Here is a 72,089-nt window from a genome sequence, read left to right on the forward strand (position 1 = left end):
ATGTTTGAACTACATTCGACCTGATTCCTTAAAAAATAAGGATACGTAGGCAGCCTCACGGTTCGGTCCAACCAAATAAGAATTTAGAAGAAAAAGAAAAAATAGAAAAAATGAAAAATTCAAAAATTCTCAGCATCTGAAACTGGGGCAAAGATTTTATTTCATTTTTGAAAGAGTCGATTCCAAGAGTTGTAAGTCTACAACCTCTCATTTTGAGTTTATTTTGAGCCTTCATGCCGACCTTTCTTTCCAACCCTATCCAAAAACCTCCCAAATAAAGACATCCCAATATGCCTTCAAGAATGCCAAGAGAAGCATGCAATGAGCAACGGGTGTCGCACGACATATTACACTGTCAAGTTACTCACAAAAAGTAAGAAAAAGAAAAAGAAAAATGAGAGAGTCTTACTGGTGAAAACCCTCACGGGCACAGTAAGGCGACGGTAAGTAGAGATGAATAAATGAGAGAGGCTTGTTGGTGAAAAATCCTCGGGGCACCACTAGTTGAAAGTGAGTCATAAAGCTGGTGTAAAGAATTGGCATAAACAAGCCCGACTTCAAAGGTTATAAGAATAGTAAAAGGGAAGAATGAATTAGTTTGATAGATCAACCACTGAATCCAAAATGCATGTCATGACCATTAAGGCTAGTTATTGAGAAAAAAAAGAAAAAAAAAAGGAAAGAGAAAACTCTTCCTTCTGTCCTTCCGACATGGGCATTTTTTTTGTTAATACTGGTTTCTTTGCATCATTTGTGTCCTTCACTCTGAGTCAGTCCTTGTCAAAACAAGCAAGAAAAGATTTTAAAATCTGCTACCAGCTTTTCAGTTGCATAAAGTAAATTTGGTCTGCACTCAGTTGTTATTGTCAATATACTTTGAGGATTCATGCAAAGGCTCCCCAAAAAGGCTCTTGTCAGCCTACTTGGCGCAAGGAAGATAACTGGTGATTCTCTCTGACAGACAAATCGCTCAAAAGCAGGGAGTCATCCAAGATATCAGAAAAGGTCATCTAAGAAAAGGTCTCCAGTGGGATAATGCTGATTGAGCCAGAAATACAATGGTACTGGGTGTGAAACAATTAGGGTTAATGCAGAGCAAAAGTCTCTTGAAGCCGACTCAAGCTGATTGAGCAGAAGCCAAGCTGCCCAAGACTCAAAACCACAAATCGACCACCATTTTCAAAACTGACCAATTTTTCTTTGTGTGAAAGAGGAACAAAGCAGTGCAAGGAAAGTGGTTCAAAAAAAGAGAAGAAAAAGGAAAGACGAGAGGAGCCGACAAAGGGAAGTTTCTCAAATCTTTGCCTTTATTTATCTTGCTATTGTGCATAAAATCTTGCCATTGATCTTTACATTTTTTCTCCTAGGATAAAAAGTCCTATTCTGATGGATCTTCTCCCAATAAAATCTTAGTCTGATGAATTTTTCTCCTAAGATAGAAGACCTAGTCTGACGAACTTTCTCCTAGGATTGAAATCTTAGTCTGATGAATTTTTCTCCTAAGATAGAAAACCTAGTCTGATGAACTTTCTCTTAGGATAGATGTCTTAGTCTGATGAAATTTTCTCCTAAGATAGAAAACCTAGTCTGATGAATTTTCTCATAGGATCAAAATCTTAGTCTGATGAGTCTTTCTTCTAAGATAGAAGACCTAGTCTGATGAACTTTCTCCTAGGATCAAAATCTTAGTCTGATGAATTTTTCTCCTAAGATAAGAAAAGAGACCTAGTCTGACGAACTTTTCTCCTAGGATCGAAATCTTAGTCTGATAAATCTTTCTCCTAAGATAGAAAACCTAGTCTGATGAATCTTTCTCCTAGGATAAACATCTTAGTCTAATGAATCTTTCTCCTAAGATACCAAAAAAGAAAAGAGACCTAGTCTGATGAACTTTCTCCTAGGATCAAAAGCTTAGTCTGATGAATATTTCTCCTAAGATAGAAATCTTAGTTTGATGAACTTTTCTCCTAAGATACCAAAAAGAAGTAGAAAAAAGGCCCAGTCTGATGAATTTCCTCCTAGGATTATTGTCTTAGTCTGATGAATCTTTTTCCTAAGATAGAAAACCTAGTCTAACGAATTTTCTCCTAGGATATTTTGAAAAAAAAAGGAAATCTAGATTTGAAAAAAATGGGCCAATTTTTAGTTTTCTTAAGTTATCAATGTTTAGTTTTCTTGAAATCAAGGGCCTCGCTTGGAGAATATGGTGAGTTTTTACTTTAGTCAAGCTTAGTTTATAGTTTTCCTAGTCTATTCTTTAGTTTACTCTCATCATTGCATCAATAATACAAGTGGTTTATAATTTTGCTAACAACTCACAAATCTTCCTAGTGCAAACTGGGGCAAAAAAAAATTCTTTTGTTTTGTCTGTTTTGTTGTAATCAGGTGCCCACATTGAGAACAAGGGAAGACAACTCAAGTTTCAAGGGAAAGCAGTTTCGAAGGAAGACAACTCAAGTTTCAAGGGAAAGCAGTTTCGAAGAAAGACAACTCAAGTTTCAAGGGAAAACAGTTTTGAAGGAAGACAGTTCAAGTTTCAAGGGAAAATGGTTCAAGGTGCAAGGGAAAACAGTGTCAAGTAACAAGAGAAGACGGTTCAAGTTCAGCAATCAGGCGCCTGCCCGGAAAATAAGAGAATTCAATTCAGAATGCAATTCAGGTCAGCAACAAAAGAAGCTCGCATCAAGAATGCAAGTCAGCAGTCCGAGATGATCAACAAAAGTTAGTCACAATCCAAAATAAAAAGAAAAAAAATAAAAAGAAAGACAAGAAGTGAATCCAAATGCAGAAGTTAATGAAAGATGTGAGCTGCTCAAGACATGGTCGAGGTCACAAGCACTGCATGCCCGATTTTGATCCGAAAAGCTGAAGAAGAATGAGCTAACACCTGCAACTAGCAAGCGTCAAGGTTCAAATCCAAAGTCTGCATGAAGAACCATTCAAGACTCAAGATCAAGCTTCAGAAGACTTATAGATCGGAATCTTGTAACTCGTAGTTGATAGGCTTAGCTAGTCTTTTTCATGTTTTGATTTTTGATGTAACATCAGGACCGCAGACCAGAACCTCGACGGAACGGCACCTCGACCGGCTCTCCACCTCGGCATGCTCCATCATCCCACTCACTTCTGAACTACACGTGGCCTGATTCCTTTATAGCCAAGGATATGTAGGCAGCTCAGATACCAGGGCTCGGTCACATCTTCCTTTCTTTTAGCTTTCGGTTTCCCTAAATAAGGGTCGGGTCAAAAAATCTGTCTAGTCATTCTTTGTCTGAAAACTCTTCATTCCAGTCAAAGAGGGACAGCTGTAGACATGTGATTTTTGACCCTTCCCAAAAAAATTTATACTTTAGCATGTAAATATTTAATTTAGGTCTAATATCGTTATTTCAACTAATTTTGACTCTTTTACTTTATTTTATTACAAGAAAATGAAAATTACAAAATATTTTATTTTACGTACCTTTCATAAAGTAAAAAAAATACAAATAGTACCTTATTTTTATCTTTATATAATCTTGAAAAATACAAAAAATATAATAGTTTCATATTTTAATATAGTTTAGTTTAATTAATTAGAATATGTTTTTGCATCATGTAGTATAGTTATCTTATATTAAAGGAATTTAGCTATGGTTTTGAATAATAATTTTTGGAGTCTTCTTAGCCCAAAATTGAGACACAAAAAGACATGGTCCAACTCAATTACCCTTAGCCCATTCTTCCCAACCCATTAGCCCATTTAAGTGCAAGATTTAATCCTAGCCATCTATTTTCCTTCTAATCCAATGGCCATCATCTCTTTCCACTTCCATATAAAATACCCAATTATAGAAACCCTACACTTTAAGTTTTCAATTCCTAAACCTAGACCCCAAAAAGATCAGCCGCAGCCCCAAGAAAAAAACTGCTTCTTCTTAAAAAAAGAGGCAGCCACATCCCTTTGTCTCGGATCTTTTTCTTCACCATCGATCATCATCATAAAACCAATAACTCTACCTTAATATCATTAGCCATGTAAACCAGCTATTAGAAACTCCCACTTTTACCACCTAAATATCAGCAAATCCACCTGAAATTCCACGAAAATCAGTGGCAAAGTAGCATGTAATAGTCCCAAAAACGGCCCCCATAAAATCATTGAGTTGAAAATTGCCAACGAGGTTCTGTCATCGACAAGGTTTCCGTTCTAGGTTCAGTTGATGACGTTTCATTTTCGCTAGTAGATCGATACACCAGTCGGACTATTGGAGACTTCCAAGTGGTCAATTTTTCTTTTTTTGTTTTACCGAAAATACCTTTGATCCGTCTACCTAACACCCTCCATCTGTTGCATCGTGCTCTTGTGTTGACATGAATTCCAAAGCACGTTAATTGCCATCCACTTAGTGCACATGTTGTTCCTTCCTGACTTAAATCACTGGCCTTGGCCTTGAAGTCTATTGTTCCCTCACTTGTCACGATAACTTTGATTTCTGTTTAGAATACCTTGCTTGTCACTGGTTAAACACTTTCTTTGTTGATCTCATCATAGAGAATACCTTTGACCCGTTCACCCAACATCCTCTATCTGTTGCACTGTTCATAAATTGAAATATATCAAACCTTTGTATTTCTCATGGACTCCAAAGCATGTTGATTGCTACCAACTCAGTGCGCTTGTTGTTCTTTCCTAACTTATGCCACTTTGATGTGCTGGCCAGATCCTGTTTTGTGCAATTGGAAAGCTGGTGACAAATTTTGAAGTCATTTCTCACTTATTCAGACCAAACAGACTCAGGAAGAAGAAGTAAACAAGACAAAAGGAACAGAGTAAAGGACAAAGGAAAGAGATTATTCCTAACAAGAAAATTACAAAGTAGAAACCTATCAGATGTGGATACCAACTATAATGGCCATGACATGCACATGTTGATTAAGTGGCCTAATCTGTCAAACAAGTCTGATGGTCAACTCTTGTTATACCCCTGAACCATGAACTGGACTTCAATGCTCCGATTATCCAATCTGATTCACAATCCTTGTTCGACTTGTAGTGCCCGAAGGGTTTTCACCATCAAGCCTCTCTCATTCTGTTCTTTGTCTCAACTTACCGTCGCCTTACGGTGCCCGCGAGGGTTTTCACCAATAAGACTCTCTCATTTTTGGATTTCTCTCAGCTCCCGTCGCCCTATGGTGCCCGTGAGGGTTTTCACCATTAAGACTCTCTCATTTTTATTATTTTTCTGCTTGGACCAGAGTATTGCCCCTGATATGAATTACCTCTCCTTGCTTGACTTGCCATCTCTCGAAGACTGATCGGAAGGTCTTTCCTTGGACCGTAACGTGGGCTTTTGGATATGGTTAAAAAGAAAGGATATCAAAGGCTCAAAACAATTCACATGGGTTCAAAATTACAACTTTCGGAATCAGATTTCTTACAACAACCACAACTTCTGCCCCAGTTTCTTGCTTGGGGACTTTTGGATTTTTATTTTGATGGGACCGAACCGTGAGGCTGCCTACGTATCCTTAAAAGGAATCAGGTCGAACATAGTTCATGTCATAGGAATTACTTTGTTTGTTGTGATTTTCTCTTTCTTTTCTTTCTCTTTTTGCTTTCTTTTTCTCTTTTTGTTGTTTTTCTTCTTCTTTTTTTCTTTTCATTCTTTTCTTTCTCTTTTTTTCTTTTCTTTTTTTTGATTTTCATTTTTCTTCTCTCCCTTTTCGTTCTTTTATTTTCTCCTTTTCCTTTAATTATCTTTCACGCTTATGTTTCTGATCTCTGCTACTGATTCTGAAAGAGGGGTATGAAAGAAAATAAACAAGGCTCAAAGGGGTAATAAAGGATAAGGTGTTTAGATAGCAGAACAAAATGTCTTCGTCATTCCAATCTTCAAAACATGCCAAGTACAAACAACACAATTAAACAAACCAAGGAAAACATTCGTAACATCTTTTGATTGCGCCAGACTTGATGACCATATCCACACATTCGCCTTCTACATCTGTTACATACAAAGCACCATTGGACAACACTCTCACTCTCACTACCACAAACGGACCCCTACAAATTTGGGACAAACTTGCCGTTATCTTCACCCGATGCAGCATGATGCATTTCAATAGTGTATTTTTATGTTTTATCTGCCCCAGTTTCACACAATTCGGGCTTGAAGTGATCTTAAAATGTCTTCACTTATTTTCCTCAAATGTCCCTACATCTTCAACATTGTTTCGTTGCTTCGTGACTAAACTAATTTTAAAACCAGGTTGAGAATTACGCGTGCATATCATGTCACTAGAGTCAATCAGGAAAAGAACTATAAAAAGAAAAGGGAACTAAATGAAAATGACTAGAAATTACAAAAAACAAAAAATTGCATTAGACAGATGGTGAAAGGGTTTGAACAACAAAACAAACTAACTAAACTGGGGTCACAAACCTAGAACAAACCTAGACAACACTAGACGGGCTACTATGACTAAACAAACTAGGCAAAATAAAAGGATAGAAGGGTTTGAGTCATAAGATAATATCCAGATTACAACCCTGAAATAACCCGGACAACAGAAATGACAACAAAATAAACCACCAAAACTCCTCTCTGACTAACCAAGAAATGAGCGTCTTTCCAATTGTCAAGCTCGACATCTTAGCCACTAAATTCCGCATCAACATTACTAGGACCCTCACAAACCTCCATCACATTGTTCTTAATAAATTGCTTTTGGGTTCCCTTTGCTGGCTCGTTCTTAAGATCAACCTCTGATAGCACTGAAAACTTTGCAGCGCGTGGACCTTCGAGGATCTCAGAAGAATTCTCATATTCCTTTTCAAAACAAATCATACTAACCATATGCATCTCATTACGAACAGGTGATGGACTTTGGCTAGTGTCTGCTGCATCTGGATTTTGCACGACAATGTCACCTGCATCAATAAGCTTCTGAATTGCTTTCTTCAGATTTCAACACTTCTCTATGTCATGCCCCTGGGCATCTCAGCAATATGTGCACCTTTGAGAAAAATCAAACTTCTTTGACAGAGGGTTTGACATTTTTATATGAATCGGCTTCAACATGTCCAATTGCTTCTGTGAGCACGTGATTTTTGTCTTACGCGACAATCGCTCCAAAAGAAATAAAAAATAATAACAAATGGTCCTGCTGTACAATTTTTGGATTTTACATGGCACTTTGTTAATTATTTATGATATTTTTGCCCATTTTATCTTATCAAAACAAAATACAAAAAATGTATGTGTCATGCGTAATTGGAACCGTAATCCGGTTGTTAAATAAGAAAACCATAAATAGGCATCTTTGTCCGTGATTTTTGTTTTGATTTTTACCTGCTTCAAATATTTTAATATGTGTGTGCAAATAATTGTATTAAGTGTCTATTTAATTTTATTTCTGATTTACTTAGGTTTTGTTTTAAAATAAAATATAATAATAAAAAAATAAATAATAATAAAAGAGAGTGCAAAATTGGGTTGAAAATCAGTTGGGCTTATTTTCACTTTTAATTCAAGGCCCAAAATTCAAATCCAAAACCCCTGTGTGACCCGGTCCAGACCAGCCTACTCCAAAAGCGTTCAAACGACACCGTTTTAACCTGATCTAATCTGGGCCATTGATCTCAGATTGATCAATGGCCTAGATCACATTCCCATACCCATGAACTAACCCGACCCGTCTTACCCAAACCAACCCCCAAACCCTGAATGAGAAACGACACCGTTTCCTCATCAGATGAAAGATCTGAGCCTTCCATTTCGCCTCATCCAACGGCTGAGATCAACCCCACCCATCTCATATATAAGTTTCCAACCATACCCTGCCCCCCTATCCAATACCCCAGCCTTCGTCCTCATCCCCTTTCCCACGAAACCCTAGCCGCCCCTTTATTCCTCGCCATTAATCCCGGCGGCATGAACGCCGGTGACCTTCACCTTAATACCCTAGGACCACCTTGACACCCTAAACATGAATCTGTTGACCGTTTAGGTCAAATCATCCTCTAGGTTCTCGAATCTTCGAATGAAGATTCGAGCAAAAAACTCGATCCACACCGATGCACCCCAGTTTCGTACCAGATAGTCCCCAGACCCCCCTCGTGACCAAACCATGCTTGGTTTGGTCCGAATCTAACCATGGAAGCCCAAATCCCAAATCTACCATCCAAGAACCCTAAAAACCCCAAGCCTGGTCCGTGCCTGCTCAAGCCAAGAGATTAGGGTCTAATGGACCTTAATCGAAGTGTTTCTCATCTAAGAAACACTTCGATTAGAGTCCGTTCAACCTTAAAAAGGGTCTGTTCAAACACAATGCTGATTTTCTGTTTCTTCTTTCAAAGCTTCTAAGGTAAGTTTGTTTTATCCTTGTTATTCAGTACGTGTGTGGTTTCAAGGTCTGTTCATATTTTGTGTAATTTGTTTCGAGTTTTATCAACTGTGTCCTGTCCACTTTGCCTGAACATCGGTGTTTTGAGTCCTTCTTCTATTTGTTCTGATAATGTGTATGTATGTATTTGTTGTGCAATTAGCTGAATTTCAAATTTGAAGTGATTAACTGATTCCTTGAGTAACAATTCTGCTTAGTCAGTACCATTAAAATCATGTGCTTGATACTGTTAACTGTCTGATTTTGGCTACAATTGTACATGTTATGTTTGATATAGTCGAGTCGACATGTGTCGTCAATTAGTTTCAGCTGTCTGAACAATAACAAATTGACTTGTTTTTGCTAAGCATTGCCTAAATCGATTAGGAACTGAGTTTAGTTACTTATAATTGCTAATTTGATTTCAGAGGTGTAGGCTGTAATTGTAATCTGAATTGATGGCATGTGCACTTGTGCACAACATGTGCATAAAGGCCCTGTTTGAATTAAAATAGTTTGACAGCATATGCTGTCAGACTATATTCTGCTGCCCATACTCTACTTTAGTTTCAGAAATAATAAACATTACTCAAAAGTGAGTCTGCCAGGGAATATCATGGGAGTTTGTTTTTATTTTAATTGTTAAGTGGAAACTGAAAAGAAAGGCAGCACATGGGAGGGTACTGTGATTGTCTAACAGGCTGTTAAAGGGCAGATTTTAGGCTTATAAAGGAAAGAAGAGGGGCTGGGCAGAGAGGGGGATAGACAGACATACAAACCTGGGAGGACAGATATAGACAGATAGACACACACAGACAGAGAGAGATTGGGAGGGAACTGGATTGATTTTGAAAACAAATTTTGAAAGAAGAAAAGGCAGGCAGATTTTTAGGCTTAAAACTCAGGTTTCTGGATATTAGATTGGATAATATACACACACACAGACAGAAATAGATAGAGAGAGGCATAACACAGAAAAGAGGAACTGCATTTTTATCTTTGTCTTGATTCTCACGGGTCTGGATTTGCCTGTCCCATATTGATTTTCTTCTGAGTCCTGTTTGATATTACTAGTTGTGTGTAGCATCAGTTCATTTCGGGATCTATTCTGCCTAAATTCTGTTTCCATACCACTGGGAATTTGCTTCATTCTGCCATTTCTCCATTGGCTTTAAACTACATCTTGCACTGGGATTTTGTTCTATTGGTTACCTGTTGTTACTGCTGCTGCATTTGTTGCCATCGTTACTCTGCTAACTCCTCTTCTTTTTTCAATTGTAACACACTTCCAGGTACACAATTTCTGAAATCATATGTTGTTGAAAGTTTGAAGTTGGAAGCAGAAATAAAGGAACAAATGGCTGTTTACTGCATAGTACTTGTGTTCAAATAGGTCGAATGTTAGTTTAGCCTGTATTTGTTTAAATTCAAACTGCAAATACTCTGTATGAAATAACATACATTCTGATTTGAGATGAACTATTAGATAGTATTTGTTTGTTATATCAGATGTGTTTTAATGCACCTAACCATCAGGTCTTGTTTTAGTTACGACATCATAACATAGAATCGTAGCAAGCGTTTGTGCGTGTTTTGTTTAGATCTCTAAACTGTTAAACCTGTCATATTTGTTTCCATTTAATTTCAAGATAATTGTACCCTAAACTAGTTCTCGTGCAGCGTTACGCTAACAGGGTGATGATGCACGCCAATCCTCTTGTTAGATTACTCGTTCCTATATAGGTTCGACATGGGCTTCAATATAGATTCATAGTTTCGAAATAATGCGTTGACTTTTGAGGAAAACTAATAGGCATTTTGAATTCAATTAGTAGTGGTTTTCTTAGTAAATAGCCAATTTCATTTATCTAGCCTAAATGAGTTAATTTTAAAAGTCAAATTCGAGGGTTGTTTAATGTAAATTCGGTACGTGTTATTAGTTTGCTTGCAATCTTGCTTGGCAAATTAACGAAGCTCATTCAGTCCTCAAAAACAAGGCACAAGGTAATTCTTATCTCATAAACAACCAATTAGGTAATCGAACAAAATTCGGATTCGTTAAACATAGTAGATATTTAGTAGGTAGTTGTTTCAACAAGTAAGTTGGGTCTTTTCTTTTATTTAGAGACCTATATAACAGAAATGTAGTCACTTTAGGATATCCTTTTTTTAAATAATGAGACGAGCCTCGCCAAATAAAAGATGCAAATTGCGGGGCCCTCAACAACTAATCATAATATTTAGAATTCAGGCTAGGCCGTTTAGTGAATCTCATGGCCTTCTCAAAAAATAATAACGCGTTAGACTCTTTAGGCGCGGCTTAATTAAATCATATTCTTGAATTCGGGTGCACATTGATGTGACCCAAATCCAAATCTCAACGGAGTCGAAATGTGTCGACGACCACGGGTGCATTGATTGTGACGTGGTTCGAGATGCATCCCCACGACGTTGCAATTCTATAAAAATACAATGATAATAATAAAAGCGGTTTAAACTTAATAAAAGCACGTAAGTCACAACATGTATTTAAATCAGATATTTAGCCATTATAACAATTTAAACGACCGGGCTAGAACCACGGGATTCGAGGGTGCCTAACACCTTCCCTCGGGTCAATAGAATTCCTTACTTAGAATTTCTGGTTCGCAGACTTCATTTAGAAAAGTCGAAAATTTCCTCGATTTGGGATTCAAGATAAACTGGTGACTTGGGACACCAAAAACCAAACCTTTCCCAAGTGGCGACTCTGAATTAAATAAATAATCCCATTTCGAATATTGTCACTTAAATTGGAAAAACTCCCTCGCGCATTTAACCCTTCGGGGCGGGCGCGCAAAAAGGAGGTGTGACAGCTTCAACTTTTGGAACAAACTGGCGTATGATTCTCCAATAGGGGTGAAAGCCTTTTCTTTTTTCAGCAACCTCCCATTCTTAAATGCTTGATTGGGCTGGAAACCTGATCCAGGAAGTTTTCGGTAGGCTCGTGGGGGTGGATAGGCATTTTGTGGAGCTGGGTACTGGAAAAGTGATGTACAATTTTGGAAGTTCTGTGGAGAGAAGTGGCATTGGGGAGGATCATCTGGTGTATAAGGATATCCACGGGGACGATGTCGAGGCTGGAAGTATTGATCGGGAAAGCTCATTAGATCATCTTCTTTGTTTCTCTTTCTTCCACCCAAGCTTACTGGGATGTTCTGAATGTTTTTCGAACAACTCATGATTTTGCCTGACTTGATTCCCTCTTCTATTAGCTCCCCCATTCTTAATACATCATTGAAAGGCTTCCCCAGGGCCGGGATCTAATGACTGAAGTAGGTGGTCCCCTGGGCTTGTAGGAAAAGCTCAACCATTTCTTCTTCACCAATCAGGGTATTGACTCGAGCAGCCTGCTCCCTCCATCTGAGCCCAAACTCCCTAAAGCTTTCCTCCGGCTTCTTTCCCATCCTAGATATGGAGGAGCGGTCCGGGGTAATGCCTGATTTGTATTGAAAGTATTGAACAAAATCTTGAGCCATGTCACCCAATGTAGGCCACATACCAACATCTTGACGAGCATGCCAGTCCAAAGCTGCCCCAGTCAGGCTCTCACTGAAATACGCCATCATCAAGTCATCTTTCTCTCCAACACCTCTCATTTCACTGCAATAAACCTTCAGGTGGGCTACCGGATCCCCACACTCATCATACAGGTTAAATTTTGGCACTTTAAACCCCGTAGGCAGGCGAACGTCATGGGACACAGACAGTTCTTTGTAACCCATGCTTCCCTGGTCTCCCATTCCTTGCTTGTTCTTTAAGGACTGTTTTATGCCTTTCAGCCTCCTGGGTGCCCCATCTTTCCCTTTTTCCTGTGAACCTTTCATTTTCAACATGAGGATTATCCCCGGGGCCCTGTTTGTATGAGTAGGGAACCTTGTGGGCAACCTCTGAGGGGTAATATTGGGTATCATGAGCTTGGAGATAAGCGGGTGGATCTGGAAAGTATGGAGGATCATCTAGCATTGTGTCAAGAGTTTGGGTAAGGGCAGCATCCAGGAAGCTAGGTGGTGGCGGGGGTGGCGTCTTCCTAGTCATCCAAGCCTGATACATGTCAGCCATGTGTTGTTTTAACATCTTTACCTCTTCAACCAACCCATTCTCCTGTTCAACCAACTGCTTTCGAGCGCCGGTATCAACCAACTCAGTTCTGTTGTTGTCTGCCATTGCCTTTGATTTTATGTTGTATAGAAGAGTTACTACTTCGAGAACCACAAACGGACCACCTTTCTGCTATGAAGATATCAAAAGACAATCTCAAAGGAAATTTTTTCATTTATAAAATTAGTATTCTAAAGAAAACTTATAACGAAAATATAAAAGCGCAAAATTTCTTTTGTTTTTTTTTTTTGACTTGTAACACATTTACAAATACCAAATAAGGAATACAATAACAAAAGACTAGGCAAACTTAACTAGACTATTACAAACTCTAACATCACCTAAAAGACCGAATACATACATGACTAGAAAGTAAAACATGAAAAATTGACTCCTCGGGCAACTTCTGAATGCAGTGATCCTGGGGTATCTGTCATGCCCAAACTCTAGTAAGTAAATTCACACCTGTATAAGAAAATATAAACCAACACTATGTGAGACAATAACATTCCCTACTAGACACATGCAAGACATAGTTGCGATTATTTTTGCAAAATGGCTTATTTGGCCAAAAGGTGGCTAGAAGTGCAAAATTTGATTAAGACTCCGCAAAGCCAAGAACCTAAGATTTACTAGGAATACCGGACCCTATGTAGGTTGCCTACGTATCACGTCCCGAAAGACGAGAATCAGGTATGCGTAGTTCGGACAGATAGGATACGGGCGAGAAATAAAAATAAAAACTAATTTAGAGAAAATATGTTTTTTCTCTCTCTTTTTTTTTGAAAAATGATGAAACATGTAAACTCTTTTTTTTTATTTTCTTTTTCCCCTTTTTTGATTTTCGATTTTTAAAAAATGATGAAAAAGTACAAAAATCTTTTGAATTTTTCAAGCTTTTTTTTGAATTTTCTTAACATGAATGTGACAGAAAACATAATTGGGTCCCACTCGTTTTATCTTCACACTTCACCCTCTCTTTTTCTCTTTTTTTTCTTCTTTCTTTTTTCATTGTTTTTTTTTTCATTTCTTCATTTACCCTCAGCTATCATTGGTCCGCCAAATGACCCTCTTACCCTTGAATAAATGCAACATGTAGCACATAAGATGCATCAGGATGGTCTTTTATTTTTTGGGGTATACCTGTCCTAGACGGACCCAACCCCAGTGTTGAGTCCCCTAAGTCAAGTGCACATGATGCAAACAAGCGTTCCTACTAGGGATCCGGCATGAAGCTGAGTTATTCTAGGTTCAAAACCTGGGTATTTGTTCTAGACTTGTGTACTCGAGCGGACAACTCGAGCCGAGGAGGGGGCTACGTACCGGGAACCAAAAAGCCATCCGGCTTAGTAACTTGTCCGAGCCCCTTTCTTATTTCAAGGTATGACACTAACAGAATAAGGAGTCTCGACCAGCGAGCACGTCCCCGAAGATGAGAAGAGAAGGGTTTCGTAGCAGTTTATATATAGTTCAGATAATATCAAAGCGGTAAAAGCAACATTTAGCACATTAGGCCCAAACATGTAATAAAATCAGATAACAGATAAAACCAAATATAACAATCCATCTAAGCTCGAATTCTTCAACCCTGAACCAGAGATTCTGGGTTCGATCCCCAGCAGAGTCGCCAGAGCTGTCACACCTCCTTTTTCACCTACCCGTGGAAGGGTATAAAGGGAGTTTTTCCAATTAAAGTGACAATCGAAACGAGATTATTTATTAAAAGTTTAGAGTCGCCACTTGGGATAATTTATGGTGTCTTAAGTCATCGGTTCAAATCCCGAATCGAGGAAAAGATTGACTCTATTTTACAGTCCGCGAACACAGAAATCCGGGTAAGGAATTTTGTTAACCCGGGAGAAGGTGTTAGGCATTCTCGAGTTCCGTGGTTCTAGCACGGTCGCTCAACTGTTATTATTGGTCTACTATCTGATTTTAATACATGTTTTAGCCTATGGTTCAATTTTAATTTCAACCGCTTTGTTTAATTATTTCTGAGAAAAATTGCAACGTCATTTAAAATACGTCTTGAACCCCGTCATATAAATGCACCCATGGCTCTCGACATATTTCATCTAACATTGTTGAGATTTGGATTTGGGTCACATAAATGCGCACCCGAGTTTAAGGAAATTAATTTAAATTACGCGCCTAAAGCAAACTACCAATGTTCTTGAATCATTACTTTACTAGGATTTTTTTTTAAAAAAAAAGTTTGAACTACCCCGATTATCGTAGCTTATTCACGTAGTTTGAATAGTTCGAATCACGTAACTTGCTGTTCCAATTCTTATCAGTGAATAGACCAAGCATTTCACGTGTTATAAAAACCATTTTGTTTAATCATTTTCTCTTAGGATGTAGTTTATAAATCCAAGAATATGAGTTGTAAGAAGAAAAAAAAGGAAAAAAAAAACTACCACTATAAGCAATTGATCAGAACAAGATAATATTTACACATAGTGAATTCACATGAGCTACTTTTCGGGACAAGAAAAACAAGCTACTTCAACAAAAAAAGAAAAACTGACCACTTGGAAGTCTCAAATAGTCATCAACTGAACCCAGAACGGAAACCTCGTCGATGACAGAACCTCGTTGGCAACCTCCAAGCTCAATGATTTTATGGGGGCCGTTTTTGGGACTGTTTCGTGCTACTTTGCCACTGATTTTCGTGGAATTTCAGGTGGATTTGCTGATGTTTAGGTGGTGAAAGTGGGAGTTTCTAATAGCTGGTTTACATGGCTAATGATATTAAGGTAGAGTTATTGGTTTTATGATGATGACCGATGGTGAAGAAAAAGATCCGAGACAAAGGGATGTGGCTGCCTCTTTTTTTAAGAAGAAGCAGTTTTTTTCTTGGGGCTGCGGCTGATCCTTTCTGGGGTCTAGGTTTAGGAATTGAAAACTTAAAGGGTAGGGTTTCTATAATTGGGTATTTTATATGGAAGTGGAAAGGGATGATGACCATTGGATTAGAAGGAAAATAGATGGTTAGGATTAAATCTTGCACTTAAATGGGCTAATGAGTTGGGAAGAATGAGCTAAGGGTAATTGGGTTGGACCATGTCTTTTTGTGTCTCAATTTTGGGCTAAGAAAACTCCAAAAATTATTATTCAAACCATAGCTAAATTCCTTTAATATAAGATAACTATACTACATAATGCAAAAACATATTCTAATTAATTAAACCAAACTATATTAAAACGTGAAACTATTATATTTTTTTGTATTTTTCAAGATTATATAAAGATAAAAATAAGGTACTATTTTTGTATTTTTTTTACTTTATGAAAGGTACGTAAAATAAAATATTTTTGTAATTTTCATTTTCTTGTAATAAAATAAAGTAAAAGAGTCAAAATTAGTTGAAATAGCGATATTAGACCTAAATTAAATATTTATATGCTAAAGTATAAAAATTTTTGGGAAGGGTCAAAAATCACATGTCTACAAACAAGGATCTATCTTATGTTGAGGAGGCAGTGACAATATTGGACAGGCAGGTTAGAAATCTGAGGTCAAAGAACATTGCATCAGTGAAGGTTTAGTGGCGGGGTGAGCCGGTCAAGGAGGCAACCTGGGAGACCGAGCAGGATATGCGCAGCCGTTACCCTCATCTTTTCACTACTTCAGGTATGTCTCTATGCTCATTTGAAGACGAACGAATGTTTAAGTCTGGGAGGATGTAACGACCCGGCCGGTCATTTTAAGAATTTATGCCCCGATTCCCTATTAATTGCTTTCCCCGTGTTCATTTCTGCTATTTTGAGTTGTCGGGATGTTCGGTTGTGAGTTTCGGGGAGTTTTGGGACACTTAGTCCCTAAATGAGAGCTTAAGTTTTGGAAATTTGATCGTAGTCGGAACAGTGTGAAGATGACCTCGAAATGGAATTCTGATGGTTCTGTTGGGTGATTTCGAGCTTAGGGGCATGCTCAGATTGTGTTTTGGAGGTCCGTAGCTAATTTAGGCTTGAAATGCCGAAAGTCGAATTTTGAAGTTTCCGGTTCGATAGTGAGATTTTGATCCGAGGGTCGGAATGGAATTCCGGAAGTTGGAGTAGCTCTGTAGTGTTGAATGTGACGTGTGTGCAAAATTTCAGGTCATTCGGACGAGGGTTGATAGAATTTTTGATCGAAAGTGTATTTTTTAGAGTTTTAGAGTTCTTAGGCTTGAATCTGTGGGTGATTCGCCGTTTCGATGTTGTTTTAGGTGTTTTAAGGATTGGTATAAGTTTGGACAGTGGTATTAGACTTGTTTGTGTTTTTGGTAGAGGTCCCGGGGACCTCGGGATGATTTCGGAAGGTTGTCGGAAGGATTGGGAGTTGTTGAGCAGCTGAAGCTGCTGATCTTCTATCATAACCGCACCTGCGATTGGGTCCCGCAGGTGCGTAGTCGCAGAAGCGGTATTGTCATCGCAGAAGCGGAAGTGGGCAGGAGTAGCAGGATCCGCAGATACGAGAGATTTATCGCAGAAATGGTATCGTATCTGCGAATGGGGAATTGCAGGTGCGGAGAAGGCTAAGTTAGTGATTATCGCAGATGCGGCAGGTTGTCCACAAAAGCGGTACCGCAGGTGCGGTCCCATGACCGCAGAAGCGGATTAGCTGTGCATAAACATATAAATTTTTGTCTTCGCGAATTTTAGCCATTTTCACCTCTTTTCAAACGGGAAAAAGCCTTGGGGAGCATTTTCAAGATGGATTTTCAGAGGATTTCATTGGGGTAAGGTGTTTGGTCCGTAAACTCGTTATTGGAATGATTTTTATTATTTTAAGCATGAAAAATAAAGAAAATCAGTGGTAAATTGGGGGTTAGTGCTTGACTAATTAGAGACCTTTAAGTGATGATTTGAGGGACCATTTGAGATCCGATTTTGGTACTCTTGGTATGACTAAACTCGTGAGAGTGTGAGGATTCTGGAAATATAAATTTTACCTGATTTTGAGATGTGGGCTCGAGGGACGTTTTGATCATTTTACCTAATTTCGCGTATTAGCTTAGAATTTCTTTGTAGAATCAGTTACTTGAAGTGTTATTTACATTATGCAATTGAATTTAATAGATTTGGGTCATTTGGAGTCTAGTACTCGTGGCAAGAACGTGGTTTCGGGTTGATTTTGAGCCGGTTCGAGGTAAGTGGCTTGCCTAACCTTAGGATTTGGTATATTTGATAATTAAAATGCCTTGTACGTAAGGTGACGAGTGTGTACTTGAGCTAATTGTTAAAAATTCGGTTTTATTTAAGTAATTTCAATTGTGTTCCTTTTTCCTATTTTATTTTACTTGCAATTTAAACCTGCAGTTAGCTTAGAAAAAGCATATCTAATTGACTTAACTGTTTATTTGCTTAAACTACCTTAATTGAATTATGTGAAGCACGTTAAATTAGAATTACCTATCTTACTTGGTACAAAATTGAGTTAAATTGAGTATTCTTGTGTTGTTGCTGTGTGTTTTACTTTGGACTACGAGACGGCATCCCGGGAGACCCCCTGTACGTATTTATAACTTGAATTAAGGTGCGGGATATCAAGAGATCCCTGACACGTATATTAAGGATACCAAGAGATCCTCGGGGTACCAAGAGATCCCTAGCATATATTGAGGATACCAAGAGATCCCTTGTATACATTGAGGATACCAAGATATCTTTGGAATACCAAGAGATCCACGGCTTATATATATTGAGGATACTGAGAGGTCCCCGGTTATCATCCTTGTTATGAGTGGTATTTCCTTGGGATTGTCTTTATTTCTATTTAATATATTGTATTCCTTACTATCCTGTATTAAATTCTTACTGTATATTCTCAATTGTACTGCTTATCTTATTCTGTCATCTCTATATTTATTTAATCTCAGTAGGGCCCTGACCTTCCTCGTCACTACCCGACCTAGGTTAGGCTTGGCACTTACTGAGTACCGCTGTGGTGTACTCATGCCCTTTCTGCACATATGTTTTATGTGCAGATCCAGGTACTTTGACTCAGTCCTATCACCCTTGAGGTGAGACGACTGCTCCAAAGACTTCGAGGTATATCTGCCACGTCCGCAGACCGAGGAGTCCCTTTCAATTCTATCTTGTAGTGATAGCCCTTCTATTTTCTTCTATTGATGTAGACATTCCAGAGTTAGAGCATTTTTATTATATTCCTAGCTTGTGATTCATGGATTTCCGGGGTTTGGGAAAACTGTATTGGTTGATGAGAGTTGGTACTGTGTATGCCGAGTGGCACTTTCAAATGCTATTATATTACACTATTTCTGTTTTAAATTATTTTCTTTTCTTCTGCTAATTTAGTTTATCATTCGCGTTTTAGGCTTACCTAGTCGTAGAGACTAGGTGCCGTCACAATGGTTCACGGAGGGGGAACCGGGGTCATGACAGCAAGCCTATAGTGCATCTTTTGTGGCATATGAATGTTATTTGTGAGAGTGAGTGAATTCTTTCTATCTTGAGTTTCTAAGTGTTCTTAAATTTTATTGTATGAAACTACTCTTTTTGTTGTGTGAGGGCACTTGATTCATGAAGAAAAGTTAATTTCAGTGACCTCTATATTAGAGTAAGTGGATGAGTTGTGAATAATACGTGGTACTTGTGAGTCAAATCTTGAGGTGAAGATGTTACGCTTTTGTGCTTAATCTATTTTAAATATTCTTTGTGTGATGAGTTAGGAGAATTATTTAAAAAGGTCGTGTTTATATAAAGTGTAGTTTGATTGCTCGATGACGAGCAATAGCTTAAGTGTGGGGTGTTGATGATCGGCTATTACGTATTTTAGTCGATTATTACATTCCAATTCACTGCACTTCAGTTGAGTTTGAGCTTTAATCGCTAGTGTTTTGTACTAATTATGTATTTCATACCTTGTAGGAGTGATTCCGAGCAATGTAGATATTATGGAATGAATTTAAGTGATTTAGATCTTTGAAGTCTGAGTAAAAACCCAAGAAATTAAGTCGGGATTGTGTCCGCGGATCAACGGATGATAGTTAAGAACGAACGAAGAATCGAGTAGGTATATTACGCACTGTCTAGGAAAATGCACATAACTTTTCTCTTAGAACTCTATTTGGGCTCCGCAATATATGGTTGGAAATCTAACTCAAAGAGCTACAACTTTCATGTTTTAAGTTTTTCCAAATTTCCAACAGAACAGGATGAAAAGTATGAGGCAAGTACGCGACCGTGCACTGGCCGCGCATGTCAGGTAGAACACTGGTCAAAATGCACGGCAATCCGCGGTTGATCCGCGGCCACGCACGTGCTGTCCAAAAAAAGTATTCTTTTTCGTGTAGGAGAAGGTATAATTGTTTGGCCCCGACCCTACTTGGTATATATACATGAAAAACGGTATTTTGAGGACTTTAGACATAATTTAGACCTAAGAAGGCTAAGGAGACTGGGAATTCAACCTAAGGAGGCAAGAACATACTAGGAGCAAGGCGAAAAATTCTTCTACGATTTTTTCACTTCCTTCTTCCTATTTTCATTATTGGTTATGAATGTAGTATTGTAGTTTTGCATACTATTATGAATAACTAATTTGTTATCTAGGATTTTGATGGAACCTATTGGAGGATGATTTTCCTGTTACGTTAATATAGATTTGTTGTAGCTTTTTCTCTAATTGTTCAACTACGTTTATATTGTGGTTGGTTGAAGAGCTCCCAATCAACTTTGCCTATTTAGTGTGTATTACTCTGGAGAGAGTGCATATTTAGGTAGTTGTTGAACAACATCACTCCTAACGTATATGAGGGATCAATACGGAGGGTTTAAAAGTGAGATTGGGGATAATGAAACCTTGGTGCAATCCATGTGAGCCGTACTTAATGCTAGCTAGCGTAATTCGGGAGAATATGTCTAGTAAATTGTGGTAATTACTTGGAAGAGAGTTACGATAGTCAGAATGTTCATGATCGGTATAGAAAACTTAGGAAAATTTATAGAAAACGTAGCATATAGGATTTCGACAATAGGGGAAATCATAACTCTAGATCTCCGTAATCTTATCTCAAATCCTTATCCTTGTTAATTTATAGTTTTATTGCTTTCTAGTATTTGTTAGTTAATTAGATAAAAATAAACATTATAATCTTTATAATTAGAAAATTATTTGGACTTGTGTTTCTTAGCGATATTGAACAACTGTAGCTAAACTTTAGTTCTTTGTGGGATTCGACTCCAGACTTGTAAATCGAATTATATTTGCAACGACCGCTTAGTCCTTTTTATAAGGTATAGTTAGACGTGATCAGAAAAGAAAACTGTACTAAATGCCCACACAATCCAAAATAATTACCCGTAATTATTCATATGAAAGTTTGTTACAAAAATGACCTATTCGGCTGAAACATTTTACCCCGCCAACCTATTCCCTTCTCCCTTTTACTCTATTCCCTTTCCCCATTGAAGTGCAAAATCCCAGAGCTTCTCTTTTGATGGACTATGAATAATGAAATCCAGATGACCCCGTCATTTTTCACGTAATCTCATAACATTTCTATCAAATCCCATACTTGCTCGGATTTTTCGTTTTTTGCTTAAATTAAAATTTTACAGATTTTCTAAAAGTCTTTTTCCAAAATTCCAAATCTATAATTTTTCAGCATGAAGATTTTAATATTAGATTTGTACTGGGTGTTATAATATATTATCTATAGTACTTTTGAGAAGTTTTGCTGCTAAAAATTATTGAGTGTTGTTCTTTAATGTGCAGACTTGGTGTTAGTGTTGATTTTTAGAAATTTATTTAAGAAAATTAAATCCACCATTGAAAAACCTTAAATTTTGAAGCCCATAAATTGGGTTTTGTTGAATTTGTAATACTTTTTCCTAATTCTGACTGGGGTGTGCTCAAAATATTGATTGAAGGCTGTGACTAAATTTTTAGTCAATTTTGATAGAGATTTTGGAGTCAATTTTTGAAATTTAGGTCAAAATTGATGTATACTATATCGCGAAATGGTAAATTGTATACCAAATAATTAATTCAACATGTACAATATAATAGTATACCATTATAGTATATAGTATAATTTAATATATTTAAATTCTAATAACCTGTACAATATAATAGTATACTATTATAGTATACAATATAATGTAATAGTATACTATTACAGAGTACAACAATAACAATAACAACAACAACAACAATAACAACAATAACAACCACCCAGTGTAATCCCACAACTGGAATTTGGGGAAGATAGGATGTACGCAGCGTTACCCCAACCCTGAAAGGGCAGAGAGACTGTTTCCGATAGACCCTCGGCTAAAGAAGGTGAAAGAAGCCTTGATATGAAGTAATAGCAAGATAAATAATTAGAAAATTGAAACAAAGATACCAACAGAGAATATGAAAGAGGTACATATAAGAAGTAATAGCAAGATAATATATTTAGAAAATTAAATCCAAGGCAGCAAACGAGAATATGAATGAAGTACTGGTAGCAAACTACGGAATTATCGATGGCAAGTAATAACGGAACAAGACATGCTAATATAACAAACTAAGGAAAAAAAGGGTACCGTACTAGCACTAATACTATCGAACTAGAGAAGACAAAGGGAAATACACGACTACCTACTAACCTTCTATCCTAATCTTCAACCTCCGTACCCTTCTATCTAGGGTCATGTCCTCGGTTAGCTCAAGTTGCGCCATGTCTCGCCTGATCACCTCTCCCCAAGACTTCTTTGGACTACCTCTACCCCTTCTCTCACCTCCCAAGGCCAACCTCCCACATCTCCTGACTGGGCATATGCGCTTCTCCTCTTAACATACCAGAACCATCTCAACCTCGCCTCACGCATCTTTGCTCCACAGGGGCCACTCCCACCTTGTCCCAAATAACTTCATTCCTAATTCTATCCAATCTAGTATGGCCACACATCCATCTCAACATCCTCATTTCCACTACTCTCATCTGCTGGACATAAGAGTTTTTGACTGGCCAATACTCTGCCCCATACAATATAGTCAGTCTAACCACCACCTTGTAGAACTTACCCTTAAGTCTTAACGGTATATTTTTATCACACAAGATATCGGAAGCGAGCCTCCACTTTATCCACCCTGCTCCAATACAGTGTGTGACATCCTCATCTATCTCCCCATCCTTCTGAATTATAGACCCCAGATACTTGAAACTCTCTCTCCTGAGAATGATTTGCCTATCGAGCCTCACATCCCCGTCCGCCTCCTATGTAACACAGCTGAACTTGCACTCCAAGTTTTCTGTCTTGGTCTTGCTCAACTTGAAACCCTTAGACTCCAGAGTATGTCTACAGTCAAGACTATGTCATCACCTCGTGTCTCATCAATCAAGACTATGTCATCCGCAAATAACAAGCACCAAGGCACCTCCCACTGAATGTGTCGCGTCAAAGAATCCATCATCAGGGAAAACACAAACGGGCTAAGTGTTAGATCCCTGATGCAACTATCTCAACAGGAAAGTAGTCAGAGTCTCCCCATGTTGTCCTAACCCGTATTTTAGCTCCATCATACATGTCCTGAATCACTCTAATATATGCTATAGGCGCTCCTCTATCTCCAAACATCTCCATAGAACCTCTCGGGACTTTATCAAAGGCTTTCTCCAGATCAATGAACACCATATGCAAATCCTTTTTCACCGCCCTATATTGCTCCACCAATCTCCTCACAGTGTGAATGGCCTCAGTAGTCGACCGTCCCGACATGAAATATACTATTACAGAGTACTGTATAATATAATAGTATACTATTATAGTATAATGTAATAGTATATTTTTACTCTATAGAATATAACGTGATAGTATACTGTTATAGTATAATGCAACACTATACTATTACAATTTGGTCCTTTTTAAATTTTTCAAAATTTCCCAATGGGTCCTTTTTCAATTTTCGAACAGATTTCTCATGCTTTTTTCAAACTTTTTCCTAAATGAGGTGTTTGATAAAGTTCTATGGAGGTATTATTGACAACATCGAAAGCAAACGAAGGAGTACACATAAAATAGTAATATACCTATTTGGTATATTTATATATCGTTTGGGTATACTATTGTCTTTGACACTAATATGTCATTTTATTATACTTATATTTTATTTTTTATATTAATATATTATTTTGGTATACATATACTAGAAACATTTACAGTTATACACATATGTAAAAATAAGATAAAAATGAAAGAAAAAAGAAAAAGATAATAAATTATAATGTATAATTTATTTTTAGAAATAGTTGATATAGAGAAAATACAAAAATATTTAAAAGATATACTATATCAATTATCTTTTTATATGAATAAAATAAGGGAAAAAAGAAAAAGAAAAATCAAAGAGAAACGATCCAAAAGAGTGAATGGAACAAGATTATGGAGAAATAAATAAATAAATAATTTGAGAAAAAAAATAATAAAATTAGAAGAAAAGGAAAAGAGAAAGGAAGAAATGGAGAAAAAGAAAGAAAGAATAAAAAATACGGAAGATCAATTAATGGCATGCTATGGAATGGGTATGACGGGTAAATAGTTTAAAACGGGTATTATCAGTAAATTATTTGAGTTGTGTTACATAAATGAAGGGATCGAAAAGATTATGGCAGATTATGTTCACCGAGAAATGACCCAAAATTGTTATATGTTAATTTATCCCAAATTTGTTCCACATGAGGTCAGGAGTTCAATCCAAGATTCAAAATTTGCCAAAATTAAACACCACGAGTTTAAAAGAAAGCAGTCTATGTTGTTGAATCAAAGATTAGTTACTAACCAACAAGGGTCGTGGTGGAGTGGTAAGTACTCCTTTATCTTTAACCAAAGATCTCGAGTTCGAGCCCCCGGGTATGGAGTCGTCTTTGTTAAGGAGCGCTTTATCCCAAATATGGGACTTTCCAGCGCGCCTCTGGATTTAATCGGGCCCCAATATGGATACCAGACACCGAGTGGGAAACAAAAAAAAGAAGATTAGTTGCCGAGTTTTGCTATTCGTGACTATTATTTTTTATTGTATATGTCACGACCCTAAACCCGGACCCGATCGTGATTGTGTCTTTCGTGAAGACAGGGCCAGCCGATACTTCCCATTTCAATTTTAAGCAGTTAAATAATAAGATTCAAGTCTAAAACATGAAAAAATAACCCAAGGTTTAAGCAGTCAACAGTACAAATTTGCGGAAGAACAACCCAACATAGCCCGATACCGGGGTGTCACTAGTCACGAGCATCTACCAATCCTAATACAAGTCTGAAAAGTTTATAAGTTATTACAAAATGTCTGATAAGAGATAGAATGATAAAGGGGGAGAAACACGGGACTGCGGACGCCAAGCAGCTACCTCGTGGACTCCGAAATTCGTCGGGAGCTCTCAACTCACACTAGCAGGTTCCGCAATGCCTGAATCTATACACGGGGTGAAGGGAGTAAAGTGAGTACTCCAACTCAGTGAGTAATAATCATAAATAAAGACTGAAAGCACGAAATCAAGTAAGACACATTACATGCTATAATGAAGTAGTAAAACCATTAAAACGGTGAATTAGTAAAGGTACGAATAATCATATAAGTCCAATTTAAACTTCAAGAAATACCTTTTCAACAATTAAACAGATAAATGACAGACAAATAAGCTAGATAAGCACATAAAGGTAGTCTCTCGGGCACAATGTCAACAATACCAGCCCCTCGGGCTATCTCTCATATCACAATGGACACCCGCACTCACTAGGGGTGTGCAGACTCTTGGAGGGGCCCCTTACGACCCAAGCGCAATATCAAACCATCTCGTGGCATCATCATTAGGCCTTCAGCCTCATATCAACAAGCCACCTCATGACGTACATATATTAGGCCCTCGGCCTCATAATCATAATCAGTGTTTCCTCACAACATAGGCCCTTGGCCTTACTCAGTCAGAATCTCATAGCCACTCGGGCAACAGTAAAACATAGTGCTCAGCCCAAAATATCATTTAAAATATCATTTAAGTGTTAAAGCAGAGTAAACATGACTAAGTTATGAAAAACAGTAGAATATAGCATGACTGAGTTCAAGTATAAAGTCAAACATTGAGGAAATATCAATAAAATCCCATAAGGGTTCAAATCGTTGGCACGAAGCCCAAATATGGCATTCAGCCCAAAACATGATGATAGCAAATAGTTTTCAGTCAAATACGCGGTAAAACAGTCATCCGGGACAGACTAAGTCACAATGCACGACCCCACGCTCGTCATCTAGCGCGTGCGTCACCTCAATATAGCATAACGATGTGCAATCCATGGTTTCATACCCTCAGGACATCATTTACAATCATTACTCACCTCAATCCAGTCCAAACTCTAGCATGCGGTGCCTTTGCCCCTCGAATCGGCCTCCACTCACGTCGAATCTATCCAAAATCAGAATCATGGCGTCAAAATATGCTAAAGGAACGAAGCCCAAGCGAAAATAATCACTATACAACACAAATCCCGAAATTACCAAAACCCAATCCCCGGGCCTACGTCTCGAATTCCGGTAAAAATTACATTATTGGATTCCTTATCACTCTCCGAGTTCATACATACCAAAAGTATCAAAATCCAACCATAAATGACCCCTCAAATCCCAATTTCTAGGTCTCCAATTTCAAGCCCTAGTTTTTCCATTTTAGGTTTAATTTCCATGATTAATTAGGTAGATTTCACATTAGAATCGAGTTTTATGTCCATGAATCTTACCTCCAAGTGATTTCCCTTGAATCCCTCTTCAATCCCCTTCAAAAATCTCCAAAAACACTCAACAATGGAGGAAATAAACCCCAAAATCGCGGACAAGACGACAATTTAAATATTCTGCCTAGGCCTAAAGCCTTCTTTGCGAACGCGGTCAAAGCCTCGCGTTCGCGAAGCACAAAATAACTTTGACAAAAATTCCTCTTTTGCGATCGCGACCTACCCATCGCGAACGCGATGCTTCCTCAGACTAACGTTTCGCGATCGCGTTGCCCCTCTCGCGAACGCGATGAATAAACTCCTCTAAAGCTCAGCTGCCCATTTTCTTCTATGCGAACGCGACACCACCCCGCGAACGCGATGCACAAATACTCAGCCTTTCGCGAACGCGGAGCCTTCCTCGCAAACGTGAAGGCTTAAATCCCAGCTTCCTCAACTGAGCCTTCGCGAACGCGAGGACCCACTCGCGAACGCGAAGGTCATTTCTCTGCAGCACTGACCTGCAATTTTCTGCAACTCCAAACATCATGAAATGGTCCGGTTGACCACCCGAAACTCACCCGAGGCCCCCAGTACCTCAACCAAACATACCAACATATCCCATAACCTCATTCAAACTTGTTCCAACCTTCGGAACGCTCAAAACAATATCCAAACACCAAATTCGCATCGGAAGCCTAAAAATTCTAAAATCTTCTAAATTACGCTTTTGATAAAAAAAAAAAAAAACAACCAAACCACATCCGAATGACCTGAAATTTTGCACACACATCCCAAATAACACCACGGAACTACTGCAACTCTCGGAATTCCATTCTGACATCTATATCAAAATATCACCTATTAACCGAAAATCGCCAAAAATCCAATTTCGCCAATTCAAGCCTAAATCTACTCCGGACCTCCAAAACTCATTCCGATCACGCTTCTAAGTCCCAAATCATCTCCCGAAGCTAATCAGACCATCGGAACTCACATCCGAACCCTCTAACACATAAGTTAACATCGTTTGACTTTTCCAACTTAAGCTTCCTTAAAAGAGACTAAGTGTCTCAAACCTTACCAAATCTTTTCCGAACCCGAGCTAACCAACCAGATCACGTATAGAACCCATAGATAAAGCAATAAGAAGCAGAAATGAGGAAAGCAGAGAGGTAACTCATGAGACAACTGGCCGGGTCGTCACAGTATATCAACGGGGTTGTTGTGGAGTGATAAGTACTTTTTCATCCTTAATCACAGGTTTCGGGTTCGAATCCCTGGGTATGGAGTCGCTTTTGTTAGGGAGCGTTTTACCCCCAATGTGGGACTTCCCGCTGCGAATCTGGATTTAGTCGGGTTCCGTACCGGACACCCGGCGGAAACAAAAAAAAAAAACTTGTTGTGCTAGTAGGTTATTTTGTCCAGCCAATTCAATGTGTCTTATGTTGGTTAGCTCCTTACTATTATGCACAATTTAGTTAAACTTTGTGTTAATTACCTTTAGTGTGAAGTATAGTGCCAAATCTAAGTAATATTTCAGTATATTGACCAAAAGAAAAGGACAACAGTACTTGTTCCTTGCATTAAAATTTCAAAGCTCGCCAAAAAATGCTACTCAAAGGGATTATCTGTTCCATTCAAAAAGTTATTTTTCAAACATTAAAGATTAGAGGGGTTCAATGAATTATAAACTTTACTCTTAAAAAAATAAATGCATCACACTTTTTCCTTTCATTCGCTAAAAGAATTGATATGGATACACTATAGATTTAGTTTTTCCTGGAACTTTGCCCTCTTGCAAATCTATTACTTACTGCAAAAGTGTATACTTCGACTAGAGGTGTTAAATGGACGGGTTCAGTCGATTTTGAGCGGGCCAAAGCGGGTTGAGTTAGTATGACCCGCTCAAAAATTACTTGGGCTAAAATGGGTTGGATCAAAATGAGCAAAAATTTGGATCATAGCTCAATTCGTCCAACTTTTATCAAGTTTTATTTCATATGTGTTATTTTCTTATGAATTGTATAACTACTAAATATTTTTTTTTTCCTTTTTGTTATGGTCATATACCACATATCAAACAAAACAAAAAATATTTCTAAGATATTTTGGCAAAGTTATCATATCACTTCTAGCTCGTACCAAAAATTATTTACATTTAATAGCCGAAAATTCTGTATATTATATACAAAAATTATATAACAAAATATATATTTTTTGACTATTATTTTAAGAGTGACTATATAATATTATTTTTCTTATTAAGGAAGGATGAGAGAAATCCAGAAACTTTTTATGAAAAGGACAACAAATGACCGATATCGCAGGAACTATGGTCCCTCCTTATCTCCAGTACCACGGATATACCTATTGGCTATTATATTTTTGGGTAGGTTTGGAGAAACAGTCTCTATGCCCCTTGGGTAGGGGTAAGGTCTATATACATATTACCCTCCTCAGATCCTATTTGTAGAATTATACTGGGCCGTTGTTGGTAGGTTTGGAGAAATTTTCGTCAAAATAGCACGGTATAACCAGTTTTCGGACTGGTCAATCAAAAATAGTCACCGTTTACGAAGTCAATGAAAAATAGCCACTATTTTGCTGCAACAGAGACAGGTCCCGTATAATATACGGGAGTTCGGTGCATCTGTGTACGAACTCCAGCATATTATGCTGGACCGGTATACTTTGCTGACTCCTGTATAATATACGGGAGACTGGAGCACCGGTGCTCCAAACTCCAGTATATTATACTGAACATTTATACTTGCTGAAACTCCCGTATATTATGCTGGAGTTCTAGTGTACTCATGCTGGAACTCCAACATATTATGCTGGAGTTCCAGCATAGTTATCTTGGAACTCCCGTATAATATGCTGGAGTTCAAGCATACTTATGCTGGAACTCCAGTATAATATACGAACATATTTTTCGGGTTTTGAACAGTGTTTTCGCTCAGATTTATCTTTACATGAAAAGTGGCTAAATTTCGATTACTTTTGAAACTATGACTATTTTTGAATGACCAGTTGTAAATCTGGCTATTTTTAAATTTCTCCCGAAATTTTCTGCATTATAAATAAACATCAATCCGTCTTAATTTATGTGACACTATTTAACAAGATAGAATTTTTAAAAAAGAAAAAATTATTAGAATTATGATCTAAAATAAGTTTAAAATTTATGTGATTATAAATAAACTAAATTAAGAAGTTTAAAAATAAATTATTTTAAATATATAAAGTTATTCTTTTTTTTTAAAACAGACAATTAAAGAAAATGTCACGTGACTTAGGACTGGGGATTATCATAAATCGCAATCTTCTTTTCTTTTTTTCTTTGATTTTTCTAATTCTTGATTTCTGCACCAAGTAAAGGGGTCATTACTATTTGCCTTTATTAATTCCACCATGTTACACATGGAACAAAGTCAACAACCCCAGTGACCTAATTCACACAATCTTTAAGACTACTTGTTTTTTAACGGAAAATACCAAAGATATTTCAAATAAATAATATTATTCCCTGTCAATATTATATTTTCTCCGGTTCACTTTAAGTGATTTTTTGATTTTTTTTTTTATGGTCCATAATGTTTATTTTTCAGATATCAAGAAGGAATTAACTTCTTCTTTCTAAAGTTGCCCTTGGAGCAAAAAGACTAAGAGTAATTTGTTATATTTTCGATGAGCAAATTAAGGTTAATATGGTTAATTTCATTGTTAATTAATGATAAAAGGTAAATTTCTTAATATGTATGAAAAGAACCCAAAAAGTCATTTAAAGTGGGCCAACTGGAGTATTTCTTAAAGGTTTTTACTCGTTCCACTACTAGAAATTCGATAAAATCGACCACGATTAAACCGGCCAAAGTTGGCCGGTTTTTCAAAATATTTATTTTTTAATTTTTTTTTACAAAACCGACCAAACACAAAAATACGGGAAACTATTTTTGAGTCCCGCAAAATTTATTTTTCAAGAAACCGATCAACTTTGGTCGGTTTTTCATTTAAAATAAATTAAAATTAATATTAAAAATATCGACCAAAATTGGTTAGTTAATTCGACCGGTCATTTTAAAAAATCGACTGAATTTGGCAGGTAATTTTATTTTTTAATAAAATCGACCAACTTTGGCCAGTTATTTTCGTGCGAAAATACAATTAAAGAGTATAAATGAAATAAAAGACAGTCTTAAAACAAAATGCATCAATGATCTAGTGGTAGAATAGTATTCTGCCAAAGTACAGACCCCGGTTTGATTCCCAGATGGTGCATTTTTTAATAACATAATTAAAATACCGACCAACTTTGGTCGATTTTTTCGGAATTTTTTTTTTGAATTTAATTGACCGACCAAAGTTTGTCGGTAATTTCCGACCAACTTTGATCGGTATGCCTTTCCGACCTTTAAAATACCGGTCACACGTTAATGTCGCGTTTTGGATGGTTATTAGCTATTACCGACCAATTTTGATCGATTTCTTTAGACAATTTTTCCCGAATTTCTAGTAGTGTTCATTGCGAAAACCATTTAATATTTAATTGTAAAAGTATTTATTTAAATTATTCTTAAGCATCTTAATTAATTAATACTATACTAATGTCATAATAACGATAGATTTCAAACAAGGAAAAATGTGATAAATAATTTTTGTATAGCGTGGGGGTAAGGTCAATATGTACATTATCCTCATCAAACCCGATTATGCGGGATTACGACTAGTATGTTGATATTGTAATTCATCTATAACGTCAATTATTTTAAAACATATTAATTTCGCCCAAGCTGTTATAATCCGATTACTTATAAGGTAGGGTCAACGCTCGCCTCCCCTAATACCTAAACTAGTAATATTTGGGACCAAAGAGAGCACAGTAATAAATATATGAATAATAAATTATACTTACACTAATTTAGAAGAAGACTTGTATTTATTAAAGGAGAGGTAAGTTAGGTAACACAACATAAATAAGACACAAAAAACTTGATCAAACAATTAGAAGGAAAAAAAAAAAAGGCAAATGGTTTCTTCTTCTTCAGCTCCATCTTTGCAGGTGAAAATTCCGGCGACCGGAGAAGGAAAACTGACGATAAACGTGAAGTCGCCGACGTCGGAGATGTATGCAGAGGTGAAACAAGCAGATAAAGTAAAAGATTTGGAAAAAGTGATTAAAAAAGCATGGGGAGATGATTATTTGGATCTTTATTACAAATCAATTAAAATGAAAAGTGATCAGCCTTTATCTTTTTATAATTTAAGAGATGGTTCTATTGTTAGAGTTTCTCTTCTTGCTGAACCTCCACATGAATCTGTAAGTCCATTTTCCTCTAGCTAAAATTATTTTTTTTTTCCTTTGAAAATTCTTGTATTTTGAGAAATTAATTAGATTTTACCGTCAAGGGCTCATCTTTATTCCGACGTTCGGGTTCGAGCCTGGGTATGGAGTTGTCTTTGTCACGGAGCGCTTTACCCTCAATGTGGAACTTTCCGGCGCGAATCCTGATTTAGTCAGGTCCTAATGCGGGTACCGAACACTGGGTGGGAAACCAAAAAGAATTAATTAGATTTTAATTTAAAATGGAAAACTAAATTCAGAAATTAATTGATTGGAAATTAAATTAGAGTTACTGATTGAATATGCACTATCGTTATCTTATCCAGCTAATTACTTGCTGCTTCTTTTTTGTGGGGTCTTTAAATTGTCAGTAGATTTTAATATTGAATAAATAATAGGATAAATATCTTTTTATATTTCTAAAAGTGCATATGATCTGTATTTTGAATTTTTGATATTCTTAATTTTATTTTGTAAGTGAATTGATAAACTAAGTTATAAATTTGACCCTTTTAGAAAATGAAATACATTATCGAGTTTATCTACTGACTTTTAGCTGGACAAGAGTGTGATTTTACTTTTTTTTTTTTTCCACTTAATATACAATTCTCTACCAGCCATAATTTTTTCTACAGAGACATTGACAATATTTACGATTTAATTTTGTTTCCTTTTAGCATTTAGGGTTAGATTGCAATAATATTCGTCGTGAATGCTTCCAGCGATAGAATATTCTATCAGTTGAAGGAATAAGCTTCGTCGTCTTGAGCCTAGGGTCTTACAGAAATAGTCTCTATCTTTCGTACAGGGGTAATGTCTGCTTATATTCTACCCTTTCAGACCCCACATATGAAATTTTACTGAATTGTTATTATAGTTGAAGGAATGAGCTATTATATTCTTATATGATCTAGGTAATTGTTATCTCATGAGTTAGCTTTATATAATTAATCTTCTGCTTCTTTACATGATAGTTGTATCATCCCATCCTAAATATCGAGAACTAGGCATTTTAAAAGGTGTTAGAATTAGGGATCGTTTGGTATGGTGTATAAGAATAGAACTGAATATGGTGTATTAATAATGCTAAGATTAGTATTAGTTATGCTGACAGTTATGTTGAAATTATTTCTTACTAACTATTTGGTTAGTGTATTAAAAATAAAATGTATTGCATAAGTTTTTTTAAAATTTGTTTACAAAAATACCCTTGGACGGTTTGGAAAAGGTTTTGAAAGAGTAGTTTTGTCTTTCTACATGCTTATCTATGTATTAAAAATTATGATATTATTAATCTCATGATTTGCTATGTATAAAAATAATACTGAATAGAGTGTATAACTAATATTAGTTATACATAGGTTGAAAAACAATATCAAACAACGGATTGTCAAAGCTAATATATATAGTATTAGTTTTCTTAAGACATCCAAACAAGCTCTTAATGCTTTATATAGTGGTAGAAAGATTGAACTGTTGTTTTTTATATTGTCTTATATCTTTAGTTTTTTCTTTTAACTTCTGAAATTAAATTAAACCCAAGATCAACTGTTTTTACATTATTAGCTTTAAAAAAAGTCGGATTAAATTTAATCACGGCTTGCGCATAGAGCTTGACACTGGAGCGTTACATGTACAACATGTTTTTGATTGAAACAACGAGAAATACTATTATTTTCTACGCAAAAAACCAAAAACTAAAAACAAAATATTAAAATTAAAAAACAAGAACTAACATCGGTATCAACGGCATTTAATGACTGTCGATATGTATTAATGATTGTATCATACATCCGTGAATTCCAGCTCATTGTTTCAAGTGCATTTTATTCAGAAAAATATCTTGTTTAGTGGTTATTTCTTAAATTTCTCAACTTTGGAATTAGCAAGTTTGACCAAATGTACTTTGACTATAGATCACTCTTTTGGATTTAGTAATTACCATGTGTTGAATTTTTTTTGGTTCCCAACCCACTGTCCGGTATCTGTATTGGGGCTCGACTAAATTTAAATTTTCATCTAGAAGTCCCATATTAGGAGGTAAAGCGTTCCATATTAAAAACGACTTTATACTCAAGTCTCGAATCCGACACCTGGATGAATAACCACTTACCGCTCCATCGTTAACCCTTTGTCCATGTGTTGATTTTTCTTACTTATTTAATCTTGGTTTCTTGAAAATGCAGAAATCTTCACGTGAAAACAAGAAACATGCCAAATTACAATTGGAAAGGAGGAGCAGCACCAGCACCAACTCTATTAATGGTGGAAATGGCTGTGGCAACGTTGTGTTTCATATGGCTAAGATGTTATCTCAATTCTGCTCTTCCATTTTTCCCAGCCATTAATTACTACAATTGATTGAGGAAGAAGATTTATATAGTACTATTACTTAGTTCCTAAAGTACGAGTTAGGGAAATGGAGCGCCCTTTTATTAAGAAATAGACAACTTTAATTTCGAGACGTCAAGAAAATCGAGCTAATATGTCATCGTTAAAGTTGACATAGCTTAATAAATACTATCAATAAATTTAAACACCCTGAAATTTTAGGTGAGCTTTTTTGAAGTTCTTCAGGGTTTCTTAAGTTTTTATTTTATTTGGGGCGAAACTTGTACTCCAATAAATCTATTATAGTCTATCCATAAAAACAAAAATAAACATCTATTAGACTACATAATGTATGTGAGATATTTTTACTACCATTGGCTATGTGTGAAATCGCCAATGGTACAAGGCACTTATAATTTAAAGTTGTTTTGGTAAAATATTGGTGAAGTGTGTTTCTTTATTTCGCACTTTGATTAATTCTTGCATTCGTTTGATTTGGTCATTAGTGTGAGTTACTTTATTTTATTGCTACTATTCCCTCATGTCCATATTAGGTGTCCTAATTACTAAAGATATCTGGTCCAAATAGTTGACATTTCAGAAAATCAAGATATAATTAATTACCTTTTATCTATTTTGGCCCTTAGTATTAAAATATTCTTGAAAGAAAAAATATTGACTATTCCCTCCGGTCTAAAATAAGTGATTTTTTTAGATGTTTTCACACTGATTAAGAAATTCACCTTTTAACATTAATTAGTAATAAAATTGATCATATTAACCTTTACTATCTCTTCACATAAATATTCCTAGCACATACTCCAACACTATTTACTCCAAGGGCAATGTAGGAAAAAAAAATTAATTCATTCTTGAAATCCGGAAAAATCACTTATTTTGGACAACAAAAAAAAGCCAAAAAATCACTTATTTTGGACCAGAGGGAGTACATAGCATAAAAAACTTAGAAATGAAGAGTATTAAATAATTGTATAGTAGTAAAAAAAAAATCCTCTTATTAATAATTTCTTAAGGACAAAAGAGAAATAGGACAATTAAAATGGAGCGGAGGGCGTAGTGATTAGCAATATACCATATGGTGCTCGTGTTTACTTCGAAAGAATAAAGAACCATTTTATTGCTTGTCAAATTCTTATCAAGTAATAAAGCCATCGTCATGAAGCTTTAGGTTTTAAAGCTCATAAAGACATTCAATAATTGATGAGACAAAGATGATAGAGCTATGACTATGCAATAAAGTAAAATTGATTTGATAACTTATGTGAACAATAAAATTTAACTTATTATCCGAATATTAATTAATTATTTTTATTGAAATCTATCTCTAATAACCCTGTAAGGACTTGATTGTATAATACTTCTTACTCCATCGATACATGTAAGTATGTAACTTCCACTCAAACTAGTTTTGCAACAAATTTGCCTTCGAATAATTATCTTTATAGAATACTCATTTTAGTGATTAATTGTTGTATAGTAGTTGTTTCTTGATTTATTTAGTTGTTTGGTGACACACAACGACGAAGTTGTATTATATACGACAAAAAATTATTAGTAATTTTTGTTTTATTTGAAGTTTAGTTACCCCTACACTAGAGATGCAATATTGAAAGAAGCAGCTTTTAAAATTATACTACTAAAAGAATTTCGCGATTATTTATTTACTTGCTTGGAAGTACAATTTGGTCCTGATAAATTTAACTTTCAACTTACGATATTTTTCCTTTTACTATTTGTATAGTTTTTTTTATGGGTCCAAAGGAAAGCACTTACGTTAAAATTATATAATATTGTATTGTTTGTACTTATATCAGTAGCTAGTACTACTTTTTCAAGATTCCAACAACTATTTCTTTATTTTTTCGGAGATGTTCAATAGTTTTTTCATCTTTGTATTATTAATGTATTTATTTATATTCATATCTATCTATATCTATCTATCTTATTATATTAAAAGCACGAAGGTCCTTAGCGAAATATCGTTCGCTTTTTTATCCTTTAAAAATAAAGTTCACAGTGGATAAAAGTGTAATTTAAATATTTTCCAAATATGTAAGAATGATCATTTAATTATTTTTTTAATATCTAGGATATTGAAATCAACTATAATTCTGATTATTAAAATTTTCCATAGTTGAATTATGTAGAAAATCTTTATATTTAGGATTCTAAAAGCAATTAAATTTTATTTTATATAGGTTTCCTTATTTCAAGCCCATTAGATGTAGTAAACTATAAATTTTTATCATTCAAAACTTAAAATTTAAGTACTCATATTTGTACTATATTTTTTGCGTAGATTAGCACTTCTTTAAAGCTACTAAAAAGAGGTAAACATAAGTTATATATGACATAAAAGTGGAATACTCATTGTATTTGACAAAATTAAAAGTAACTGTAGATAAATAAAATTTTATTAAATTTAAATCCACAAGTAATTTGGATTTAATCATGTATTAAATATATATTAGTCCAAATGATACTATGGGCTAGTATAATCGGGTCGGTTATTTAAATCTAAAATAAATTGATTTAAATAAAAGTCCAATATATTATTGGGCTAGCCCGCAAATTGGTCTTCTATCAAATGGGTCGGCCCATAAGCCTCAAGCCCAATGATTCACTAGGGTTTTCTTGGAGATTACTCCACCCCACACCTATATAAATGGGTCAAAGGAGAAGACTAAAAAACAAGCAAGTAAGCAGAAGGAAAGGCTAAAGAGGCTCTGAAGAATAACATCAAGATCTCCATCCATATCTGCAATCGTCGTCTTTTGTCAAATTCCAAAGGCGAACTCAAGTCATAGGCGAACGACTTCAAATTTTCCGTTCGTGATAACCCAACACCAAATCCTGGTTCGTGACGAGCTTCAAATCGTTCGTGGCGTACTACAAATCTGAAATCCATCAAGTTCACTCTTGAACCATCATCCGTGAGGAGAAGAACCAGAGGACTACATCTCTTTAGATTTAGAGATATTTTAGTGATTGTAACCCCATCACTTGAAATTAAATATAATATTTGTCGCTATATTTTTTGTCTTGATTATTATTTTTCAAGAGCGAAATTTAGTTGTTACAAATTTTGGCACGCCCAGTGGGACTATCTCTACCTCTCATCTCTTCTCAACTCTCAACATTCAAGATCACTAAGATGGCTTCAAAGAAGATCGAAGTTGCTGACTCCAAGTTTTATTCTGACGTTGAAAGTGTCCTGAACATTACTATGGGGAGTCTTGGGCCAATCACCCGAGCAAGGCGAGCGTCTTAAGGCAACAAGCACTACAAGTGTCGTCTGCACCAATGCATGCTTTGAGATCTTCATCATTCGAAGAAGAAAGGTCCTCTTCTAGCAAGTCAGAGAGAGGATATAATATTGCAGAAGTTGTGGAGAAAGCTCTTGCTCAACCTACTTTATACAATACCAAGAGTCAGCTTACCCAACCTGATGATGAAGTCTTAAGTGTTGGTTCTACGCTAATCTCGCCACATGACATGTTCCAAACTGAGTTCAATCCGTGGGAAGGTCTCGGTTATTCTTCATCATCTGCAATAATCATGGAGGCAACGATGACTAACACCACGACAATGGAGGAGCAACTTGCAAACCTGACAAAGGCAATTGATGGGTTAACAAAGTATGTTCAAGATCAAGATGTCCGTATCGCAAAATTGACAGGCATAGTTGAAAGCATGATGGATGGAGAATCAAGTCATGCACCTGGAAAGCTTCCTGAAGTCCGCGAGAAGACTGATCCTCCAACAAAACAAGTGCCATCCACCAAAGAACTTCATGTCTCCTCTGAAGGATCAGTTCACATAGAACAATTAAAGGAATTCATTATGGGAACTATCAAGGATAAGTATGAGGTCACTTCAAAGTCTTCTCTCACGTACGCAAAGTCGTATACTACAAAAATCGATAGCCTGAAGATGTATGGCAGCTATCAACCTCCCAAATTTCAACAGTTCGACGGCAAGGGAAATCTAAAGCAACATGTTGTGCACTTTGTTGAGACATGCAACAATGCAGGGACTTATGGAGATTACCTTGTCAAGCAATTCGTCCGCTCACTAAAGGGGAATGCTTTTGATTGGTACAACGACCTCGAGGCTGGATCCATTGATAGTTGGGACTAATTGGAGCAAGAGTTTCTCAATCGCTTTTATAGCATGAGGCGTACTGTGAGCATGGTGGAACTTACGAACACTCGCCAATGAAAAGATGAACCAGTTATTGACTTTATCAATCGATGGAGGAATGCAAGCCTTAACTGCAAAGATAGGCTAAGCGAAGCTTCTGGCATAGAGATGTGCATCCAAGGAATGCATTGGGTACTTCGTTACATCTTGCAAGGAATTAAGCCCAAGACATTTGAAGAACTTTCCACCCATGCTCATAATATGGAGTTGAGCATGGCTTCTGCGGGAAACGAAGGGCTGCCCATCTACGAACCTCGCAAGGGAAGAGATAAGCAAGAAGTCAAGAAATGGAGCAAGTTCGTACCCAAAAATGAAAGCAAAGAATCCATGAACGTCAATGCCTCTCCTTTGAAGTTTACTACCAAGGCGAGCAAAAAACAGAGTATAAAAACAACTTCCTCTCAAGACAATGCAAATCGGAAGTTGACTCTCAAAGAGATGCAATAAAAGGAGTACCCATTTCTAGATTCCGATGTGCCTGCAATATTTGAAGAACTCCTCGAGTTAAAGCTTATTGAGCTGCCATAGATGAAACGACCAGATGAAGCTGAAAAAAGCAATGACCCGAATTACTACAAATACCATCGGCTTGTAGGTCACCCTCTTGAGAAGTGCTTTGTTTTCAAGGACAAAGTTATGTATTTGGCTCGTTAAAAGAAGATCGAGCTCGAAGACGAAAAAGCAAGCACAAACCATGTGTCCATTACCTTTAGCTCATTCGATCCGATTGAGATATGCATCTGTGAAGGGAATGAAGATGAAGAATTGTTGGAGGATGACAAAGTCCGAGTTGATCAACCTGATGAAGAAGGATGGACCCTGGTGACTCATCGAAAACGCCGTAAATTAAGTATGCAAAAAGGATCAACGAAGCAACCTACGAGGAATAAGATGGTGAGAAGACTAAAGAAGCTACAAATTGTTAAGAACCCAAAGAAGGTGGAGATAGAGACACACCATCACCAAAAGCCACGCCACCCGGTGACTTTGGGAGAATTTTTTCCGAGTTGGTTTCGCACGAGGATTTCTGACGATGATGACAAGGCCTTGTGCTGTAATGCTGATAAAGAAGAAGAGGAAAAGAATGAAGTCAAGTCAGCACTCTCACCATCACTGTCTAATAGTCTTGTTGAGTCCTCTTTCTAAGAAGCAGATGTCTGTAATACAAAAATCACCTTCATTGAAGACGATCTCCTACTTGGTGAGGCACCACACAATCGCCCTTTGTTTATGGTGGGTTATGTGATCGAGAGGAGGATAAACAAAATCTTGATAGATGACGGATATGCAGTTAACATTCTTCCCATTCGCATAATGAAAGAACTCGGCATCTCAACTGAAGAACTTTCTGAAAGCCGACTGATGATTCAAGGATTCAATCAAGGAGGACAAAGGGCCATAGGAGCTATCAATCTGGAAATCACCATGGGAGATATGCAATCAACTGCATGGATGCATATGATCGATGCAAAGGCTTCATACAATTTGTTGCTTGGCAGGCCGTGGATATACGAGAATAAAGTTGTCCCATCAACTTACTACCAATGTTTGAAATATAATAAAGATGGAGTCAAAAAGAAGATAGTTACTGACGACAAGCCATTCTCTGAAGCCGAGGCATACTTCACTGATGCAAAGTTCTACTTGAAGAACCACATCATGAAGGGAGTAAAAGTTGATGACATCACGAAGGCCAAAGGCAAGAAAATAGTTCATTTATTTCGTTACGTCCCAAAAGTGAAGAAAGATGAAGGAGAATCATCAAGCCTCCAAAAAGGTGCACTAAGAGAATTAACCCTTCCTATCAAGCAGATTGATACCATAAAGTTATCTTCAAAGCTACTGGAAAATTTTGTGGCCCCTCACATGCTTCTATATAAGGAACTCCCTACGAAACACACAAATTAAGGTTTTAATCTGAATGCTTACAGGTTGTTCGCAAAGGCTGGATATGATCCCAATGAACCATCTAAGTTAGGGAAGCTCCCACCTGAAGCTACTAGGAAAGCAAACACGATGAAGGATAATGAGCATGTGGTGAAGCAATCATGTGAGGGTCTAGGTTACAAACAACCCCCACCAATTCGCATCTCCATTAGAAGAGCAAGTATTAACTATATCACGACGGAAGATGAACCCGCTGGTCCTAATAAAAGGCCTTCTGTCTTTGATCGACTTGGAGAACCAACTACAAGAATTTCTGTATTTGAGAGGTTTGGGCCATTGAAAAGGAAGAAGAACAAGTCCCATAGAAATTATGAAAAAATAAGAAGACCTTTGCCATCTAGAGTCCAAAGTATCTCCAAAGAGTGTCAAAGCCTGGTCCCTTCCAGAATGAGGCAACAATCAGAACTTTTGATTTCATGCGGAGAGGTACTCAAAGTGAAGACTCGCACAGTGGTCCACACTAGAGAGCATGACGAAGATGAAGAAAGTGTAGGATCTTCATATCACATTACTACAAATAAGGAGCAATACACTTCATCCCTGAGGAAATTTGACAAATATTTGGGAGATGCCTCTTGGTGTGGCCATATATCTTTTAACGATGATGATACTCAAAAAGACGAAGATGTTGAGGACGCTCCTGCAGAACTAGAAGAAGGAATTAAAATGACTATTGATGCATTGAAAGAAGTCAACCTTGGCACTGCAGAAGACTCCAGGCCCACCTATGTAAGTGCCCTATTAACCACAGATGAAGAAAACACTTATGTGGAGCTACTCAAAGAATATAAAGATGTATTTGCTTGGAGCTACAAAGAGATGCTTGGTTTAGATTCTAAGGTAGCAGTTCATCATCTCGTAGTCAAGAAAGGAGCTCGTCCTGTTAAGCAAGCCCAAAGACGCTTCAGGCCAGAATTGATCCCATCAATCGAAGCCGAGGTCAATAAACTTATCAAAGCTGGTTTCTTTCGGGAGGTTAAATATCCTTCATGGATTTCAAGCATTGTTCCTGTAAAGAAGAAAAATGGCCAAATTCGAGTTTGTGTCGATTTTAGAGACCTCAATAATGCATGCCCTAAGGACGAATTTCCGCTCTCCATTCCAGAGCTTATGATTGATGCCACCACCGGATACGAGGCGATGCCTTTCATGGATGGATCATCTGGCTACAATCAAATACGTATGGCACCAAAAGATGAAGAGCTTACTGCGTTTCGCACTCCTAAAGGCATTTATTACTACAAAGTAATGCCTTTTGGCTTGAAGAATGATGGCGCCACATATCAAAGGGCAATGCAGAATATCTTTGACGACATCCTCCACAAGAATGTGGAATGCTATGTCGATGATTTAGTGGTGAAATCAAGAAAGAGAGGAGACCACTTACAAGACTTAAGAATGGTGTTCGAACGACTCCGGAGATATCAACTTAGAATGAACCCGTTGAAATATGCCTTTGGAGTTACTTTTGGAAAATTCCTTGGCTTCATTGTTCGACATCGAGGGATTGAGATAGATCAAGCCTAAGTTGACGCCATCTTGAAGATACCCGAGCCCAAAAATATCCATGAACTGAAAAGTCTACAAGGAAAATTGGCGTACCTTAGAAGATTCATCTCAAATCTAGCAGGGAAGTGCCAACCTTATAGCCGACTCATGAAGAAGGGTATACCTTTTGAATGGTACCAAGCTTGTAGTAATGCATTCCAAAACATCAAATCCTACTTGATGAAACCTCCAGTTCTGGCAGCCCCTATACCAGGAAAGCCATTGATTCTATATATTGCAGCCCAAGAAAGGTCACTGGGAGCCCTTTTGGCCCAGGAAAATGGTGAAAATAAAGAAAATTCCCTCTACTACTTGAGTAGGATGATGACCCCAAATGAGCTAAAGTATTCTCCGATCGAAAATTCCCTCTACTACTTTCAATCTCATGTCGTCCGTCTCGTCTCAAGGGCGAACCCGATCAAGTTTGTTATGTCAAAACCCGTCCTCAATAATCGATTAGCAAGGTGGTACCTCCAATTTCAACAATTCGAGATTGTGTATATCCCACAAAAAGCTGTGAAAGGACAAGCTTTGACAGATTTCTTGGCAGATCATCCAATTCCTAATGATTGGAAGTTGACTGATGAACTAACTGATGAGGATGCGATGGTCATCGAAGTGCAACCACCGTGGAAAATGTATTTTGATGGTTCCGCACATCGTGAGGGAGCTGGTGCAGGTGTTGTGTTTGTCACTTCTCAAGGGGAAGTCTTGCCATATTCCTTCACCTTAACACAACATTGCACCAACAACGTTGCGGAATATCAAGCACTCATACTTGGGCTTGAGATGGCCATTGATATGAGACAACTCCAATTACATATTTTTGGAGACTCTAAGTTAGTGATCAATCAATTGCTAGGTAGTTACGAGGTCAAAAAGCCAGAATTGCGTCGTTATTATGATTATGCACAGAAATTGATTGGATGGCTTGGTAATGTAACTCTTCAGCATGTGCCAAGGAAGGAAAATAAGAAGGCTGACGCCTTAGATACTCTACCTTCAACATTGACTTTGCCCGGCCAGACACAAATCACTATCTGCCAAAAATGGATAGTGCCGCCAGATGAGAACGAGGATGAAGAAAGCAAGCTCGAGCGTTTGGTAGCCGTTGTTGAAGCTGTGAAGGTTGATTGGCGACAAACCATGATCGACTACTTATGTTATGGGATACTTACAAAAGATCCAAGAAGAAAGACTGAAATTCGTCAGCGTGCCCCTCGCTTCCTTTACTACAAAGACACTTTGTATCGAAGATCATTTGAGGGAGTTCTCTTGCGTTGTTTAGGGGAAGATGAAGCAACTCAAGCTATGCAAGAGGCACACTCTGGAGTTTGTGGATCACATCAATCTGGGCCAAAGCTCCACTTCCACATTAAGAGGATGGGTTACTACTGGCCAACAATGGTGAAAGATTGCTTAGATTATGCTCGAAGATGCAAGGCTTGCCAGTTTCATGCAAATTTTATGCACCAACCTCCTGAAATGTTACACCCTACTGTTGCATCTTGGCCATTTGATGCTTGGGGATTAGATATTGTTGGACCACTTCCAAAATCTTCTGGAGGACATCTATACATCTTGGCCGCAACTGATTATTTCTCAAAATGGGCAGAGGTCGTCGCTCTCAAGGAAGTGAATAAAGAGAATGTTGCAGACTTCATTCGAGTGAGCATTATATATCGTTTTGGCATTCCTAGTTATATAATAACAGATAATGGCAAACCGTTCGATAACAAATTGATGACCAAGATCTGTGAACTTTTTGGCTTCAAGCAACATAATTCGTTAATGTATTATGTTGCTGCAAATGGACTAGCCAATGCATTTAACAAGACGCTTTGCAACTTGTTAAAGAAGGTCGTCTCCAAGTCTAAAAGAGATTGGCATGACAGAATGGAAGAAGCTTTGTGGGCATATTGTACGACTCATTGCACGCCGACACAAGCAACTCCTTATTCTCTTGTTTATGGAGTCGAAGCAGTTCTTCCTCTTGAGCGTCAAATACCGTCCTTGCGACTCGCTGTCCAAGAAGGTCTTACTGAGGAAGAAAATGCTCGCCTGCGCCTTGAAGAACTTGAGTCCCTTGATGAAAAAGGCTAGAAGCTCAACAAAGTCTTGAATGTTATCAAGCTCGTCTTTCTCGTGCTTTCAACAAAAAGGTTCGATTGAGGTCCTTCTAAGTTGGCTATCAAGTTCTTGCAGTAAGAAGACCTATTATCACCTCTCGCAAATCTGGAGGCAAATTCACTTCAAAGTAGGATGGTCCATATGTTATGCAAGAAGCCTATTCAAGTGGAGCTTACAAGTTAGTTGATGCAGATGGCATGAGAATTGGCCCTATCAACGGGAAATTTTTAAAGAGTTACTATCCTTGAAGAATAAACGCTACTTGACGCACGAGCCTAAACTGCAAGTCATGAAGCTCCTTAATGCACGAGCCTAAACTGCATGCTGCTACGCTCCTTGACACAAGAATCTAAACTGCATGTTGCAAAACTCCTGGACCGCATGAGCCTAAACTGTGAACGGCACCCAAAAAAAAAAAAGAGTCCGCTAGGTCGAAAACCTCAAAAGAGGCGGCCTAGGCAAAAGTTAGGACACAAAAAAAAACTCACCTATTTTGAACTATGTTATGACTTGATCATCTTCACCGAGGTCCGTAGGCATCTTAGAGTTTCATTCTAAGTTCAGTCGCATAATCTTCAAAAAAAAATGTGTGGAATACATGATCTGGAACTTTAACTAATCCAGAAGGTCTTATGCCGCAAAGACTCCTATATGCATGCGAATCTGGAAGTTCACTGCAGTCGCGTCAACTTTGCGAATTTTCTGTTGGTAGACCGAAAAAAGTTCTTCCATGAAATTCATAGATACTTCAGGTCTCTGAGTTTGCTTTCTAACGGCATGGATGGATTGCAATTCCGACACTCCAAGATCAAGATACAATTATTTTCGCCGAAGGTATGCAAATCTGAAAATTTACTGTAGTTGAGTCAACTTTGTGAATTTTTTGTTCACAGTCCGAAAAGCGTTCTATTATGAAATTTATATGAGTTTTATATCTGCGTGCCTTCTTTCTAATGGTACATACGGATTGCAATTCTGACACTCCAAGCTCAAGATACAATTATTTTCGCCGAAGGTACGCAAATCTGAAAATTCACTGCAGTTGAGTCGACTTCGTGAATTTTCTGTTCACAGTCCGAAAAGAGTTCTGTTATGAAATTTATATGAGTTTTAGATCTCTGGGCTTTCTTTCTAACAGCATAGACGGATTGCAATTCCAACACTCCAAGCTCAAGATATAATTATTTTTTCCGAAGGTACACAAATCTGAAAATTCACTGTAGTTGAGTCGACTTCGTGAATTTTCTGTTGACAGTCCTAAAGGAGTTTTGCTATGAAATTTATATGAGTTTTAGATCTCCGAGTCTATTTTCTAACATCACAAACGGCTTGTGATTTGGATGCTCCTATCTCGAGATGTGATTTATTTTGCGCAGAGTGTGCAAAGCTGTGAGCTAAACACGGGCCAGACGTGTAGATCAACTTTGAAAATTAATTCCAGCTGATACAAAAGGAGATTCGTGCTAATTTTTTGATATGTTTTAGTCCTATGAGTCCAATTTTGGTAGAAGCAAGCGGCTTATGATTTGAAGTCTCCTACAGCAAAATATGAATTCTTTTTCGCGAAACAACAAAACCAACATACAAGACATATGCTGAAATTTAAGAAGGAAATAATTGGGAGTAATGGAGGGAATCCGGGTCTCAAAGAGAAATATCACATATTAAAAGAAATAATAAAGATAACTTTATTGCTCCAAGACATAATTACTCCATTACATGATATTAGTTATAAAAAAAAATCGCAAGTCGAGAATCCTAAGAAAAAAAAAACTCTAAAATCATAAAAAAGGTTTGAAGCTAAGGGTTTGTTGGCGGCTCGTCTCAACTGCCCCTTTTAGGAGGGATAGTTTCTCTGCTTTATCGTCAGATAATGGATGATTGGCTTCAATGGTATAAATCTCCCCTTCGGTAACGTCAACGTTCTCTTGACTTTTAGCCAACTTCACCTATTAATTGTCCAAGAGTGCGATGATCTTCTTCTTTCTGGAGGCCAAGGAAGCTAGCTGTTGTTCAACATTCGCAAGACTGACTTGAAATTTTTCTACAGACTCACTCACTTTTTCATATTCCTATTTTGCATCATCGAGGTGTCGTCGTGCATCAGAAAGTGACTCTTGGTGAAATTTTTTAGTCATCTTGGACGATCTTAAAGCATCGTAATCTGCGTACATCTTGAAGAAAGCCTCGACGAGAGCCTCTAAGGTAGAAGTATCAATAACATTTTCTTTCTTAATTTCCTCAAGACTCAAAGCAATACTTTCCTCCAACTTTGTGAAGCTATCCAGAGAATCAAGAGAGAACTCTTCGATCCATTCACACAAGGTATGCCATATCGTATTAACAAAAGAAAGTTTAATACGGGAAATAGTCTCTTGTTGCTTAAAGTTTGGAGCATCAAGATGCAACGGCGATGGAGTAGGCTCGAAGGCTTTTAGACGTTTTGCTTGACTTGCGGCAACCTCCATCTTACTCGTCATGGCTGGCTTGGAAAGCACAACATCTTCCGGAAGAACAAGGTGCGGCTCTTTGGGTACACTCAAATCTATCGACGGAGCATTGTTTGCAGCGTGATGTTCAACACCATCAAATAAAGTGTGAGGACTTTTTGCGGCCACACCGAGGGAATTTGGGCTTGTAACACAGTCTTCCACTGTGTCTTTACCAAGCACGTCATCATACAACTCATTGACGCCCAACTGCAAAAAAAAAAAACAGCAAACTTTAGTGTTTCCAAAAAAAAGGGAGTAAATTTGAAGGAAATAATATTTACTCGTTTCTCCAGTTCAGACAACGACATCGTTGAGCTAGGGTCACCCTCTACGAAAAATCCAGTATCGATACTAAGAGCATCCAAGTCAGCAAACTCACTATGGCTCGTGTCCTTAGCCTTCTTCTTTGAACGATTCCAATGTATGTCGTGACTAACATCACTCTCGTTCGAACTGGAAGTTGCACTAACATTCAAAATCTCATTGGGCAAAGCAGAAGCTTGAATCCTTTCCTCGTTTTTTGGCACGACGTTGGTTGTCTTCGCAACATTTTTGTTTGGTGAAGTAGGAGGCGCTTTCCTTTTGCAAGGATTGTTCGTCACCTCTACAGTGGCAGTAGTTGTCTTGGAAGTCAACAAAACATGTTTAGCTCCTTTATCCACATGGGCTTCCCCGCCCGTCGAAGGGGTAGACTTGGGTAAGACCTTGGTGCTTGGCGACGGATCTTTCGATCTTAACTTGGACTTGGAAGACCCTTCGTGAGTGTTCTTTTGACATTGATCATCTTTGGAGGATAAAGGAATATCATCTTTCCTTGGAACTTTCAAAATGATATGAGTACTTTGTCGGGAAGAATGCACTCGACGAGCTGACCACCAATTTGCATACTCATGAGTCATTAGAGGTCCCTCTTCTGATGGACGCGTAGGGACAATAACCTTTGATGAACCTCCAAGACGAACACATGAGTCCCATAATTGCACTAGCATTTTCAGTGAGCCGTTATAGGGTCACTCTATGAGGTTGCCAGGAACATCTTGACAAAAGCCGAATTGACGACTAAATCTACACGGGCTATAAGATTCCACAATATGAATGTTGTCATGCCTAAGGGTAATGAAGCTTGAGTGAAGACTTATAAAAAGGTCACTCCAAGAATTCGATTGTTCGTCACGATCGGTAAGATGCAATTCCCTCCCTTGTAGCATAGCCAAATGGTGAAGCTGTCGCGCACTAACTTGTTGAAACAACTCACGGGCATTACTAAGGTCAAAAAGCTTGGCCATCTTCTTGCCACAAACCTTGCACATCTGCAGACCTCGTTGTGGACGCTTAACACGATAGTAGGTGTCAAAATATTCTCCTATCTATCCATATACGTAATGAATAGGAAAGAGTGCTTTGCAGGCACCCAAATCTTGAGAAGTGGAGACCTCCTTCAAGCCATGATAAATACTTTCAAGGACGGGAACCGCCAAGAAAAACTTCTCTCCATGAGCCATCAGACTCGCGATTTTGAAGACACTAGCACGAATGTAGTCGATCTTCTTATTGGGGAACACAAATTTGCAAAGCCAACATGCAAGGAAAGCCGCCAAATAAGTCTCAGCTCTAAGTGACTCCTCCACGCCAAGCTCAATAAAGGGGGCATTCTCCTCATCGGTTCGTGGTAGGAAGCTCGCGTCAATATTCCCAGAAGGATTATGATTCAACTTCAGCCTTGTAGTCCGATTCCTTGATGACTTTTACGGAGGCTTGGCATACCTACTCGGGCCTCGAAACCAAAACTCCGCCCAATCACGAATGGAGGCCTCGTGGACATCATCCTTCATGAGTTTGTAGAATGTCGAGAATAGATGCAGACAACTTCTTGGGAGGAAAGGTTTTCCTTGATCGTCTTCTTGTGTCAACTCCTTAGCTGAGGGGATAACTTCGTCGTAGAAAGACCCATGCACCGGAAGGCCTCCGATTGCTCTCAAGTGCCATAAAGAGATAGAGAGTTCACCAATGGATGTAGAAATTGTGTTGGTATATGGACGCCAAAGCTCACAAAAGGCACGAAGGACATTCTCATTGTAGTCATATGTGAACAACGAAGAAAAGATGACATCATAGACCTTGATTCCATCCAGAGTCAACTTATTGCGGGCAACAACATCTTTTACCCACTCCTAATATTTGGACGTATAGCGAACTTCACCAAATCTGGAAGGAGGAATACTCCAAGTGGCGAGACGTCCATCGTAATCACGATGAAGAGGACTAGCAGACGCGACCTTTTGATGGGTGGAAGACTTCAAAAGTAGGACCTTCATGTTGGTTGCTTTGCCTGAAAATCTGTCCAATGCATCCTTCGTCTCTCTAGTCGACCATTCTGCAAGATCAAGGGAGGCGTCAAGCGGCTTTCTAGCGAGCGGGAAAGCACCTATCACCGGAGGATGAACTTTTAAAGTTAGAACTTGGACGCGCGGATTCTGCTTGTCGCTAATAATCTCAAGGTGTGGGTATGGTGTATCATGGTTGATGAAACGCATCCTTTCTGATGGAATTCACAGCCCTATGTGCTGCTCCGAGAGTCTGCGAAAAAAAGGGGGAAGAATCTATGAAAAAAAAACAGCAAGACAGAATAGGGCAGCATATCATAATATGTTGCCTAAATTCGAGAAAACATCTGGGAATATATCAACATATTCTGATTATGATTTTCACCTATGTCGTAGCTCCGGAATTCTAGTTTCCGTCGCCATAAACCGCTCGCGATTTCGGCATTCCTAAACCAAGATATAATTTTTTTGGTTAAGACGCGCAAAACTGAAATGTCGAGCGTGACAGAACTTGAACCAAGATTACAAAGTTCACCTGGGATGATACAATATTAATTTAAATCCAAATTTTGGTATGAGTCTAGTTTTTGTTGCCACAAACTTCTCGCGATTTCGGCATTCCTACACCAAGTTATGATTTTTTTGGTTAAGACGCGCAAAACTGAAATGTCGAGCGTGACAGAACTTGAACCAAGATTACGAAACTCACCTGGGATGATACAATACGAATTTAAATCCAAATTTTTCGTATGTTGTATTACTCCAAGCCTAGTTTCTGTACCCGCAAACCTATCGTGATTTTGACGTTCCTACACTAAGATATGAAGTTTTTGTGAAGACGCGCAAAGCTGAAAGATCAAACACGGCAGCACGTGAAACAAAAATTAAAAACAATACCTAAAATGGTACAGAAGGATTTTTGCTCCGGTTCTTGGATATGTTACAGCTCTCCGTGTTTTGTTTTAGCAAAATCAACCGGCTCATGTTTTTGATGCTCCTATGCCAACATGCAAATTTTTCTTTTGAGGGGTACAAACTGCAAATAGATGCCAAAGAAAAATTAAGGACAAACGGCAGAGAACCTTCATGGAAAACATTCTAGGGCCTCTTCTATTTATAGAAGTGTTAAGTCAGCTGTTGTTAGCTTGATGAACAAGAACTTTCCTTTAAAAAATAAGATTCAATTGGTCGTTGACTACAAGCCTCATATGGAAATTTTGAGACAAAATTCAAATTGGTGAAAAAGGAAATAGACCGAACGCGTGAGACAAACATGGAATACAACCAAAAAAAAAAAGAGACAAACATGGAAAGTTGTCTAACAATTTGCAAGAATTCTCCATTACTAAAATTTGCAATTGCTACTTTCAAATCAAATTACATTGCACACACATGTTCTACAACCAAAGTATTGGAAGGTTAATTTTTGTTTGGAGTTTGTATTTAGCATTTCACATAAATGTGCAACTCGATAAAAGTTCAAATTTGACCGGTAAGAGTCACCACAAGTGTTGAAAAAAAATATCAACGTCCACGGGTACTTCAAGTCTCGTCGTTCGTTTCAGCAAGCCTACACCGCGAAAGCCTTGAAGCAGGGGGCATTTCTAGACAAATAAAATTTTATTAAATTTAAATCCACAAGTAATTTGGATTTAATCATGTATTAAATATATATTAGTCCAAATAATATTATGGGCTAGTATAATCGGGTCGATTATTTAAATCTAAAATGAATTGATTTAAATAAAAGTCCAATATATTATTGGGCTAGCCCGCAAATTGGTCTTCTATCAAATGGGTCGGCCCATAAGCTTCAAGCCCAATGATCCACTAGGGTTTTCTTGGAGATTACTCCACCCCACACCTATATAAAGGGTCAAAGGAGAAGACTAAAAAACAAGCAAGTAAGCAGAAGGAAAGGCTAAAGAGGCTCTGATGAATAGCATCAAGGTCTCCATCCATATCTGCAATCGTCGTCTTTGGTCAAATTCCAAAGGCGAACTCAAGTCATAGGCGAACGGCTTCAAATCTTTCGTTCGTGATAATCCAACACCAAATCCTGGTTCGTGACGAGCTTCAAATCGTTCGTGGCGTACTACAAATCTGAAATCCGTCAAGTTCAATATCAAGCTTTCAAGCTCTTGAACCATCATCCGTGAGGAGAAGAATCAAAGGACTACATCTCTTTAGATTTAGAGATATTTTAGTGATTGTAACCCCATCACTTGAAATTAAATATAATATTTGTCGCTATATTTCTTGTCTTGATTATTATTTTCAGGAGCGAAATTTAGTTGTTACAGTAACATCGAATTATTGGGTTCAAAAGGAAAAATTATTAAAAGAATAAGCAAGAATCCCTATTAAAGGGCATTAGAAACGTTACCAATTTTCAATGATACCAGGGTTTAATCTCTCGGTTAAAGATTTCATTATTGTTTTAAGAGTGATTTTTTGTGTCTTTTACCTTATTGTCTTTCATTGTTGATTGAACTTGAAAAGATTCTTGCTTTGAATTCTCTTTTATGTTCCTTTTAGTTTGCCATATGACAAGTTTGATATTTTCATTAAGTCTTAATCGTTGATTGTGATTCAGAGCCTTTTATTGCTTATTAGTGCTTTTGCTTTTATTTATCATCTTATTTTATGTTCTTAATTTGGTATTGTCTAATCTTTGTGTTTTCTTTCTCCAAGTTTTAGGTTACCGATTCTATATCTTAGAAGCTTTTAGATCTTTTAAAACTAACACAACAAAGTATATCAAGTATATCGAGGTAACTTATTATTTATTTTGTTCCTCAACAAACGAGATATGACGCCTTAGCATGTGAGACCCTTAATCTTTTTTAATTTTTTTTATAGAATATTATTGTAACATTTGGCAATTTTTTTTCTTGGTTTAGTTTGTTGTTACTTTTGTTTTGATGTTTTATAGAATTTTGGAAGAATTATTTTTTGCTTAAGTCTTATTCTCTTCATCATCCAATTCATTTTTTTAGGATAAAAGATTATGTTGGTTAATACTTTGGGTTAAAAGATGATTTATGTGTGAGAAAATATCTAAATACTAACGTAGTCATATTATTTTATATTTATATACAAACATCAGTATTACACAATAATTCATATTATTTTATATTTATACATTATTCTATGGATACACACAAAGTTCACATGCAACACATGCATACTAAAGCTAGTACTATATTAAAAGTATGAAACTCTTAGCGAAATATCGTTTGCCTTTTTACCCTTTAAAAACTAGAGTTCAGATTATACAAAATATTTTTTAATTATTATTTTCCTAATATATAGGATTATTCATTTAATAATTTTTCTAATATTTAAGAATAGTCATTTAATTATGTTCCTAACATTTAGAATTTTAAAATAAATCAAAATTTTATATTATTAAATCTTTCCTTATTTGAACTATTTAAAATTCTGAAATTAAGAAAGATTTTAGTTACATGTATAAATTATTTCCTTTTAAAATTTATTACTTATATGATTTAAGCAATAATTTTATGTTAAATATCGCTTGCCTTTTTTACCCTTTAAAAACTAGAGTTCAGGCTACACAAAATATTCTTTTAATATTATCCTAATATATATGATTATTCATTTAATAATTTCTCTAATATTTAGGAATAGTCATTTAATTATTTTTCAATATTTAGGAATATTCATTTAATTATGTTCCTAATATTTTAAATTTTAAAATAAATCAAAATTTATATATATATATATATATATATATATAAAATCTTTCTTCCTTTGAACTATTTAAAATTCTGAAATTAAGAAAGATTTTAGTTACTTATATAAATTATTTCCTTTTAAAATTTATTACTTCTAAGATTTAAGCAATAATTCTAAGCTAAATATTAAAACCCGATTTTAAATTAGATGTTCTCTTACCAAATATTAGAAAGTTTGACCCTTCTGCCTAAATTTCCTACAAATTAAAACTCTAAGGACTAGAATAAATTAAAAATAAATTAAATTTAAAGACTTTATTTAGTGAAAAGTAAAAAAGAGGTGGACATACTTTACAACGGAAAGGAACAATTGTTCTTAATATAATATTTTTTTCTGTTATATTTGATTAAACTAAGTAACATAATGTATTTTTTATTAAATACAAACAAATAATATACTAGTCTTAATTTCTTAATGGTTATGCAAAGTTAATCCAAGATATTATCATAGTTGAAAAGCTGTGTATAATAATATATTTTTCAATTATTATCTTGCTTTCATATTAAACTAAAATTAAGAAATACAATTTATGAGGAATAACTAGGGTTATTTACTTATTTTTCTAATTAAAAGATAAGAACAGTTTGGGTCATTTACTTATTTTTTTAATATTAAGAACATTTAAATTAATAAGACTTTATTTTTATTAATTTTTTCTCACTCGACTATGTAGGAAATTATTATATTTAAAAGTTTAGTAAAATTATTTTCTTTAATAATGATATAACTATAAAATTTATGACAAATATTAATATTAATAGTATGATTGTGACAAAGTCCAGAGGTGGAGCCAAAATTTCAACTTTATGGTTCTGGATTTTGGGACCACAACTTCAACTGTTAATGATTGGATTCTAGATTTAATATTTATACACATTTTATGAATTCAAATCATCAAATACAGTGTTTGAGCAAAAGCTACTGGATTCGGCCGAACCCGTAGGCTAACTTGTGTCTCTGCCCCTAACAAAGTCATTCAAGTGATAAAAGAGAACATAAGTCAACAACATTATTCGTGAATTAAGTGAGATCCAATGTTAGTTGAACTCAAGTATTGTGTCACAAAAATATTGCTAACAAATAATTTTTAATTAGTTAACTCAAGAAATCATGTAAAATATGTATGAAGATAAAAATAAATATTTTAAACACTATTATAATAATTTATATGAATACACATCAAAATCTACATGAAAAAATTAAATAATTAAATATGGATATACGAGCAAAGCGCGCACGTACCCTAAAACTAATTTAATTGAAAGTGTAAAGTTTAAAGATATGGGGATCTTACGCTCCATATCTTTTTTTGTCTAGACTATAAACTTCTTTTCTTTGGTGGGATAGGAAAAGGCATTGAAGAAATTATGTAACTCCTTTTTTCCGAATCCTTAAAAAATATCTTCAATCTTTTTGGTGGGCATTTGTTTCTCGTTTCAGCAAGGCTTAGGAGTAAAGACTTAAGAATGATGTATAACTCCAGGATATACATTCACATAATTGTATACGCCGAAGGTATACAACAATAAGAATAGTTGAATTATATTGTTATATACTATTAAGGCATATAACATGTGAATTTTATACTCCAAACGTGTACAACGTACTTACATGCTGGGTATTCCCTAAAAAAGTTCGTAAAAATTAGATGGGCGCCTTATTTGGTCGCCCCCATTTAACCTATACCCATTTTTTAAAAATTTTTTTAACTTGTACCCACTTTTTAAACGACTTTAACCCCCTTTCTCCTCCTCCTCCTCCTCCTCCTCCTCCTCCTTCTTCTTCTTCTTCTTCTTTCTTCTGTTGTTGTTGGTGCTGCTATGAAACTTCAGTTCATGGGGAAGGTTGCCACAAGTATGTTTATCGGATTATTTAAAAATAAATTATAAATAACTTTCTAGTAAGTTTTGAAGAAGATAATAGTAACTTGTTGGATGCAGCTTTGTACATTATCAGTGCAGTTTAACCTGTTGTGCTAAATTATTTATCTAATTTTTTAAATTACTAATTCTACTTATGATAAACTTATTATCCGTACAAAAAAATCAATTACATGATAGCATAAAACATGCTGAAGTTCAGCAAATATTGAATATTCAACTAAAACATGCTGAAGTTCAGCAAATAGAGAACAAAACTTCAGCTACTAGAATGCTTAAGTTCAGCAATTACAAACAAAAAATTCAGCCAACACTAAGTTTACGTGAAAAATTTCAGCTAAAACATGCTAAAGTTCAGCAATTACAAACAAAAACTTCAGCAAATAAAGAACAAAACTTCAGCTACTAGAATGCTTAATTAAGTTCAGCAATTACAAACAGAAACTTCAGCAAATAGAGAACAAAACTTCAGCTAACAAACAAAAATTTCAACGCATTTGGTTCAACAATTTTTGCTACTTCAGGCCCGTCTTCTAGAATGTTGAAGTTTGCGTAATTGCCTTTACTACTTCAGGCCCGTATGCTGAAGTTACGCGAAAAAGTAGGTACGCTTGCAATTTTTTTTGTAAAGCGGATACAAATTAAAACGTGACCCAAAAATCAAGTATAGATGCAAATGCCCCAAAAAGTTCTCCTAAATAGGTACGAACTGAAATATTTTTAACATGGGTCTTTTTGAGTAATTCATTTTTGGCCACACGTGCACACGGCGTAGATGTCCCTATAATTTTGTGTTTGTGTTCAACGAGAAAGTGTCGGGTTCAACCAGCCCAAAAGTGACTTTAGTATCATATGACATTGTCCACTTTGAACAGGGGCACTTGCATCTTTACCCGCTTTTTAGGTTACGTTTTAATTTATATTCGCTTTGTAAAGAAAATTACAAGCGTACCTACTTTTCGCGTAACTTCAGACATACGGGCCTGAAATAGCAAAATTTTTTGACTGAAGTGTAGCAAAATTTCAGATATTTTTGTATGAAGTTTGGGCTAACTTGCAAAGACAATCATGCAAACTTCAGTTCATAATGCAAATGGCAAACTTCAGTTCATATGTTGGCTGAAGTTTTGGTTTGTAATTGTTGAAATTAAGCATTCTAGTAGCTGAAGTTTTGTTCTGTATTTGCTGAATTTCAGCATGTTTTAGCTGAAGCTTTGTTATGTTTGTGATGAACTTCAGGACTGAAGTTTGTTTTGTATTTGCTAAACTTCAGCATTCTAGGAGCTGAAGTTTTTGTTTATATTTGCTGAACTTCAGTATTCTTAGGAGCTCTTACAATAAGGCTATACATCCACAAGAATATCAATAGTTTGGTTCAATATGCAAAAAAAGGGCAGATTATAAAAAATGATAACATGTTATAGATGAAGACAAAAATTACGTATAAACACTAATATTTTCCACCCAAAGACTCCAATCTTTGGTCACTATTTGAGAGCAAGCCATTTCAATGGTATTATGCCTATCGGTTGTATTATAGGTAGATAGAGACAAGAGAACTTTTGAGTTAAAAATTCATAAACAGCAGTATTGTTGAACATTGACAGTATTGTAATTACTGGACATAGCAGCACTAACAGCAGCAGAAAGTTCATCCCTATGAACTGAAGTTTCATAGCAACACCAACAACAGCAGAAGAAAGAAGAAGAAGAAGAAGAAGAAGAAGAAGAAGAAGAAGAAGAAGAAGAAGAAGAAGAGGAAGAAGAAGAAGAAGAAGAGGAAGAAGAAGAAGAAGAAGAGGAAGAAGAAGAAGACGAAGAGGAAGAGGAAGAAGAAGAGGAAGAAGAAGAGGAAGAAGAAGAAGAAGAAGAAGAAGAAGAAGAAGAAGAAGAAGAAGGAAGAGGAAGAGAAAAAGGGCGGAAGTTGTTTAAAAAGTGGGTACAAGTTAAAACTTTTTAAAAAAATGGGTATAGGTTAATGGGGGCGACCAAATAGGGCGCCCATCCCTATGAACTGAAGTTTCATAGCAACACCAACAACAGCAGAAGAAAGAAGAAGAAGAAGAAGAAGAGGAAGAAGAAGAGGAAGAAGAAGAGGAAGAAGAAGAAGACGAAGAAGAAGACGAAGAAGAAGAGGAAGAAGAAGAGGAAGAAGAAGAGGAAGAAGAAGAAGAAGAAGAAGAAGGAGGAGGAGGAAGAGAAAAAGGGCGGAAGTTATTTAAAAAGTGGGTACAAGTTAAAACTTTTTAAAAAAATGGGTATAGGTTAATGGGGGCGACCAAATAGGGCGCCCATACAATTTTTACCTTTGAACAAGACTAGAGGTGGCAAAATCAGCCCAAACCCATTTGACTCGCTCAAACCGCCCAAGTTTTAAAATTGTTTAGACCAAGATCGAGTTCGATTTGGCTGATGGCATTCTATAGGATTAGCATGAATATTTATTATTGGGTTGAGTTGGGCGGGTTGGGGGTATGACTTATTGTCTAGCTCATTTTGACCACGCCTATCTTAGCCCAAGAAAACTTTGGGTTGGGTTGGGCAATAACCCACATATTGATGCAACTCATTTTGACCCACCCAACTTTAAAACAACCCGCCCATTTACCACCCCTAAACAAGACTCATATAGTTTTTCCAAAAAAACTAGTACTATTTAAAATATCACTACACTTATATGAAGCTTTTATTTCTCATCAATTTTCAATCTGAGAATTTGTTCGTCACACGCTATGACCCTCGAACTACGTACATAGCCATCAACAAGGCTCCTAGACTTATTTGGTTCCCTATATGTCATACACATGGCGTCCATCTCAGCGAAATGTTAGGCCACAGTAGAGGGGTATTTTTGTACCAATTCTATAACACCAGGGCCTATGGTGGACGAATAGTATAACGGAGGGTACAATTGAACCTTTTCAGATAGTAGAGGGTTACTTGTGGCTTTTTTTGTATAATATAAAATGGCCGCCCTTATGTATGCATCTCAAACTAAGGGCCGAGGCACTAAAATATTTCATATTATCACTTAGACAAGCTTACTTCTTAGCTCTTAATGGTCTGGACCATTAGAAATTGTTTACCTCGAAAATACGAGTAATAATTAAACTTATTTATGGCTTTAAAGATATGTGATTTAGTTCAATACTAACTAATAACCAAGAAATCTGACGTATAAATAAAAGAAGTAAAAAAAATCAAACCAGTGTACAGGCTAGTCACGACCTCGAGCTAAGGTGTCCTCAAGGTAGGTCAAGAACAATAAAGTAAGAATAATAAAGTTAAAAGACAATTCTGATGAACAATGAGAAAGAAAGTAGGAGAATATATTCTTTTGCCAATGATTGATGATGGTTACAAATGATTGGGGTCCCCTTTATAGAGTAGGAGAAACTTTAAATAAGGTATATTTCTATTTACAGTAAAGAATCTTATTGGGATATCTGTCTAACCACCTAGTATGGATTAAAACTAACTCGTACAAATTTATTCCGGAATTTACGCCATGATCATTGGGGAAGTGGTGGGAATCTTGCTGTTTTTATTACAAACTTGTAACGGCATCACCTCGGGGTTAATCGTACTCGGCTTTGGCACTCATTGCGTACTTCGATCTTCGAACCTTATATTCTGTTGTCGGGATCAAGATTGGTCCATCAGGATCGAACTCGACCCATCTTGAACTCGGGCTTGAAGCGACCCCTCGAGCCCGTGAAATCGGGCATATCCGATTTCGACCGCATACAGATAGTCCCCACATTTCTTAGAGTAAGATGATAATAAACGATTTGATCCTTGATGCTCCGATACCCCGATCATGATGTCAATCTTGTGACGTCAGCGACTGAATTGATTGAAAGGTCACTTCTGCATAGTTCCCATGGACATTAATTGGAGGCAACTGATGGTCGGCCACTAGCTTCCCCAAACCGTTAGGGCGACCGCTATAAATAGGTCATTTTCACAACATTTACAATATTTACTTCTCAAATATTTCTCAAAACCTCATCTTCTCTGAGTTTACCTTTTCTTGAATTTGTTCTTTCTACAACATCATCTCTTTCTCTTCTTTAAAATTTAATAACAACAAATGGCTAAAACATCTAAAACCCTTCCCCAGAAAGAAAAAGCATCCTCATCACATCCATCTGGTGGTAGAACGGTGGTGCCACCTCATATTGAGGAGTGCATTCCCGTGTCATGCGAGCTATCTTCCGATTTCAAGGTCGATAAGCCTGCGTCAGTCCCAGGTCGATGTGAACCCATGTCTCGATACCTCTTCTTGATAACTAAAGACGAACTCGAGTAGGTGAAAAAGGACTGTGGTTGGGAGAACAAAGAAGTGGTGATCCCTTCCCCAGAGGAGGATATCACTACTCATGTGGAAGTATACCTAAGTGTGTATACTTATCCTTTCATACTGGGTCCTGCAAATCCAGTAACGGGTCCTGTGGGTCCAGTTATACTTGATTTCTGTCACCATTATCAGGTGACCCTTGGCTAGATCTACCCTTCTTTCTAGTGTATCGTTAAATTACTCAGGTTCTTCTCGGGCAAGGTCGAAGGGGGGTTGCCTTTTACACTTGACTATTTGATCATGCTATATAGCCCTCGCCTTTATTGAGGCGGTTTGATAAAGCTCCAGTGTCAATCCTCGAAATTGCTATTTTCTAGCATCGATAAGGACAAAGACCGAGGGTGGATGAGCCGGTTTGTCTGAATCAGGACTTCCGATGTGATTCCTACCGAGAGGATGCCATTCCCCGAAGAGTGGAACATGAAATGTAAGCACAGGCTTATCGATGATGATCAATATTCTGCTTTATCTATTCTTCCTTGATTTAACTCCCTTTTGATGATGCAGCTGCCCCTTGGTTCCCTGGTGCAATTCCGGACCTTGCATGTTGGGTTCAACAACTTGCCTCTACTTTTTCATACGCGGAACGTAGTTGGTATGATTTGGCCAAGGATCGATAGAAAGCTAAAACCCATGGTGAGTTATCTTGTTCATATATTGATGTTTCTTAGTAAAATACTATTTTCCATTACGCAAGCCTCGGAGACGCTGTTACTATGCGACCACCCCCGCTGGTGAAGAGGAAGTCTCAAAGCCAACCAAGGAGAAGAAAAGGAAAAGGAATTCACCTTTAAGTTCACCAAAGCCCAAGAAAAGTAAGGCTCGAAAGCCTAAGGCCGATCCCGCGGCCCTATCTATAGAAGCGGCCTAACGTCTTCGGAATGACGAGGAAGAAGGAGAAGATGATGACTGCCTGTTGGTAGCTCGAAAAAGAGGAAGCAATGAGGCTTCAAAATCTACCGAACCGTTGATGGTTGATGTGGTTCATTCTCGAACCGAAGAAATCTCGAAGGGAGCTCAAGCAGAGTCCCCGAGCCATCGGGTGGCAAAAGTGCATCTCGTCCCGGAGGACACTTGGCGGGCGAGCCTGAGGATCCTAGTTCCGAGGACCTCCAAAGAGAAGATAATATCCCAAGTGAATCACTTGGGATAATTAATGTAGATGACTTGCTGTCGGGCCCTATGTTCTCCGAAGGGCAATTCCGAGATGCCCAGGTCCATGAGGGCTCCTGATGTGGGAACAACTCATGAAAGGGGTGATATTTTCTGGGAGTGCCTTGTAAGGGTCGAAGATGGCCCTTACCCCCGATGCCATGTTTATCTTTGATGAGGCTCAGAGGCTTCTCACATAAGTAAGTTTTCGCCTTCGTAATTATGCTCGAGTTTTATTCTCGTTTTTCTAAGTCTGACTCCTTTTCTTTGTATGAAGGTCATTGTGCTTCATCGGCAAGCATTTTCCAAATCTCGAGTCGAGCTTGCTCATTGAAAAGCTGAGCTCAAGAAGCTGGTGGAAGAGAGGGACAACCTTAAATACCTCTATGTACAGAAAGAGGAGGAGGTCGTGGACCTCCGAGTTGAATTGGGGAAGGCTCGTCAAGAACAGACTAATCTCATTGAAAATGTAATGTAGCATTTAGGGGTCTGTTATATATTCATTTGATTTAGCGATTAACACTTCAACTTTGCAGGACCAGCAGAAGGGCGGGCTGGTGGAGCAGCTTCGAGAAGAGCTCAAGGTGAAAGAGGCTGAGACCCTAGGGTGGAAGCAACACATGGATCATCTCGCCTCGGAGAAAGATACACTTTGGGACCAGCTGACTTTGATTGAATGCCAGCTTCAAAATGCAAATGGGGAAATCTTGGCCCGGAGCCGCAAGATTGATGAGCTAGAAGTTAAATCAGCCGCTGAGCTTGTGAAGGCCAAATCTGAGGCAGAGGCATTTGTTGCCTCTTATAGAGATGATGTCGAGGCTTCTAACATTCAAGCTTAGGAGATCTCCGTTGTGGCTGAAATCAAATTATCATGTGCTCTCGACCATGCCAGGCGACTATCCTTGAGAGAAACTCCCGAGAAGGTGCACGTTCGTGGCTTCTACCTCTCAGCTGATTTTGAAAAGGCAAAAACTTTGGAGGATGAGGCTGTCGCTTTACTTTCGGTGACGAATATTCTGCCAGTGGCTTCGAGAGCGGAGGATATAAGGATGAAGTCCCAGAGGAGGAGATTCTCAAAGATGCGGCTCTCAAAGATGCGGCTCCCGAGGATGCGGCTACCGAGGATGTGGCTCCCAAAGTAGATTAGGCTCTTTTGTTTTTTGTTTTTGCATAAGTCCCCTCGTGGGCATTGTAAATACTCTTGATGAATATAAGGAATTCCCTTTCTTTTCGCTTTATCTCCGATTTGAATTATGCTTCGTCTTCATTTGTGAAAATTTTTGATGTTATAACTTCAATGATCAAGTGACCACTGGCTCGGACTCAGAATAGAACAAACCCTTAGGTTTTTTAGTGATCAATGGGCGATCTTTGAACTTATAATAGAATACCCCTTAAGGTTTTTGTTAATCCTCGAGCTATGTTTTAGTCAATTTGATGTGAACTCGAGATGATGAGACTCTTGAGTCCGAGTTGAGCGAGAGTAAGGTCTCGAACTCTACATGCTTCGATCCTTAGGCTCTTTTATATTGGCCCTTAGGCTCTTTTAGGTCGGCCCATAGGCTCTTTAAGTTTAGTCAATTCGGCCTCTAAGACGGCTATAATTTTTCCCTCTTTTTGGATAAAAGACTTAGTGAAAATTTCTTTATGCCTTAGCATGTATTTTTTGTACCCATTGGGTTTTTTGAGGGTTCAATCGATCAGAACCCGTTTGTGTTAATACCTCTTGAGGCTTTTTCGAAGGCTGATGTTATCGAAGCCTTTAAATTATTCGAGGGCTGATTTTATCGAAGCCCTTTTTTATTTTCTTTTGCCGAGGGTAGCCTTATTTGACCGGGTTTTCAAAGTATTTGAAGGTCTTTAACTTATGGCGGAAGTTGGACGTCTCCGAGACGCATTATTTTGGCCATAGCCTTTTTTATATGACTGTAGTCTTTAATATGGCCATAGCCTTCGAGTGTGTCTTTTGGACTAGTTTCCCGATAACCTTTCGAAATTGTCTGGAAAGTTAGTCCCCGAGTATGATGGCCTTGGCCTTTGCGTCAAGGGATGCCTCTTTGAGGTCTTATAAATTCGAGTTTAGATACTCGAATGTGTTGACTATCGATGACAGTCCCTGAGTATTCGAGGTGTATTTGCGTTTTGGCCCTTGAGCCGTTTCTCGTGGAATCACAAGTATGATGTTCGTATAGTAGCAAGTTTCTTTGAGACACAAAGTGTTTTGATATAGAAGGAATGCTTCTTTGAATAATTGATGCATGCATACATGTTTTTCCATCGGGGCTTGACTATTCTATATGGATACGGTTCATCTGACCGTTTGGCCCATTATAAAGTTTTCCTATCGACACCCTCTTTGGGGTGAAGTATTTTCCTAAAATATATAACCTCGGGGGGTGATGCCCCCAATATTCGAGGTTGATTAAAAAGAAGCCTTGGATACTATTGAATTCTCCTTAGGTAGAACATAGTTGTTGCCTCGTTAAAAAACTTGCCGGGAAAACCCATTTGGGATAAAACTCGATCTAAGGGAAAAAGAGTGCAACGCGTGCTTTAAAACCTAGTGTCTTCGTGTAGAAAGGTGACCTCAACGTCTTCGATCGAACACCTGCAATGGGCCAGTTTTAAATTCAAATGGAAAAAAGGAGAAAGTCATACCTTAGCAATAATATCGTTTGAGTAGAGATACATTCCAATTGTTCGCCTTCCATCGTGTCAAGTTTGTAAGATCCTTTACCGACAACTCCAATGAATCGGTACGGTCCTTCCCAATTCGGGCCTAGTTTTCCTTCATTCGGGTCTCGAGTATTTAGGGTGACTTTTCATAGAACTAAGTCCCTGATTCCAAAGTGTCGAAGGCTTGTCCTTCTATTATAATATCTCTCGATTCTTTGCTTCTGCGCGGTCATCCGAACAACTGTAGCTTCTCGTTTTTCATCTAATAACTTAAGGCTAGTATTCATAGCCTCGTGATTTGATTCCTCCGATGCATGTCGAAATATGGCGCTGGGTTCCTCGACCTCGACTGAAATTAAGTCCTCGGAGCCATATACTAAGGAGAATGGGGTTTCCCTCGTGCTGGACTTCGATGTCATCCGTTATGACCAAAGAACCTCAGGCAGAACTTCTTTCCACTTACCTTTAACGTCGTTCAACTTTTTCTTCAAGTTTTGAATGATAGTCTTATTTGTTGATTCGGCCTACCCGTTCCCTGTCGAATGATATGGCGTTGATAAAATCCTTTTTATTTTGTGTGCTTCGAGGAACTCCGTTACCTTGCTGCCGATGAATTGTTTTCCATTGTCGCATTTCGGCAGGTATCCTGAATCAACACACGATGTGTTGCCAAATGAAGTCAATAACTTCTTTTTCTCTGACCTTCTCGAAGGCTTGTGCTTCCACCCATTTAGAAAAGTAGTCAGTCATAAACAAAATGAATTTAGCTTTACCTGGAGCCGTTGGTAGAGGGCCGACGATATCCATTCCCCATTTCATGAAAGGCCACAGGGACAGGACTGAGTGAAGTTGCTCTCCGGGCTGATGAATCATCGGTGCAAACCTTTGACATTTATCTCATTTTTTGACAAACTCCTTAGTGTCTTTTTCCATGCTATCCCAATAATACAATGCTCTAATAATTTTGTGAATCAAAGACTCGGCGCCGGAGTGATTCCCACAAGTGCCTTCGTGGACTTCTCGTAGAACATAATCGGTGTCCCCCGACCCTAAACATACCACCAATGGTCCATCGAACATCTTCATGTATTATGTTCCATCTTCATCCAATGGGAACCTAGCAGCCTTGGTTCGTTAGAACCCTCGACTCTTTGTGATCCGATGAGAGCTTTCCATTTTTCAAATATTCGATATACTTATTCCTACAATCCCAAGTCAAACTTGTAGAATTTATCTCGGCATGACCCTCTTCGACCACAAATCTCGATAATTGGACGACAATTCCCTGGACAATATCATCTTCTTCAACTGATGACCCCAAGTTAGCAAGTGCATCAACCTCAATGTTTTGTTCTCAAGGCACATGATCTATAGACCATTCCTTGAAGCGGTGCAAGGTTACTTGTAACTTGTCAAAATATCTTTGCATCCTATCCTCTCGAACTTCAAAGCTTTTATTTACTTGATTTACCACTAACAGAGAATCGCACTTGGCTTCAATAACTTCAGCCCCCAAGCTTTTAGCTAGCTCTTGACCTACAATCATGGCCTCATACTCGGCCTCATTATTAGCCAACCTATAAGTTTTAATAGATTGTCTAATGGTGTTACCGGTAGGTGGCTTCAAAACGATGCCAATCCCAGACCCTTTCACATTCGAGGCACCATCCGTGAAGAGGGTCCATACCCAGATGATGTACCTGATCTTAGCAGAAGTTCTTTTTCCACTTCGAGCACGAGGGTTGGTGTAAAATCGGCCACGAAGTCTACCAAGATTTGAGACTTGATGGCTGTTCGTAGTTGATATTCGATATCATACCCGCCAAGTTCGACTGCCCATTTGGCCAATCAGCCTGACATCTCAGGCTTATGTAAACTATTTCGGAGAGGATAAGTGGTTAACACACATATTGGGTGACACTGGAAATATGACTTTAGCTTTCTAGATGCGCTTATTAATGCAAGTGCTAATTTTTCTAATTGTGGGTATCTAGTTTCAGCATCTCCTAAAGTCCGACTTACATAATAAACAGGGAATTGCGTACCTTGCTCTTCTCGAACTAGTACCCCACTTACTGCTATCTCGGACACTGCCAGATATAACTAAAGCTTTTCATCTACCTTTGGAGTGTGAAGCAAAGGTGGAATCGATAAATATCGCTTCAATTGCTCCAATGCTTGTTGGCATTCCGGGGTCCACGCGAATTTTTGTTTTTGTTTTTGAGCAAGGAAAAGAACCTATGACTTCGATCCGATGACCTTGAAATGAATCGATCCAAGGCGGCTATCCGTCCTGTTAACCTTTGTATGGCTTTCACACTATCTAGATAGTGATATATTTGATGGCCTTGATCTTGTCGGGGTTGATTTCGATCCCTCGATTTGATACCATGAAGCCGAGGAACTTGCCGGAATCAACCCCGAAGGCACATTTTTCTGGGTTAAGCTTCATGTTGTACTTCCTCAAGATTTTGAATGTTTCCTGCAAATGAGTTAAATGGTCCTCTGCGCAGGGACTTAACCAACATATCGTCAATATAAACTTCCATTGATTTACCTATTTGTTCCCCTAACATTCTATTAACTAAATGTTAGTATGTAGCTCCGGCATTTTTTAGCCCGAAAGGCATTACATTGTAATAGTATGTTCCAAACTTAGTGCTAAACGAGGTATTCTCATGGTCCTCCAGGTTCATCTGAATTTGATTGTACCCGGAGTAGGCATCAAGAAAGGTAAGGATCTCATGTCTGGTCGTGGCATCGATCATGCGATCGATGCTAGGCAGTGAAAAAGAGTCTTTAAGGCATGCCTTGTTCAAATCCTTATAATCTATGCACATGCTAAGTTTGTTCCCTTTTAGGGACTACAACTACGTTGGCTAACCACTTGGGATAGTTTACCTCCGAATGGACCTTATTTTAAGAAGTTTAGTTACCTCATCCTTTATGAATGCACGCTTCACCTCGGACTGGGGCCTTCTTTTTTGTTTTACTGGTTTGAACCTGGGGTCAATGCTTAGCCGGTGTGTTGTTATTTCTGGTGGGATCCCTGTCATGTCTAAATGGGACCAATCAAAACAATCCATATTATCGATAAGAAATTGAACGAGTTTTTTCATGAGTTCGGGGGTTAATTCCATTCCTAGGTATACCTTTCTCTCGGGTATGTACTCGATCAGTATGACCTGTTCCAGTTCCTCGACCGTTGACTTGGTTGCATCTGACTCTTCGAGAATAACAAAAGTTCGAGGAGTAAGTTGATAAGTTAGGATTTTAACGTGTTTTATGCCCCTACATGCCTATGCTTCTATCATATATTGTTACAAAATAGTCCTAAAAGGCTCACAAGTTGTGCTTGATTACAGGTTTGATCGACAAAGTGACGAAATGTCAAAGATCGACTCAAAAAGAGTGAAACCTGCTCAAGTATCAAAGACCAAGAAATTTAAGAAAAGAAGGCCTAGTGCGGACTACGCAAAGTGGAATGCGACCGCACTAGGTGGTTCAGAGAGTTGGTGAATCAGGCTAGAAGAAACGCAGCTGAGGTACACATCTCGTGATCCGCAGTAAAAGCTCCACGGCTGCACTACTCTTTTGAGTGGTCCGTGGTCATGGGATTTAGAGAGATGAAAGTTTGCAAAGTCAGTGCCATGCGGTCCGCGGTCGTGATTGCACGGACCGCGCCAGCTCCCTCCGCTGTCGCGGTCCATTCTACGCGGTCCGCAGAGTCCAAGTTTAGAGAAGCACAAGTCAAAGTCAAAGAGCCCAATGCGGCCGCGGTTCATTTAGTGCGGCCCGCACTAACCCCGTAGGGGTATTTTTGTCCAGTTTTTTCCAGACTAGTATAAATAGAACATTTTACCATTTTTTAGGGGAGGAGATATATCAGACAAGGGCTGCGCTCGTGAGAACGAATTTTGTAGTCATTTTTGGCACTTTTGCTTTACATTTACAATAGATTCTTGTAGTTTAATTTTAGCAATCAATTAATATGCTTAGTTCTTCATCTATTTCTTTATTTTTTTCTTCAAGCATGAGTAGCTAAACCCATCAACTAGGGTTGTGGCTCAACCCTAGTGTGGGTAATTGATGGGTGTTGCCATCTAATGTTAGATTGACTATGGATGTTTGCTATTTGGGTTGATTTTATGTTTTAATCTAGAATTGGTGGTTGCAAACACTGATTCAAGCTTTGTGGGTTTAACTCTTCTTGAGAAAGAGAGTCTATGACCCCAAAATTGACCCAACAAGGAATTAGGATGGACTCATGAGAAATGATAGTCCCAATTAACGGGTTAAACCTCAAGAGAGTAATTACCCTACTTGAACCCTAGTTGCTTGGTCTAATTTTCCTACCCATTTGGTCAAGAGAAAGTCAATTGGGCAAAATCACTTTCTTTACCGAGAGGTGTGAGAGTGGGTAAAATTGTACAATGGTTATAGCATAAGCCCCAATTATGTCAATCGAACCTTAGTAACATCTACCCGTCAATTAGCCACCTAGGTAGTGTCACGACTCTAGTGCCCTTCTTCCCACTAGATACAACTTAGCAATATTCTTGTAGCATAATTTAGTGTTAATCAATAGTTTTATAAGAATAGTTATAATTCGAAAACCCAAAAAAATTTTGAAGTGACATTAGGAGTACAAACACATCTCTAGGCTAGACAGACAATCCAACTCCACTACTAGCTCCCTGAGGAAATCGATCCCGACCCTTATATCGGGTAAAAGCTATTGCGACCCACTCTTCCTACCTTAGTGTAGCGTCGAGTTGGCAGCGATCACTTTTTGGCGCCGTTGCTAGGGAGCTTACGGTGTTGACTATCTATTTAGTTAGTTTTGTGTTTTGCTTCTCTTTCCTTCTTGTTTACTAATTCTGTTTGTGTCCATCAATCAGGTACAAATGGCTCTTAATGCAAATGACCCTCTCGGCAATGTGATAGCGGGGGAGGAGGTAGAGGATCTAGAACATGATGAGGTTTTACCTCAAGGTCCACGGAGAGGCTGAAATGCCAATATAAATGCAAATGAGAACAACAATATTCCAGACCCTCCTCCGCAACCGCCGAGAGTGGCTCCCAGAGTTTTACCAAATCAAGGATATGCCAGTGCTATTGTTCCTCCCTGAATCTGGGCGGGGAACTTTCAAATCACAAATGTTATGTTGACCTTGCTCTAGCAAAGAGGGTATTTCACGGGCACCTCCGATCAAAATGCCTACAAGCACTTGAAGGGGTTCGTGGATACATATTGGGGTAGCAAGCAGACAAACGTGTCCGAGGATGCGTTGAGATTGAGGCTTTTCCCGTTCTCTCTTCGGGGTAAGGCATTGGATTGGTTAGAAAGGCTCCATAATCATTCTATTACAACATGGGATGAATTGGCGGACATATTTATTGCCAAGTTCTTTTCTCCAAGTCATATGGCGGCTCTTCGGGATGAAATTCTAGCCTTCAAGCAAGATCCAACGGAACCTTTGCACGAGATATGGGAAAGATATAGAACAATGGTGAAAGAGTGTCCTAATAACGACATGACTGAGGCTATAATTCAACAAACCTTTTATCGGGGCATCAACACCACGAATCAATGCATTGTGAACCAATTGGCCGGAGGGAACTTTATGAAACTTTCTTACCAAGGTGCCCCAAGGTGACCCCACGGTCATCCACTTGCACAAGAAATTGCACGATCATGGACAAGCTATTGCCGAGCTTACAACAACTATGAATCAACTGGCAAAGGCGCAGTTACAACAAATCCAAAATCCGCGCCAAGTCAACGCAATGGAAGGTGTCACTATGCTTAAGAGAAGGCAAAAAGGGCAACAATCTCAAGGGAATTGTGAACAATATGACAATGATGGTAGTGGGTTTTCAAATGAGTGTTATGATGACCAAAGTGAAGAGGTTCAATATGTCAACAACTATCAAGGTAATAGCAGCAACTCTTCCAACCAACAATGGCGACCTCAAGGAAATTGGGGTAATCAACAACAAGGCGGAGGAAATTGGAATAACAACAACCAACAACAAGGTGGTGGCAATTGGAACAACAACAATCAAAACAACAATTAGGGTAATCAAGGTAGCAATCAAGGCAATTGGAACGGGAACAACAACAATCAAGGAGGGTGGAACAATAGCGGGAACCAAGGCAACCGGGGGCAAGTCTTTCAAAGGCCCCCATTGTACCAACAACCGAACAATCCACCCCCTTTCCTTCTCAAGGTCCGAGTTCTTCCGGGAGTGATATGGGGAGAATTGAAAGCATGTTCGAGCAAATGATGAAAAAGAACCAAGATTCTGATGCCCAATTAGCTTCTCATAATACATCTATCCAGAACTTGGAGGTGCAATTAGGCCAAATCTCTCAAGCTTTGAATACTCGTCCCAAGGGTGCGCTACCGAGTGATACGGTAGTGAACCCGAAGGGTGGGAATAATAATCATGTGATGGTGGTTACAACAAGAAGTGGGAGAGGCAGTGATGTGAATGCCTCAAAGTAAAAGCAAATTATTGAAGAAGATGTTGAATTACGGGATGATGATGTACTTTTGATTGTTGATGATGTGGTTAATCAAAATTTGTACAATGATGTGCGGATTGATATTGATGATGAATTCGAGGTAGAGACTCAAGATGTCATGAACCCATCTAGGGAACACGTGATTGACATGCCCGAGCCGGTTGTACAAAAGGCCAAGGCACCTTTGCCTAGGCCACATTCACCTTATCCTCAACGGTTAGCAAAGCAAAAGAGTGACAATCAATTCAAAAAGTTCATTGACATGATGAAGATCCTCACAATCAATGTGCCTTTGGTGGAGGCGCTTGAGCAAATGCCGGGGTACGCTAAGTTCATGAAAGATTTGGTAACAAAGAAGAGGTCGATGTAGTGTGAAACAATTAAAATGACTCATCAAGTGAGTGCCATAGTGCATTCAATGGAACCCAAGCTTGAGGACCCCGGAGGCTTTTACTATCCCTTGTACTATCAGAAGTGTGGATTTTGCCAAGGCCCTTTGTGACTTGGGGGCTAGCATAAATTTGATGTCGTACTCGGTCTTCAAGACTTTGGGAATTGGACAACCTCGACCCACCTCAATGAGACTTCAAATGGTGGATCGATCGATGAAGCGACCTTTGGGCATAATCTATGATGTACTTGTCCGGGTGGATAAGTTTATACTGTCGGCCGACTTTGTCATATTGGATTGTGAGGTGGACTTTGAAGTGCCGATTATTCTTGGTAGGCCTTTCCTAGCTACGGGGAAGGCATTGGTTGATGTTGAAGCGGGTGAGTTGACTTTCCAAGTGGGGGATGAGAAGGTGGTATTCCATGTTTGCAAATCAATTAGACAACCCAATAGTATGGAGGTGTGTTCATTTGTGGACATTGTCGCAACTGTGATATTGGATGACACAAGTTCCATGATCCATGTTGAAGATCCCCTTGAGGCCGTGCTTCTTAATATGGATGTCAATGATGATGCTAGTAGAGTAGAATGCGTGAATGCATTGCATGGTATGGGTTCATATTCATATGAGCCTAGGAGGCTATCCTTGGATCTTGAAAACCGAAAACTCCACCAACAAAGCCATCGATTGAGGAGCCACCAATGTTGGAGTTGAAGCCACTTCCTCCACACCTCAGGTATGAATTCTTGGGTTCAAATTCTACTTTACCTGTTATTCTTTCTTCTTGCCTTACTAACATGCAGGTTGAGGCCACCTTGGCGGTTCTTCAAAAGTGGAAAAGGGCAATCGGATGGACTCTAGCTGATATTCGGGGAATAAGCCCCGCATTTTTCATGCACAAAATCATCTTGGAGGAGGATGCAAAGCCTTCCTTGGAGCATTAAAGAAGACTAAATAAGGCGATGCAAGAGGTGGTGAAGAAAGAGGTTATCAAGTGGCTAGATGCAGGGGTGGTTTATCCTATTTCTGACTTTTCGTGGACCTCTCCGGTGCAATATGTTCCAAAGAAGGGTGGTATGACTGTGACCAATGACAACAATTAGCTCATTCCCACTAGAACGATCACCGGGTAGAGAGTTTGTATGGATTACCGGAAGCTGAACAAGGTGACTAGAAAAGATCATTTCCCATTGCCATTCCTTGACCAAATGCTTGATCGTCTTACGGGCCGGGCTTTCTATTGTTTTCTGGATGGTTACTTGGGGTACAATCAAATTCTAATTGCCCCGGAGGACCAAGAGAAGACCACCTTTACATGTCCTTATGGCACATTCACTTTCTCTAGAATGCCATTTGGATTGTGTAATGCTCCAGCGACCTTCCAACATTGCATGATGGCTATTTTCACCGGCATGGTGGAGGATATCTTGGAGGTCTTCATGGATAATTTCAGCGTGGTTGAAGATTCTTTTGAGGAGTGCTTGGTAAACTTGGATAGAGTGTTGCCCGATGTGAAGACACCAACCTTGTTCTCAATTGGGAAAAGTGCCATTTTATGGTAGAAGAAGGTATAGTGTTGGGTCACAAGATCTCGAAGTGAGGACTTGAAGTTGATAAGGCCAAGATTGAGGTTATTTCAAGGCTCCCTCCCCCTACTTCTGTCAAAGGGGTGAGGAGTTTCCTTTGGCACGTGGGTTTCTACCGGAGGTTCATAAAGGATTTTTCTAAAGTGGTACATCCATTGTGCAAGTTGCTAGAGAAAGATGCAAAGTTCTTGTTCGATGAGCCAAACATTTGAGCTTCTTAAGCTCAAGTTGACTTCTACCCCCATCATTACCACACCAAATTGGAGCTTGCCTTTTGAGCTCATTTGTGATGCTAGTGACGTTGCGGTTGGGGCTATTTTGGGCAAAAGAATCAACAAGATGTTTTATCCGGTGTACTATACAAGCAAGAGCATGAATGAGGCTCAAAGAAACTATACAGTCACCGAGAAAGAATTGTTGGCTATTGTGTTTGCTATGGAAAAGTTTCGACCTTACCTTATGGGGGCCAAAGTTATAGTGCACACCGATCACGCCGCCCTTAGGTATTTGATGACCAAGAAGGACTCCAACGCAAGATTGATGAGATGGGTGCTACTTCTTCAAGAGTTTGATCTAGAAATTGTTGACCGGAAGGGTAGTGAGAATCAAGTGGCAGACCACTTGTCCCGTTTGGAAGAGGAGGGGAGGCCTTGTGACGGCCTTGAGATCAATGATTCATTTCCCGACGAACAACTCCTTGCGGTGTCACTGAAGGATATGCCATGGTTTGCCGATGTCGCCAATTACCTTGTGACTGGAATAATCCCGTGTGAGCTCTCTTCTAACCAAAGGAAGAAGCTCAAGCGGGATAGTTTGGATTTCTATTGGGATGAGCCATACTTGTTCAAGATTTGCACAGATGGTGTGATTCATAGATGTGTCCCGGAGAAAGAACAATTGAGTATCCTAGAGGCTTGCCATTCTTCACCCTATGGTGGTCATCATGGTGGGGCGAGAACGGCTTCTAAAGTGCTTAGTTGCGGATATTATTGGCCCACCTTGTTCAAAGATGCGGGCGATTTGGTGAAGAGATGTGAAGAGTGCCAAAGAGCCGGCAGAATTTCTAAAAGGGATGAGATGCCCCTCAATATAATTCTCGAAGTGGATATTTTTTATGTTTAGGGCATCGATTTCATGGGTCCTTTTGTGAGCTCTTGTGGGAACACTTACATTCTCGTGGCGGTGGACTATGTCTCAA

At 38.0% G+C, this 72,089-nt stretch overlaps 2 protein-coding genes across 2 annotated transcripts; both read left to right on the forward strand.

Annotated features, from left to right (window-relative positions):
- Positions 1–31,151: 31,151 nt before the first annotated feature.
- On the forward strand, positions 31,152–34,363 carry LOC107775024 (uncharacterized). The gene is made up of 2 exons (XM_016594693.2): positions 31,152–31,531; positions 33,742–34,363. Exons 1-2 carry the CDS (start codon positions 31,241–31,243, stop codon positions 33,901–33,903), a joined length of 453 nt encoding a protein of 150 aa, XP_016450179.1. The 5' UTR covers positions 31,152–31,240; the 3' UTR covers positions 33,904–34,363.
- Positions 34,364–39,340: 4,977 nt separating this feature from the next.
- On the forward strand, positions 39,341–41,584 carry LOC142165000 (uncharacterized). The gene is made up of 2 exons (XM_075223654.1): positions 39,341–39,936; positions 40,042–41,584. Exons 1-2 carry the CDS (start codon positions 39,341–39,343, stop codon positions 41,582–41,584), a joined length of 2,139 nt encoding a protein of 712 aa, XP_075079755.1.
- Positions 41,585–72,089: the final 30,505 nt, after the last annotated feature.

The sequence above is a fragment of the Nicotiana tabacum genome, chromosome 10 (assembly GCF_000715075.1).
Source record: "Nicotiana tabacum cultivar K326 chromosome 10, ASM71507v2, whole genome shotgun sequence".
NCBI lineage: Eukaryota > Viridiplantae > Streptophyta > Magnoliopsida > Solanales > Solanaceae > Nicotiana > Nicotiana tabacum.

Coding starts and splice junctions, on each gene's coding strand:
- LOC107775024 (XM_016594693.2), top strand. CDS start 31,241: ATGGTTTCTTCTTCTTCAGCTCCATCTTTGCAGGTGAAAATTCCGGCG. Junction 31,532..33,741: donor CTGAACCTCCACATGAATCT/GTAAGTCCATTT, acceptor TTGAAAATGCAG/AAATCTTCACGTGAAAACAA.
- LOC142165000 (XM_075223654.1), top strand. CDS start 39,341: ATGGTGGGTTATGTGATCGAGAGGAGGATAAACAAAATCTTGATAGAT. Junction 39,937..40,041: donor AAGCAGATTGATACCATAAA/GTTATCTTCAAA, acceptor GAATGCTTACAG/GTTGTTCGCAAAGGCTGGAT.